At 36.9% G+C, this 72,089-nt stretch overlaps 2 protein-coding genes across 8 annotated transcripts; one reads left to right on the top strand and one right to left on the bottom strand.

The window, feature by feature from the left end:
- Positions 1-23,042: 23,042 nt before the first annotated feature.
- On the bottom strand, positions 23,043-42,520 carry TYW3 (tRNA-yW synthesizing protein 3 homolog). 2 transcript variants are annotated; one of them, XM_069478083.1, is made up of 6 exons: positions 42,292-42,520; positions 39,077-39,157; positions 37,084-37,182; positions 32,746-32,817; positions 30,313-30,446; positions 23,043-23,262 (listed from the first exon to the last, which is right to left on the bottom strand). In XM_069478083.1, exons 1-6 carry the CDS (start codon positions 42,487-42,489, stop codon positions 23,043-23,045), a joined length of 804 nt encoding a protein of 267 aa, XP_069334184.1. In that variant the 5' UTR covers positions 42,490-42,520. The 2 variants fall into 2 exon arrangements, with proteins under 2 accessions (XP_069334184.1, XP_069334185.1); XM_069478084.1 differs by lacking the exon at positions 37,084-37,182.
- Positions 42,521-42,632: 112 nt separating this feature from the next.
- On the top strand, positions 42,633-66,677 carry CRYZ (crystallin zeta). 6 transcript variants are annotated; one of them, XM_069480150.1, is made up of 10 exons: positions 42,633-42,728; positions 47,193-47,235; positions 47,355-47,478; positions 48,905-49,057; positions 53,039-53,202; positions 57,720-57,771; positions 61,801-61,950; positions 64,956-65,057; positions 65,162-65,257; positions 65,717-66,677. In XM_069480150.1, the coding sequence occupies exons 3-10, from the start codon at positions 47,371-47,373 to the stop codon at positions 65,876-65,878; spliced, it is 987 nt and encodes a 328-aa protein (XP_069336251.1). In that variant the 5' UTR covers positions 42,633-42,728; positions 47,193-47,235; positions 47,355-47,370; the 3' UTR covers positions 65,879-66,677. The 6 variants fall into 6 exon arrangements, with proteins under 6 accessions (XP_069336251.1, XP_069336249.1, XP_069336254.1 ...); XM_069480151.1 differs by lacking the exon at positions 42,633-42,728 and adding an exon at positions 44,807-44,901; XM_069480148.1 differs by lacking the exon at positions 47,193-47,235.
- The last annotated feature ends 5,412 nt before the right edge of the window (positions 66,678-72,089 follow it).

The raw sequence follows: 72,089 nt of genomic DNA, 5'->3' as shown, positions 1-72,089 counted from the left end.
TAAGACAGAGGTTATTAGCCAGGTACAGTAGCATATACCTATAGTCCCAGCTACTCGGGGAGGCTGAGGCAGGAGGATAGCTTGAGCTCAGGAGTTCAAGGTCAGCCTGGGCAAGATAGCAAGACTCTGTCTCAATAAATAAATAAATAAAGTTTAAAAAGAAAAGAAAAGACAGGGGTTATCACAAAAAATCTAGACAAGAGCTTATGGTGGCTTAGACTAGGATGATGGATGGTAGCAGTGGTAGTTGTGAAAGATGATTAGATTCTGGATATGATTACACAGATTCAGTTTTGTTTGTCCCCAAACTGATTATGAGAGCTATACAATTGTAATAGTCTTCTAAATTCATTGAATATTATATAAACCTATGAAATATGGAAGTGAAAAGAACATTATTTTTTCTCTCAAAACCAAGTTGGAGAAATTTCTGATTAGGATGTAGAAAGTTGTTGTAAGATACCATTGCTCTGGACATAATTACCAAAACAAGCTGGATAAGATTTAAAATCATTATAGAGCTGAGAATACAAAGAAACCTAAATGAAGCATATTCCAGAAAACGTAATGTCCTTCACAGAAGAGAAGAGACACATGGCTGCTCTCATCCCTATTATCCCTATTATAACAGCAGCAAGAGGAAGAATTCACCAGAGATAGGGGATAAGGAGAGAAAAACCAAATTTTTAAAGAACTTTTAATGACCAAAATTGAGCAGATGGGACAGACTAGAATTCCAAGGAGCATCAGCCATAGACAGGTCCCACCAATTCTTTTCTAAGGTTCTCACTGAGGGCTCAGGGGTACTATACCAAGACCTAAGGATAGAGCAGGAGAGCTAGAAAGTGCAAGGTGGCCACCTGAAGACAGGGAACAGGGCAGGGGCATTGAAGAAACCCATTCAAGGCACTCTGGGATTTCAGTGACCAAAGTTGGTGGAGCAGGAGAGCTGAGAAAAAGCTCTCCAAGGTATTCTGGGCCTTCATAGAGTGTAAATGTACCCTTTGGAGTTGGCAGAAGAGCAACAGGGAGAAGAAAGTTCTCAGGTGCATAAATCCTGAAGCAGGGCTGGAGAGCAAGGGAAACTTCCAAGCAACTCCAAAGTCTGGCACCCCTGCTGTAATGAGAGATATCCCATAGTTCAGATAGCTGTAGGCATGGCTGTGAAGCACAAAGAGATCTCAGGAATCTCACCAGTGCTCAGAGTCTAACTCCTACTGATGGGAAAATTTTGGTTCCATCCTTAAAACATTTAAAGCCAGCAGTGAACTGAATCAAACTAATTCTGAAAAAAACCCGATCCACTCAACCACAAGTCAGATTCATTTAGCGCCCCCTCCCCACTCAAGTGGCCTGACGGGAAAAGGGATTTGTGCTCTTCTATAGAAGTATATATTATTTACTTTATTGTTTATTATTTTTTTATTCAAAATGTCTGGAATACAATAAAATATTATAAGGTGCAAACAGAAGCAGGAAAACGTGCTCAAGAGAGGAAACAGTCAGTAGAAGCAGATTCAGAAATGACCCACTTGTTGGACTTACCATACAAGGATTTTTAAAAAAACAATGATACAAATGCTAAAGGATGTAATGGAAAAAGTGGAAAACATTCATGAAGAGATGAGAATTTTAAGCAAAGACATGGAAACTATAAAATGGAATCAAACTGGGATAGAGAAGCCAGTCTGAGTACCGTATGGTGCTTGGCTCTTAGATCTACACCCAGACAATCTTCATGGAGAGAGGGCAATGAGTTGAAAGAGAAGAAGGAGAAAGAGATGGGGGTGAGGAAATGGAAGTGTAGGGGGAGGAGAAGGAGGAGGAAGAGGAGGAAGAAGAGATAAGAGGAGGAGGAAGAAGAAGAAGGAGAGGAAGAAAGCACTATCTCATTAAAAGCTCTGTAACACACTGGGGCAAGGACAAATCTGAAGATGCATCAAATAGAGTGCAATGCAAATAGCTGAAGATGTGTGTCCCTTTACAATGCTTCTTTGGCCAGTTGAGAGATTCAGTGCATAGGAGATAGCCAGCACCTGGCAGAGCAGTGGTGGGGCGATGAGGGAACATCAGGTTCCTGAAAGGAGGCAGTGGTAGTTTCTGAGAGCAACAGTGATGTTTGGTGTACTCTATAGTACTACAAGCAGAAGTGAAGGTTAGTAAGTGTGCTAGCACCCCAACGGGAATAGTAGTACAGCTAATATCTGAAGATAGCTCACTCAGTTTAGACATGATATCTTCTGGAGACTCCCAGGAATATGTGCTGAGGAATTTGCGGGGCCCTGAGGTCTTGCATAAGATATGGGGGCAAAAACCAAAGACACTTGACACCTGGGTTATTACTGTTAATACTATTCCAGCTATTTAATAGGTTGATGAGGCTGCTTAAATTCAGATTTTGACAAATGAGGTCTATTTCCCTTGGAGAACTTTCATGATAGGGAAGAGTGGCTTATCTCCTTCCTGTGTGTAAAGTTGCTCAGTTGATATAACACAGCGCTTAAGGAATCAAGGAATACTACCTTGTATTAGAAAGTCTTACTGATCTAAACTAAGGTAGTGTTCTATTATATTAATGGTTCTATTTGTTCCTGGGAGAAATCAATAGACTTTTTCTCCTTCTATTTGGCATTCTTTTCTTCCCAGAGTTCAGCTTATTGTGTGAGGCTATGCCTTTTCTATTTTCATTTGTAAGAACTACCAGGAACTACTTAATTTACCTGACATTTATTTAGACAATTTCTTGTTCTCAGCTTACTTGGCTTTATTTCTGGTAAAACTTGACTATACTTAATAGGTTTTTCTATTTCAATTAATTACTTATTAGTATTGCATTTAAACTTCACAAGGTTGATCACAATCCATACCTTTAAGGTCACCATACTTCAGCTTAGTTTCAGTATATTGATTTGAACAAATGATGCAACTCTGACCAAAAAAAAAAAAAAAAAGGATTAACTGTGTCCTCAAGATTGAGTTATATTCTTAGTGGAACCTTGATTGAAAGTTACTTTTTAGAAAAAGTAATCCAGGTGACTCATAGTACCAGGTCAAGTGTAAAAATAATATAGGCCAGGCACAGTAGCTCATGCCTGTAATCCCGGCACGTTGGGAGGCCAAGGCTGGAAGATCACTTGAGGCCAGGAGTTTGAGACCAGCCTGGGCAACAGAGCAAGACCCCATCTCTACAAAAAGTTAAAATAGCTGGGCATGGAGGTACGTACCTGTAGTCCTAGCTACTTCGGAATCTGAGGCAGGAAGATCCCTTGAGCCTAAGAGTTCAAGGTTGTGAGCCAGTGAGCTCCAATCATGCTATTGTATTTCAGCCTGGGCAACAGAGTGAGACTCTGTCTTTAAAAAAGTGTATATACATATATATAGATAGATAGATAGATAATGACTTCTTCCTACTTGTATACAACAGAATTCCATGGAGTTTGAGGGAGACATTCAGGTCATACAACACTTGCCATTTTTAACATTATTTGCAACAAGATTTGTATCCATAAGATAAAATATAACAATGGTAATTACTGAATTCTTAGTTATATCCAGTTTTTGTAAAAAAAAAACAAACCAAAACGCTCAAGCTTATTAAGTCAAATAAGAGTATCTTTTAATATTTTGTGCAATTATATGTGCTTTTAGGGTACTGGAGCTAAATTCATAATGGTACAAAGGTGGAAAAGAAGTGAGAGGCATCTAGGGCAACACGACTGCATTATGGGTGTATCTTGTTTGTAATACACAACAAATGCCAGATGGAAATCTGAATTTACAAAGTAAACCCATTAAGAGCTAATAAGTTAATTTTCAAAAGGATTCACTGCTGAGCGCTTTTAAATTGTAGGCTCTAAAAAGTAGTGAACTGCTTGCCACTTTCATTGCTAAAAGCAAACTACATGTATGTCTGGTACATTAAAAGCTGAGCCATGGATCTTACAAACAAGTTCTGGGTCTTCTTTATAGGTAGGCTCCCCCGCCCCAACCTCGGCCAAGGAACTGCAAAACAAACATACTTATTACTAACATTTTGTCCATACTTCTACCAAATTTGTCTGATTAGCTTGACATTCAGCAACGGCTGTAAAGTTGCTGTTGCTACTAATGACTTTTGTTGGTATACCTGAGAAGAAGGCATTTTATGAATAATGTACTGCAGTCGGCCTGAGAGGGCAAAGCTCAGGGTCTCCTGCCTGAGAATAAGCTTTTTTTGCATCCTGATTTTTCTTCAGTTAATTTCTGTTACTCAGAGGTAGAAGCATTATGAGTAGCATTTTGTAGTTTCAGGTTCATTTACATATGCACTGTTTAAAACCATTTGTGACCTGGGCAAAGCTAATTTTGAGATTCTGTTACCCTAACTAAGAAAAGAGTCAACTGATGAACATAAAGTTAGAAATGAAGAGTTAAAAAACAAAACAAGAACAAAAAACTTAGTTCAGTGAAAACTTTTATATTATTTTAAAGGAAATGCAATAGCAAAATGATTTCTTCTTTTTCTCACATTGACGCAAGTATAATTGTTGATTTTGTTTTTCACCTTTTATTTCTCCCTCTTTCTCTTGACTCTTTCTTCAAACAATTATAAGCAGAACTGATAGAATATTGTGCTCCATTAAGAATTCAAAAGAGATTTTTTCAAAATTAAAAACTTCTATGCTTTGGAGATACCATCAAGACAGTGAAAAGTCAACTCACAGACTGGGACAAAATATTTGCAAATCATATATCCAATAAGGGACTTATATCCAGAATATACAAAGAACCCTTACAACTCATTAATAAGAAAAAAACCCAACTAAAAAAATGGGCAAATGATTTGAATAGACAATTAATTATTCAAAGAAATACACAAATGGCCAATAAGAACATGAAACCATTGTCATCATATTGGAAAATACAAATCAAAACCACTAGATCAACTGTTTACCCACTAAAATGGCTGTAATAAAAAAGATGAACAATAACAAGTATTGGTAAGGATGTGGTGAAATTGGAACTCTTATTCATTGCTGGTGGGGATGTATATTGATGTAGTCATTTTTGTAAAATAGGTTAGCAATTTTTTAAAAAGTAAAACATAGGTTCAATAATTCTACTCCTAGGTATCTACCCCCCAAAATGAAAACATAAGCCCACTCACAGACTTGTACAGGACTGTTTCTAACAATATCAATAACAATATCCAAAAAGCAGAAAACAATGTCATGTTCAAATGTTTATCATTGGATGAATGGAAAAAATGTGACGCATGTACAATGGAATCCTATTCATCGATAAAAAGGAAAAAAAAGACTGTACATGCTATAGTATGGATGAACTTTCATACCTCAAAAACATCACCGTGAAAGAACCTGATGGAAAAGAAGGCATGGTGTATTATTCCATTTATGTGACATGTCCATAAAATGCAAACATAGACAGAAAGGGGGTGGGAATGAAAAGTGATTGTACATAGGCACAAGGTTTCTTTTTGGGATGTTGGAAATATTCTAAAATTAGATTGAGATCATAGTTATACAACTCCATAAATATACTAAAGTTTGTTAAATCTTTCATTAAATGAGTTAATTTTATGATTGGTAAATTATATCCCAATAAAGCTAGTTGGAAAAAAAGATGTATTATGAGTTCTGACCCAGATCCTGAGGGAACTACTACCTACCAGATGGTATTATTTTTGGTGAGTTTCCCTTTATTATACAGGTTTATTATGACCCAGACCTGAGAGTGCATTCAGAAAAGTTTGTTTTATAGAAGTTATTTGGGTATTTTGATTTGGGGGAGCAGGAACAGATGAGGGGTGATAGAGCACAGGCTCTTCCACGTGCATGATTATTGGATGGCGACTGACAGGATCCAAGAAAGTGCTCAGGATGATCAGCTAATTCCAACTCCAAAACTCTGGTTTCTTTGGGGATTCTTTAATAAATTTCAAGGAGTAAGATATGCTAAACTTAACTCTTCACAAAAATATTCCATCCTATTGAAAAGAACAGGTCTTCTTAAATTATAGGAGGTATTAAGTAATTTTTAAACCTGATAAAATAAGATTCCAATCTCAAGAACTTTTAATACCTTCCTCTTACAGACTTTAAATTTGGTGAAAAACTCATGAAATGCCCTCCAAAACAAAGCAAACAAAAAAGCCCTTGTTTCTGGATTATTTCCCAGAGAACAAAGACTATGCTAGTGTTGACGCTAAGTGTGCCTCTGTCAGATGCCTCTGTTCCAGCTTCGTACCCCTACGCCTGCTTTTTTTTTTCCTGAAAAGATAAAGAAATGAAAAATATGCTCTAACAAGCTTCAAGTCTCTTTCCTAACTTACCTATCGAGTGTAGAAGTCCAAGTTCCAACAAGATTGTTATCTCAAGTAAAAAACTTCTCTCTGAACTTCCAAAATAGGCACATTAAACCACATGTACATTGGTTACCTGCTCCCATCCCCCCTCTCGCCCTTTTTTTAAAGATACCTTCTGCATGATGGAGGCTAAAAGGTGGCAGCTGTGCCAAAGTAGTGGACCCTAAATCGCCGAGCAAAAATGAGAGAGGGGAGGCTCTGATTGCTCACAGTACAGGAGTGAATATGCGCTCTCAACCACAAATCAAGCAGGCTGGAAAAAAAAAAAAAAAAGACCCAATCAAGGCAGTAATGGCCTCCACTTCACAATCAGACAAGTGCTTCTTACTTGAAAAATCCTACCATTTATAGCTGATTGCTAACCCTGGCCTCATTTCTAATCTAAAGGGCGAGTAATAATTTGGAAAAGGAATTATAACAACTTCCCAACAATTTAGCAAATTGTTATTATTTCAGGGGGAGGGGAGGGTGGAAAGGAGTTGCTTTTGTAACATATTTCTCTTGTGGGCTACCATTTTCATGACATCAAATCCCATTGCTGCCATGCTAAAATAGCAACTAATATATATTGGAAATATTTTTTTAAAAAAAAGAATAAAAAATAGAATAAAGAGAGAAAGGCGATACTGTGTGCCTTATCACGTTTCAATATGGTCAAAGTTATGGGTCTCCAAAGAATAAAGGAGGAAGAAAAGCTGTGAATTCTTTTGCACACATTTACGTATAATATTCCCAAATAAGTGTGGGTGATTATCCTTGGCCTTGAGTATCACCGTTTGGAAAGAATTTTGACCTTTCAGAGAATTTGACTTCATAAAAGACACAATACCTTTAAGTGCTCCACTGGGTTTTCCTTTCAGTGTTGACGAATTTGTTCAGGTAAGGGTTCTTTTACTAGAAATATTGCAATATGTAGGCATCGTCTACATTTTTATTTTTTATCTTCTACATTAGAATGTGTGTGAATATATATATATATAGAGAGAGAGAGAGAGAGAGAGAAAGAGAGAGAGAGAATGCTAATCATTTCATTAACATTTTAATACATAAAATGAGTTACCTTTAACATAGGTACTGTGTTGGAGATTACTGTAATTGTTTTCCACTGAGAAAGACACACACATATGTATATAATATTCTCTTTACAAAGCAACTAAGCATGCATATCAAATGTAATATTGTATAAAAAAGAAAATTGGCTGATATGAGTAGGGGACAGAGAGATATATTGAATCACAGACTCAGGAAAGATAATAGAGGCCACCCTATTCAGGCTTAATTATTAATATTATACAAATGAGGAAACAGAAGCCAGGAGAGAATATTAATTTCCTAAAGGTCACACAACTAACAAATGACAGAGATTAAATTAAAACTTGGGTTCCCTTACTCCCACTCCTATACCTTTTGCATTGTGTCCTGCTCTTTCAACATCATTTTTCCAAATGGCTTTAAATTATGCATTTTTAGGAATGTGGCACATTAGCCTCATGTAGAACAGATATAAATGATATTTGGTAATAGGATCTGCTTGATATCAACATGCAACTTTAAACCTAAAGTGTGAGCAATAACATTGTTTCTCCACGTTTCACCGCTTTCTATTATCTTTATGATAAAACTTTTCTACAGTTTAGAATCCATTTGTCCTTAGGTTTGAGGATGTTAAAATGTCATGTAATGAAAATATACCTCATTCGCTTTTATTTCCCAAATTAAGTCCAGTTACTTAAAACAGAATAGACAATTAGTACAGTACCAGAACCAAAACACAAATTGTCCTTTCATTTCTTTTTTTCAGGTAGGCAATTAACAATAGAATTCTGTGGGCGGAAGACAGGCCTCTGAAACCATAGCTGTACCCGGGGCAGTTGTCATATCTGGAAAATCAGGCCACAATGCCAAGTAAGAAAAAGAGGAAGTCCCTATCATTTGCATTAATGTAAGTAAGTTTAATGAACATTTTTATCATTTATTCATTTTTAGTAGACAATATGACTTTCTTTTGGTATTTTCCATATGTTAGGAAATACTTGGTATAGGAAATGTATCTAGTTTTTGAATCAAAGGAAATATTTTGATTTTAGATTGAAAACATTAAACATAATACACTATGCTTTCTGAAGCACAACAGATTTTAAGCAGATCTAAAAAAATTGGATTAAAAAAACAAATATAACTATCTTTATTTATGTGTGTAACTGGAGTAAGAAGGCTAAATTTTTCAGATACCCAGAAATGATTTATAGCTTGCAATTACCCACTCCATTCAATATAAACAGGATCATAATTCATATTACATAATCTAGACTGCATTCAAAAATACATAATGCTATTCTGAAAAAAATATTTCCCCTTATATCATCTCTCATGTTCAGCATCACAGCCTTAAAGTGGATGTTTAAAAAATAAGTAATTTATGTTATCATGTCTCAGAGAAGAAGAAGAAAGTACTTTTAGGAAGGAGCTTGAAATTTTAAAAACTTTTAAGAGTAGAAAATTGGAGATATTGTAATGGAAAATAGTCATTTTGTTATGGGAAGAACAAAGCGTTGTTCTAATGGATGCATACTTCACAGCAGTTTGAAAATTAGAGAAATATAAGATTTTCACTATGGCTCAGGCAGATCAGAGTGTAAAAGATGAAGAAAGGGCCAGGAAATCCTCAAAAGCTGACAAAATATTAAAGTAGCAACTACAGGCAAAACATGAGGTGAAGCATCATGCCCTCAGGAGTGAAGCCTGAATATTTTAATAGAATTAACAAAAATGAACTTGAGATAAGAAACTCAAAGCACACTTTTGTTTTACATTTTGAAAATTAGACAACGTAATGGCATATACTCACAGCTCAACTAGGAAAAAAAATTAGAAATCCGAGCCCAGGAAAATGTTTTTCCAGGATAGCACTTTTCTAGGAAATGTCATATTCCTAAACTTCTCTTTTATTAAAACTAAACATCATCTACTGTTGCCACAAACTAAAATGACCCCTAGCGTTAGGAAATAGATTCCTTACGGTGAATCTCAGGCACCAAATATCATTGATAGATACAGGAATGTTAGCACACTCATTTTATCACTTCCTGTAACACAATAGGCTGCATTAGTCAACACAAAAAGACACAATCAAAGCGTATGATAAAGGAAATCGCTTTTCTCTTGTTCATTAAATAAAAGAATATATAATCCTCAGATCCACTCAAGTGATTTTAGATTTTTGTCATCCAAAAGGGCTTTTGTTTCATTACACAATACATGTTTATAGCTGTGAGTTATAGCAGATGTGGCTACAAGGAGAAAAAAGGCAGGATATTTTAATAAAAATTCTGGTAGCATCGTCAAGGACAATGTGTGGAAGAATTTCAAGGCAAGTTTCTTGAGTGGTAAAGTTACCTCTATATGGGAAATCATAGCTTTTATGGACTAAATGGAAAAATACTCAAGCTGTTTTAGCTGTGTAAATCATTAGACATATTACAAGGAAACTCTGAAATTTAAAAGTATTTAAAAGCACTAGTATCATTAAACCTACACAAATGAATTCTGTGGTAGCCATTTAATTTTTATGTCTTGAAGAACAAATTTTGGGGGAGAATATAATATTAAGGAATACAGTTCTCACAGGGTATCAAAGAAGTGCAATACATACGTTAAAGAAATCTCTTTACTAAGAAAAACACTACTGAAAGAGCCTTGCTTTATGATTCAACAACTAATAACTAAACAATTCTATGATTTTTTATATTTATGGCAAATAAATAAAACTATTAAATACCAGTCACCATGGTTTAGAGAAGCAACGGGGATTTAAAACAAAAATTAACTAAAAACCTCCATTGATTATAATTCATGCATAATGAAACATTAAAGTACAAAGTACAGGCATATGTTTTAAGCTTTTTAGAAATTATCAATCATAAAGATTGATATTTATGTTAAAAATAAGAAGTTTTATTTGCACTGCATTATGTATAAATGAAAAATAGAAAAACATGAAAGTAAGAACTAATAAAATATAGATTTATAATATAGGTTAAAAATGAAAATTACTAACATCCACGCATAATGTAATTAATTTCAGAAAAAATACTGCACATTAAAAATACATATGCATATTTAAAATATACACAACTACGTTCAAATATATGCTCTGAATTCTGCTCTGAGCCTAATTTGAAAGCTTTTCTGGAAGAAAAAACATACCAAGTTTCCTGTGTGTTTATTGCTACCAGAGTAATTACCTAAGAAGAATATGCCATGATGATAAACTTCATTACTCAATAACATTAGTAAACATTAAAATATTTAAAGAATACCGTGCTACATTATGGTTTATTCTATTTAAATCTCACAATTACAGCAGTCTTTTCTACTTGTATTTCTCTATGGAATGAATTGCTAGAATTTGATAATCTGCTGCTAATGCAAGCTGATATTACAGTCATATGACCTAATTAAACATCAGGATTCATATTTTAAATATATAATTACTAGAATGTCAGTTTTAAAAATGTAATTACTAGTTTCTACTTTAATAGCAAAAATTGGTGTTCATATCAACAGACTATAGAAAGTTTTCTGGAAAATGTTTTTCTTCTCTGATTGTAAAGAAACAATGAAAAATCTCAGTGTTGAAACCCATATTAACATTATTTTCATGGAATAAATTCCCTTATTTTTTATCATTGCGGAAATTTCCACAATCCACAATTATATTACGTATAATTTCTTATTGTCACTTGGAATCCATTCATCTTTTCTTATAGAAGCATATTTTCATTTTTGGCATTTGAGAAATTCACATACAACGCTAGCGTGATATGTAAGTAAAGCAACAAATTTCCATTATTTTAAAACAAAATAGACTCAAAGATGTGGGGCTTTGGGGAAGAATTTTTCATTTCTGAATTGCACAAAATCATTCATAATTACCTCTTAGTGATTTCAATATCACAAATCCCTTCTGATTAGCCCTCTTAAAAAAAGAGACAAACCCGCTTCAGAATTGTTTGGCCCTGTTGGAAGCCCTGTCTTAGAGAATGGCAGATTATGTAATTAAATTGAATCGTGTATTTTCCATAGAAAGAAGGCATGATACTGGAACTGATGCAAGCTATATGCTCATTTCTATATTTAGACTGCTCAACGTCAACGGGGCAGCAGGCCACTGACCCACCAACCAAGTTAAAGGATCGTATGTAGCTTTTCAATTTAAAAAATATGGAAAGGCAGAAAAAAGTAGTGATTATAGAAATGGCTGTTGAAATGTAACCCTTTTAAAGAACAATTCTTCATCCATTGAGTGAAAGAATGTCACCACAAATAGTATTTTCCTATTTAGGGATTAATTTACTTGCAGTGCAGTATAGAAAAGTCTGGAGAAACAGTTTAAGTTTAGGATCCAAAAAGGAGATCCAGGCAAGAAAGCAAAATCGTTAAGTTCACGAAGGAACACATTCCAAGTACCTCCTTAAGTTTGTAAGTGAAAATACAAATGTGATACTTAAGAAACATGCTTCTTTGTCTTTTAAATGAAAAGTGTAAACTAGAGATGACAAGGATAAACCAGATGTTACTGTGACTATATCTAACACACAAGAGCAGTAGGAAGGAAACAAATCGCTAAAGATTTCCCAGCATTTGATTATCATTATTTTTGTTTTAAGGCCAATATTTCTTACCAGACTTTACATCTAGATTTTCTTAATTTATTTCTACTTTTCTATATCCAAACCATAATTGTAGTCCTAAATACTCAGCTATGCTGTATTTTGAACTCCTCAGCACTACGCTCTAAAATTGAAAGTGTACTATTTACATTTCACCTACATAATCACAAAGAAAATCAGCGTCACAAAGTCACTCAAAATCAAGGAGTTGAAAATAATCTATCAATGGTTGTACAAAATCTAAAATAAATTGTCATCAGGAATCAATGACCATCAATCTTAGAATGATTGTTTTAAAGTAACAGCAATGGATTATTTATGGACTTTGTGATTAAATGTAGATAGTTAAATTTTGTAGCTATTTGCTGTCTAAGGATTGAACATTATAGTTAATGTAAAGAATAAAAACGACTGCATGAGGAATAGGAACATTAAGAGTACAAAATAAAACAATTTGACATGGAAATCTATAATTCTGATAAACTTAACTATAATTACCCAATCTTTTTCTAAGACACCTGTAAATTTAATACATATATACTGAGAGAGGAAGTTCCTTATAGGCTTATACACAAATAAATATATAGATTCATCTTTTGAATTTGTATAAAATGATATTGATTATGAATTCCTTACATATATACTTGATATGTGAAGTATATTTAAAGATATGAAGATGATCTTATAATTCTAACTAAATGCATATTTTAGACTCAGACTAAAACTTTGAAGTAAATTTTGTTCCCAATATTTCTTTCATTTTACTCTTCAGATATAATTTTAATGGTGTACTTTAATAACAAAGGTGAAAACTTCTGGATAAATAGCTTTTGCTATTAAAGTACTGTGTGACTAAAATATCATTTGACATTAGATAATCTAATTTATTAGAAGGATAAGTGGAAGCTGTGTTTTCTTAATATGATTTCTTCTTAAAAATAAAACCGTCAAAAATATTCTAGAATTAGTCTTATAAAGAAAATAAACCAAAGCGCCCACTCAGTCTTAAAAGATGCTCAAACTGCTCTGCTGTGTCCACTGTGTGTAGTCCTCTGCCACCTGGTGGCGAAATGTGAAAAATCCGACACTGTGTTTGGGCACTACGTTTCCTCTCTCTCCTTCTTTACTCTCCCTTTTATAGAACTGATGACTTAAACTTCAATTTGATAATATGCCTGTTGCTGTGGAAAACACTGGGTAGTTTATGTGACTTACTCATTTGCTTTTGCCTCATTTCAAAGCATTGGTAAAAATTAGCCGCAAAGATTTAACAGGAGGTTGGAATAAGTTACTGGCAATTGTTAAGTAGAATGAAATTAGCCAAAATTTCTTAATCTCTGAATGGTGCTTTTCTCCACGGAGTTAAGAACAGTTTATTTAAGTCTTAACATGTTACAGAATTATTTTCCGTAGGGATAGGTATTAAGTCATGAAAATTTGAGGAATAAAAGAATTCATTAAATGAATATAATGAGACAGCATTTCAGTGTATTAATATAAACATTCCTGCTGCTACATTACAGAGAAATGAACTTAGCTGACAGTTTTAGATGCTATTTCTGTCAACATCTCTCATGGATGACATAAACTATAAGATCCAACCTTTGAATAATGATCACTTACTGATTATAATACACAGATGAACTATTCCATAATTATAAAAGGAGAAGGAGAAGAATATAAGAATAAAGAAGAAGAAGCAGAGAAAAGAAAAGAAAGAAGAAAGAAAGATAGCTTTCATGAACACACTTAGTGTTCAGAACTTAGTTTCTAAATGCTAATTCCCACCAAAAGGAACTGGGGCTCTTTTTGGCTGATCCTGTGGCTGGGGACAGTGAATGTGTAAGATGAGCCTAGAACATCTTCTTGTGCAAGATAAGAAGGAAATGCTCAAAAACTGATGGAGACATGTCAAACACAGGGGCCAACTTGAAGGGACTCCCACTGGCCAAATCTGGAACAATATAAGTATTAAAATAAATAATGATAGCAATAGATTATAACCCATTGAATAAAAGGATCCATGAGTTCATATGATTGTGTGTGTGTATGTGTATGTGTGTGTGTGTATGTGTATAGGGTGAAGGCGAAGCTTTCCTTTGAAACTGGATGCCAACTAATAAATGTAGAAGGAATAATGGAGATAGTGAATCACCATTTTGCAATCATAGCAATAACCTATTCAGACAAGAATGATCAACATATGCTAAAACTAGTGGATAAAAGTTCGATGAGGAATAGTTTATTTATATATGCTCAAAGTGTAACATTCCACAGATTTCTTATTAATTCTAAGAGGAAAACTTACTGTTAAGGTGGAGAAATCTAGCAGACACAACAGTAACTAAGTGATCAAAGTTAAAATTACCAGTAATGGTACAAACTGAAGTTATGTGCCTCCTGAAGTGGTACATTGACAAGAACACTTCATTTATGTAGTATTCTTGCCCAAAATGTATAGCCTGAATCTAATTATAAACGAATATGAGAAAAACATAAATTGATGGCTAGTAAAAAAAAATCTTCCTGTATTCTTTAAAACTGTCAATGTTATTAAAGACAAAGGGTTTTCACTAATTATTAATGATTAAACAAGACTAAAGAAACATGAAACTAAAGGCAATTCAGTTTATCCCATAAATAATATCATTGAGATAACTGATGATATTTGAATAAGGTTTTTAGTTTATATAATTATGTTGTATGACTTAAATTTCCCCATTTTTATAATTGTGCTGAGATTATATGAGACTGTCCTTGTTCTAATCAAATATACATTGAAATATTTAAGAGTAAAAAGACATATCCTCAACTTACTCTCAAAAGTTTACATATTTATATGAGATTATACATATGTACTGTATATGATAAATAGATATATATCTACACATGAGAGAGAGATGTATGGTCACTCTGGGTAAAGTATTCAGTACTTTTTTGTACCATTGTAACTTTTCTGTAGATTTGAAATTATTTCAAAATAAAAAAGGTTTTCAGAAGGTTTGGTGTAAAAAAAGAAAAGATAGGACCTATCACCTTTAGTCACAAGGTATATCTTGGAATGCTAGGGTCTCAAAATTTGGATTTTTTTTTTCAGATATAAAGCATAATATTATGCACATAGTGACCTCATTTTGACCTTAATTTTTTTTACTTCAGTGATTTAATTTTATCAATCATATTATTAAGATTCTTCCAAGAAATGTATAGTAATAGAATTTAGTTAGAAATTTTGTCATTTGTCTCTAAAACAATAAATAATACTCCTGAACTCTCACACATACAATTGACTTACAAATCAAAATAGTTTCAAAAGTACTTGTTGAAAACCAACAATGTACAAGACAGTGGAGCTACAAAAATGATGGAAAGACAGCTTTCTCCCTCAATTAGTCAGAGTTTACTAGGGTGGTGGTGATGAATGTATGTATATGTATGCAATTAATAAATATCAAGTTACTCCGTGGTTTGTGTGGATATAGAGGTATAAATAAAATGCTATGGATATATAGTGATAGAAAAGTGCTATGAGAAAACCGGAATGGAAGATGTTAACGCTGAAATGGATTATTAGGAAAGCTTCTCAAAATAGGTAATATTTGAGCTGGTCCTTGATTGATGAATTTAAAGAGCACCAAAGATTGTAGGTAAGTGCCAATGTAAACAAAGTCTGTAATGATGTTACTGGAAGGAAAGCTCCGTGAAGATAGAGACTTTGTCTTGTTCTATGTGGTTGGCACATAGAAGGGCTCAATAAATATTTTTCAAGTAGATGAGTACATAATAAAATTTTTGTGCAACTGTTTTATGCATGTATAAATGTCGAGTAAACAATTTGATCATTGAGAAAGAGTTCACTGTCCTCTTGCATGGCTTGTATTTGGTGGTGGTAGGGACTTTCTTTTTAATTATCTTTGGATTAGCTAAAAAAAAAGTATGTCATTTTTATGACACAGATGTGTGAAAAGTTTGTGTTAACAAAATTTACAGAAATATCTGGAAAAGGGTAAATAGAAAGAATTCTTGGAACCTTTAAATAATCTGTCTCTGATTTCAAAATGAAACAAACAAAATTTACAGAAATAGTAAAATATAGTCTTTGAAATATAAAACTCAATGGGCTACCTAGACAACAAATTAGACACAGTTTAAGAGGGAGTTAACTGAAAGATAATCTGAGTAAATGATATGGAATAAAGGAGATAAAGAAAGAGAAAGAAATAAAGGACATCAAAATTGGAAAGGAAGAAGTCAAATTGTCCTTGTTTGCATATGATAATGAAATCTAAAGACTCCACAAAAATTATTAGAACTGATAAGCAAGTTCAGGAGAGCTGCAGGATACAAAATCAACATATTAATATAAAAATCAGTAGCATTTCTATATGCCAACAGTAAACAATCTGAAAAAGAAACCAAGAAAGTAATACATTTACAATACCTGGAAATAAAATATCTAAGAATAAACTTAACCAAAGAGGTGAAAGATCTCTATAATGAAAACTATGAAACATTGTTGAAAGAAATTGAAGGGTAAAAAAAAATGAAAAATTATTCCATGCTCATGGATTGGAAGAATCAATATTGTTAAAATGCCCATACTACTCAAAGAAATCTAAAGATTCAATGCAATCCCCATCAAAATACCAAGAACATTCTTCACAGAAACATAAAAACTAAAATTTATATGGAACCACAAAAGGCCCAGAATAACTGAAGTCATCCTGAGAAAAAAAGAACAAAATGGGAGGAATCACATTACCTGACTTCAAATTATATTACAGAGCTGTAGTAACCAAAACAGCATGGTACTGGAATAAAAACAGACACACAGACCAATGGAACAGAATAGAAAACCCAGAAGTAAATCCACATGTCTATAGTGAGCTTATCTTTAACAAAGTTGCCAAGAATATACAGTGGGGAAAGGACAGTCTCTTCAATAAATGGTGCTGGGACAACTGGATATCCATATGCAGAAAAATGAAACTATACCCTTATCTCCCACCATTTACAAAAATCAAATCAAAATAGATTAAATACTTAAACCTAAGACCTGAAACTATGAAATTACTAAAAGAAAACATCAGGGAAAGGCTTCAGAACATCGGTCTGGGCAAGGACTACTTGAGAAATACCCCCAAAGCACAAGCAACTGAAGCACAATTGGACAAATAAGACCACATTAAGCTAAAAAGCTTTTGCACAGAAAAGGAAACAATCAACAAAGGGAAGGGGCAACCCACAGAATGGGAGAAAATATTTTTAAACTACCCCCATCTGACAAAGGACTAATAACTACAAAATATAAGGAGCTCCAACAATTCAACAGGAAAAGATCAAATAATCCAATTAAAAAGTGGGCAAAAGACCTGAATAGACATTTCTCAAAAGAAGACATACAAATGGCCAACAGGTATTTGAAAAAAATGCTTATCATTAGCCATCAGAAAAATGCAAATCAAAACTACAATGAGATATCATCCCCAGTTAAAAAGGCTTACATCAAAAAGACAGGCAATAATGAATGCTGGCAAGGATGTAGAGAAAGGGGAACCCTTGTACACTGTTGGTAGGAATGTAAATTAGTGCAACCACTATGAAGAACAGTATGAGGTTCCTCAGAAAACTAAAAATAGAACTTCCATGTGAAGAAATCCCACTGCTGAGTACATACCCAAAAGAGGGGAGTTCAGTATATCGAAAAGATATCTGCACTCCCATGTTTATTTTAGCACTTTCACAATAGGTTGATTTGGAATCAACCTACGTGTCCATCAATGGATAAACTGTGGTACATATACATAAAGGAAACTATATAGTCACAAAAAGAATGAAATCCTGCCATTTGAAACAACATGGATGGAAATGGAGAACATTGTGCTAAATGAAATAAGTCAAGCACAGAAAGACAAATCTCGCAAGTTCTAACTCATATGTCGGAGCTAAACATTAAAACAATTGATCTCATGGAGACGGAGAGTAGAATGATGGTTACCAGAGGCTGAGAAGGGTAGCAGGAAGGGAGGGATAAAGTGGGAATGGTTAATGGTGCAAAAATATAGTTAGATAGAATGAACAATATTTGATAACACAACAAAGAGACTATAATGAACAATAAGGTAGGGTACACTTTAAAATAACTAAAAGAGTGGAATTGGAATGTTCCTAACATAAAGAAAGGATAAATGCTTGAGATGATGGATACCCCAATTACCCTGATTTGATTAGTTCACATTGTATGCCTGTATCAAAACATCATATGTACCCTATAAAGATATACTAGTATATACCCATAATATTAATAATAATAATAATAAATGAAGAGAAGATGGGAAAAGGGAATTAAAAGGTTAAGCAATATGGAGAATAGATCCATTAAGAGATCCAATGTATGACTAGTAGACTAATAGTAGTTTCCGAAGGAAAGAATAGAAATGAGGAGAGATAAGGAGAGGCATAAACTATGGACTTTAATTAAAAATATTATATCAATATTGGAACATCAATTGTAACAAAAGTACCACACTAATGTAAGATAATAGGAGAAACTGTGTGGGCAGATGAAGAGTGTATATGGGAACCATCTGAACTTTTTTCTTTCAATTTTTCTGTAAACCTAAAACTGCTCTAAAAAAATCTATTAAATGAATAAATAAAATATGCAATGAGTTACAATTATACTTGAAATTGAACCATATTAAGACAAAAACATAAAGGGCTGAGAAATATATGATTAGCAAGAATAGAATGCACAAAAATCCAGGACATTTGGCTGGGCGCTCATAGCTGTAATGCCAGCACTTTGGGAGGCTTAGGTGGGAGGATCACTTGAGGCCTGGAGTTTGAGGCCAGCCTTGACAACACAGCGAGACACTGTCACTAACGTAAGTCAGTAAATAAATAAATAAATAAATAAAATTAGCCTATAGTCCTAGCTACCCTGGAGGCTGAGGCAGGAGGATCCCTTGAGCCCAGGAGTTGGAGGCTGCAGGGAGCTATGATTGAGCCACTGCACTCCAGCCTGGGCAATGGAGGGAGACCTTGTCTCAATCAATCAATCAGTCAATCCAGGGCATTAAACTATTGTTGAGTTTTAAAACATTAGCATTGATAGGTATTAAAACCCTATGGTGCCGGGCGCGGTGGCTCACGCCTGTAATCCTAGCACTTTGGGAGGCCGAGGCAGGTGGATCGTTTGAGCTCAGGAGTTCGAGACCAGCCTGAGCAAGAGCGAGACCCTGTCTCTACTAAAAATAGAAAGAAATTATATGGACAACTAAAAATATATACAGAAAAAATTAGCCGGGCATGGTGGCGCATGCCTGTAGTCCCAGCTACTCGGGAGGCTGAGGCAGGAGGATCGCTTGAGACCAGGAGTCTGAGGTTGCTGTGAGCGAGGCTGATGCCACGGCACTCACTCTAGCCTGGGCAACAGAGTGAGACGCTGTCTCAAACAAACAAACAAACAAACAAACAAAAAAAACCCCTATGGTACTAGGTAAGCCTGCATGTTGAAAGCAGCATGGAAGAACACAGAAATGAGAGGCTTGAGGGATTATAGTCCGTTTTTAAAGACCAAATTCCTAACCAAAAAAATACCCATTATAAGGGAGTGTTAGATTTATTTCCCACCACCAATCAAATTAAAGCCAGTTCAAGTCCCTTTCCATAAGAAGGATGAAAGTAATGTCATTTTACAGGGTTCTTCAACACTTAACCTAGGAAATTATAAAAATCCTTTCAAAATGGGGAAAACACTTTTTTTTTCATAACATGGTGCTCATCACTGCCTTTGCTCACATTTGAAATCAGGCGACTCTGAAAAGAGGCTCCACTTTAAGTTTAGCCACTGAGACCTTTGACTTGGCTTCCAAAGCATCCGTGAGGAGTGCTCAGTTCTTGCAGTGTTCCAAACAGCCATCCACGGTCCTGCCACCCGAGGGCTCCACGTGTGAGTAGGCGCCCAAACTTGGCATCTCACAGAACCTGCAGCACTCTGCCTCTTTCCTTATGGGGGTGGGAGAGTTAAACAACAGGCGAGCCAGAAGGCACCCCTTCTCCTCCAGCGCAGGGCTGGCTTCATCGGAGTGTGACCTGCGCAGTTGCACCGGGTCCCCCCGTGCTTGGAAGTGCCCTGCACTTGATTTAACGCGCTGCTGTTGCAATCTTATTATTGAACATTTTTAAGGGGTCCCACGTTTTCTTTTTGCACTGTCCTTATTAGCCTGTTCTGCTCTAATCTCTTATTATGTAATATACTAACATAATAATATAGTTTGATTCTCCACAAAGTTTTACCCAAGGGTTGCCAATGCTCACGGGGACCAAGCAATAAAGTGTAGACGATTGAAGCAGGTGCGTCAGGGAGCCAGCAGGGGTGCTGCGTCTGTGGTGAACAGAGGAAAACAAGCCTTGCCCAAAAGGTGCAACCAGTAGTACTTGGCTGGGTGAATGTTCTCATGGGGAATGTGGGCCAACTGTAGCTAGATCTTTCAATTTAAAAACCACCACCAAAAAACACTAGAGATGTACTTTTTATTTTCAAATATGAAATCATCATATTTTAAGATGTTGACTCAAGTAAGAAAAATATCCTGTGTTGACTTCCAGGCTTTTCCTTCTATCTTGTAGGGTGCAAAACCGTCAGTAACCTGAAGCAAGAGCAGCAAAGCACACGATCTGGGAGGTGGACAGCATTAAAATAAGGGATTCCTGGCTATCTGGATGAGGTTGCAAAGGTGTCCTCGACAATACACCAACAATTTGATATTATCAATTTAAAAAGTAAATTAGACTTCTGATTCTGGGAAGATGGAGTAGACATACTTTTCCCTATTCCTTCCACTAAGTGCAATTGAAAACTCTGGACATTACATGTAAAACAAACATAAAAATGACTCTGAAAGGTAGAGAAAAGTGGAACAGCTAGGAATCTTGGGTTAAATGAGGAATGCCTGAGATGGCTGGGGTGAAGAGAGAAATGCAAAATAAGGGCCAAAGACAGAAATTTGGGAATGCCTACAGAATTATTACCCTTTGGTTTACAATTACAACATAGGAGCTTTAAAAAAAAATAATAGAATCCTTAGTATCCCTCTCTGGAGATTCTTGTGTACTTTATTTTTTCACAGCTCTACAGATAATTCTATGTGCAATAAATGTTGAAAACAGTTAAATCACTGGAAGGAAAAAGAACTAAGGATTTGCCATAAACAGGGAAGTGATTCAGAAGAAGCATTCAGGAAGCCAAGGAAGGGGCAGATTCGTGGATGTGAGAGTGGCCGACAGCACCAAATTCTGTAGGATAGTAAAGAGATTGAGGACTCAAAGGAAGTTCTTTCTTGAACGATGAAACGAAGACTGTTTGAAGACTTCTTAAATGTTGTGGGAATACTAAAATAAATTAGGTCAGTAAATATCAGTATCTTATTTTATAGCCCAATAAGAGAGCAGTTCAGGGCAATGACAGAAAAAAGGAGCAAAGAAAAAACCTTACGGTAACTTTAGAACTGCCTGGACACCAATCCCTGATGACTTTATTTAGAGGACAATAGAAGTCTATGAAGTCAACCTATTTTAAAAATGATAGTACAAAATGTGGTCAGAAGGCAAACATCTAGGGTGCAAATCTAAATACAATTTATATAAAGTTAAGACTTAAATTCTAAAAATATTAGGAAATGCCCAAATCAAAAAACTCAAAGTTTACTACCATATATAATTTTTCTTATTTCACGTTCTGGTATTTTTAATCTGAAAATTCATTAGTTCTATGACTAGTAATTTCCTTTTAAGTGTATAATTTTTATGATTTGCTACATTCTGAAAATATGGTATGAAATCATCCTTTTATAATGAAAATAAATATTAACACATATTGCTAATAAATATTAATATTTATAATATATTATATAATATAATTAGAATATATTATATTGTAATATATATTAATATTGTTAATAAATATTAACATATATAATGGTCTATTAGTAAATGCTTTCATATTTTTAACTTGATACAATCAACATTCCTATGGTATAAATAAGGCAGGTATTAGAATTACTATTAAAAAGAAGAGGAAATGAAAGCCCTTGGAAATGAAGTGATTTGCTTAAGTGATTTGCTCAAGCAGTCAATTCTGACTGCTCTGTGTAGCAGTCGGAATTGAAACCCAAGGCTTCTGATCCTTGCAATTTTCCATAGCACATTTGTTCTATTAGGATGTTTGTGTCTTACTTACCATTTCTTTTTTAAGGGACGGATTTCACTATGCTGCCTAGGCTGAATTCGAACTCCCGGGCTCAAGCACTCTTCCCACCTCAGCCTCCCAAGTAGTAGCTGGGACTACAGGCAAACACCATCATGCCCTTAGTTATCATTTCTGATCAGGCTTAGTAAAAAATAATGCCCACGTGTTTCACAGAGGGTGTGCCAGTGGCAAGCTCTGCTTTGTGCGAAATTATGGAGAGAGAAGGTTCAGGTATTTTGTCCTGAACAAAAAAGGTATCAGTTGTTTTATCCACAAAGTGAAAAGAGAGGAAAAAACTTGTCATTGGACTCCATGGCAACAGAAGCAAACTCTGACCCTTCCTATAAAGGCTGGAGGTTTCAAAGTTAAAAATAAGAAAAATATTACTATAATTTTCACTCAAATATCCCTGATGTTAAAGGTCTCTTGAAAGGGTATTATACTTAGTTTTCCTGTTTTGCAGAAGAAATTGAAACAAATAAAAAAAAAAAGAGGCTTAAAAAACAATAATTTTACTTTTGCAATGAATCTCCATGTGACTTAAAAAAGGCAGTATTTAACGAACAAACATTATACAAAGCTATTTTTAAAAACCATCTATGTTTATAAGATGGATTTCTCTAAAATACAGAGAAATTAAATATTGCTTTTCTGAATAGCTAATACACTCAACAAACTAAAATACTCTTATAAAGAGCAGCTTTGTAAAATCTATTAGAAACATTATTCTGTCAAGATACTTAAGAACCAAATCTTAGTAATCTTCAGGGAAGATGGCAACATTGATTCCTGGATTGTCATCATCATCATTTTCAAGTTCTTTATTATTTTCTTCTGTAATAGATTTGCCATGTGCTTTTTCTGAGTTTCTTTTTTTCTTATAAGTATATGATGGGTTATTTTTCTCTTTGATCTTGGGATGTGAATTACTAATAGCTTCTCTTTCCAAAGCACGCTGTAGACAGTTGTAAAACCTGTAAAGAAATAAGTGCTACTTTATATCTGTGTGTTCCAAAACTGAATAACTAAAATACACCCAGAACTTATAAATTATGTAAATTTGACAATGTCTCTTATTACCATTATAAATATAAAATATATCAAAGAAATAGTATGCCTCTTGCCTTTATCGTTATTTAGTTATGAAAAGAAATGTGTTTTCAGTTCTTTAAGAACCATCCTGAAAATTGGGTTGAATCACCTCTTGACAATTTCTAACCTACCTCAATTTCCATCCCAGATGTAGTAGTTAAATATAAGATGTTAAAAAAGAATGGAAATAATCATTCTTTACAAAAATACCACAAATGTAATAGAGGCTCATTTTAGAGAATTTGAAAAATATATTAAGTTACAAATACAGATTACCTCCAAATAATAACTATTCTCAATATTTTTACTTCTTTCCAGTTTGTTAATATAGTCTGAATTAATATATTTATACATGCACACATATACCTATTATTTTTACACAGAATATTACATACAAGGTTTTACATTTTTTGACATTTATTTAATATTTATTAAGAACATTTTCCATATCATCAAATGAACTACAAAATAGTACTTTTTAATGGTAGTATAACACTATGTCATCTAGACTGCCCTTCATTTATTTTCAAACTTTCCCTAATAAAAACAACATGATAAACACTTTTGAAAATGATGTGATCTTTTATTTCTTTAGGATAAACACCTAGAAATGTAATTATATGGTTAAAGGTTACAAACATTTTAAGGCTCTTGATAAACACTGCCTGTTTTCCAGAATGGATGTTTAAAAAAATATGCTTCTAATTGAAGCACTTGAGAGAGACCAATTCACCCACACATTGCATATTACCATCAAAACACATGTTGTACTTTGATGGGTGAAAATGGTATCCCATTATTTTAATTTTCATTTCCTTGTTTGCAAGTGAAATTGAATGTTTTTCATTTGTTTATTAGCTATTTGAAATTTTCTAAAATGTAAGTTGTTGTTTTCCCTTATTCATTTTTCTATTGGAGTTTTCATTTTAATTTTGTGATACTATAAACCATAAGCTCCCTGAAAATTGGGCTTCATTTCTTTTCTACACTCATGTTAACACCTAACACACTACTTACTCTGCCTGACATACTAGCCTTTGGTATATGTTGAAAAGCAGCAGGGAGCATGGTGTGTTGCATGTGTTTAATACCAGTGTACCATTGGCAAAGCTGAGATTAGCTAATTCCAATTAATTTCATTGAGTCTTGATTTCTTTATTTATAAAACTGGAGATTATTATTTGGTACCTAGTGGGATTGTCAGAGTGTTACATATATGTAAGTACCTGGCACAGTGCTTGGCATAGAGTTAGCTCTCAGTAAGGACTATTTTTAGAAATATAGACTTCATGAGACATTTGCCTCATCATATTCTTAACATGTAGTACAATGCTCCGAAACTCAGTAAAAGTATGTTGAATACATATTAATAACTACTGAATAAAAAAGGTAACTATGGATGTATTTTCTGAGTTCCCAAATTAGAATGATATGGAAGCTGAGAACTCCCTTGTCATTGCAGAGATCTCATCTTGTTTTTACATCTTATTATCATGGGAGACTATGACAGGAAGTTTTTTACATCTACAGAATAGATTGCTATTTGAACCAATTTTGATATTTCTTAATTCAATCAGCAGGCTAATTTTTACTTGCAAAGGCTCTAAAATTCTAAAACTCCAAATATTCCACACAACTCTAATGTACACACAACATGATTACTACATATCCTGGCCATATTTGAAGAACTTATGTACTCACCACTATATCTTGATATCTAGTACTGTGCTTAGCATACAATAGATGCTTAATATTTCTTCAATGAATAAATCAATCAGTCTCAAAGAGAGAGATACAGTAAAAGGACAAAGACTGAGCAATGTTGTCATATAACTTTTTAGGCCTTGTTCCACGGTAACCACCTTTTCATTTAATGCACCCTTTCTATCCTTACTTGACTGGGCCCCAGCTCCCTCACAGACACCATCTCCCCTCATTCCTCCCAAGTGGAGACTGCTTATTCTCTCCACATCCTGCGATCACAGAGATGAGAGAGGAGGTCAGAAATCAAATAGCTCATCAACACTTTGCCAGACTAAATTCCTTTGTCTGCCCCTCATGTCATCTACCAATATTCTGTTTGGTATACTTTACATTGATGGAAACTTCTACACTTGGCTTGATTTGTCTTTCCAGTCATCTTAGGTAACTTCAGTGACTGGTTTTCTTCCTATCTTCCCCACAGCCTATTTAGAATGCCCTAGATTTATGTCACCTAAAACATAAATCTGAGCATGCCACAAGACGGTGTGGATCACCCTTATCTGATCGTAAGATGCCTATGATAGACAATCTCATCTTATACCATTCTTTACCCACCCTGCACTTTAGGCTTAGGTAACCAAGTCTTTTTTTCTGGATTATACTTTATTCCCAGAATATGAAAGATAAGATTAAATTGCTCTTTTATAATCACTGAGAATTAACAGTTTGTGGAAAATGTCTTGTCAATCACATTAAAAAGTAATTAAGGAGGAACAAATGCCCTACTTTACTGTTAAAAAACCTGAGAATTCAAAGCTACATCCTTAAGGTACCAAAAAACAACGGGTAAAATGAAACAAAGACCCTTTCTTGATGAAAGTCAAGAATAAAAACATCAAATACTAGTTTTCCCTTCCCTTTTTAAGGGAATTTTAAAAGTCTTTTCAGACACTGTCTTAGTAAATGAGAAATTTGTTTTCCGATTACATGTTCTCTCTCATATTATGACCCTTTACTCAGTATTCTAATGCCTGATTCTCTAAGTGTATTTTCTTAGCTCTCATAGGCACCAAAAAGAGCTCTGAGTATAAAAAAAAAAAATGTATGCTCAGGCTACTGTTTTTCCCCCACCTTGAAAAAAAATAAAATTGTCTTCAGTTTTTCTACTTCTGTAGTCAAGATTATCATGCCATAGGACAACTTGTACTTAGTTCTGCTCATGAGACAGAACTTTTCAGGCCATCCCTGAGAAAATGAATTCTTATTTTTCAAGGTTAGAGGACCATTTGCAATAAAAAGTTGGAATTTCTTTGACTTCAGAAGGAGGAGCATAGAATTGAAGGCACTGAGGTACAATTTCATAGACTTTCAGGAGTCCATCATTCACAAATATTAAAGAAAGCTATTTCGACATATTACATATTTGAATTTTAACTGATTAAGCTGTAGCATTTTAATTAAAAACATGTATGTGTTAGGCCCTGTGCCAGGTACTTGAAACACAGGTAAGAGTTGCACTCTATGGTCTGTGCCTTTAAGGAGCTCACGGTTTAATAGGAGTTGCAGAACTGTAAAGTCAAAACATTCAACAAGCCATGAAAAAGATACGAGAAATTAGGAGCACAGTGGGGGCACACTGCTGATGAGAGAGGAATTAGGAGGAGAAGTAATGAAGGGGAGGGGATACCCAATGAGATACTATCAGAAAATAAAAATACACGTTTTTACTTTACATTATTTACTTCTTTGATCTTAAATATATAGGGAAATGTGTGAGTGATTCATTTAGCTGCTTTAGTCCCATTTTTAGAAATGAGAAGACTTGCAACTATGAGGAGTCTAAGGTATCTGTTATTCTTTATGCCTCCTGTCTGCATCACCCCCACTTCCAATGTGTGGCCATGTCTGGTGTATATTCGGTACAGACACTCCCACTCACCTTGTTACTCAGGGTCCTGTTACTTCTCACCTAGATAATGTAGCAAGGGCCTCCTCCTGCTCATCCCATCTCTAAGCCATCTTACACATCTTCCAGAATAATCACCCTAATGCTCTGAAGCCTTAAAAGTAACACTATTTATTTAAAAAGCCAGTCAACTAAATTTAGTAAACATTTATTAACCATTACTATCACGCCAGACATTCAGAAAATAATGATGAATAAAAACCTGTCTCTGTCTTTGGGAACTCAATATAATGTGTTAACTTTCAAGCTCCTTTATCTTTAATGATTAATTCAATAAACAATTATTGGGCTTCTACTATGTTATACGTTAGGATAACAGATATTTCTAGTGTGTATGTATATGTGAGGTAGGTTGGGAGAAAAAATAGTATAGTAGTTAGCAGAGGCTCGGAGTATAGGACATGGGGAGTTATTGTTTAATGGGTACATAGTTTTAGTTTGGGATGATGAAAAGTTCTAGAGATGGATAGTGGTGATGTTTGCATAATAGGGTGAACGTACTTAATGCCACTTGTTAAAATGCTAAATTTCACGTTATTTTACCACCATAAAAAAAGTGGAAAAAAAAAGAAAATCAACCAGTGGAAGTAGATCCAATTACTTTTTCTTTCAGATTTGCTTTATTATTATCAACAATACCTCAATATATTTAGCCCTTTTAGTCTACATTTTGTTTAACATTTTCTTATTACAGTGTTGGTGAAAAAAGAATATGGCTAATTTTACTCTACTCACAGCCAAATGGTGGTTTCATCTGACTTATGTCCTGGCTTCTTATTAAAAGATGCAAAGATAGCCTCCTCTTATAGTTAATAAATAGGTCTCCAAACATCCTATTTTTCAAATGGAAATTGTTATGCATGGAATTATTTCATGGTGTCTGGTGTCAGTCCCTGTCTCTTCCAGTCTCCAGATCAGCTGGCCTTGTCTTGCACAGACCTCCAAACAATAGTTACCCAGCCGTCCCTGTTAAGTAAGACTCTTCTCACTAAATGGGCTTGAAAATTGTTTTTCATAAACAAAGCTTTTTTTCTATTAAAAATATTTTGTCTTTGATTTTTGATTTTCCAGAATACATCTTGTTGCTGAAATGTTACTCATTAGGATTTTTTGAGCTTTAAAAATTCTCTTACTACAGATACTTGAATTGTGAAACTTTGGTCCCATGACAAACCAATTTTAGTACTCAATGCCTGATTGCATAACTCATCATCCCCAGTGTTTATTTTTTCTCTTTTCAACCTCAGAAGAGTAACTCTTTCTTTGCATTTGGTTGAAGGTACAGCTGTTCCCAAAGGAGCTCCCTAATTTGTTCACACTTTCTGAAATCACAAGTAATCTTCTAATCAGTATCTTAAGACATTTTTTCCCCTTCTTTAATTTTTCCCTGATTTTATATGATGAGCATGGCTCTTGATAGCAGCATGCACATTATAATCTCAAAACATATTTTTCAGTCAATGGATTTAAAGCATAATTTGATTGTATAGTTGGTGAACGTGGCTCAATTAACTTCACCAGGTGTATAGTTAGTTGATCTTGGGCTATATTTATAAGCGTGTTGAAATTCAAGTAAGGAAACTGAGAAAACTGATTGGCTACCTCCTATGCTTTAGCAAACAGTCTCACTGGATTACTATCTAACAAATGTAGTAAACTTTTGGAATGGTACCAGTAAGTGCCTATGTATAGTTCAAACTTTGAAGTTTGGTGGAGTGGCTAAGTGCTCATTGGTTGCTTACTTGAAATTATTACTTTAATTATAATATTTGCTCAAAGCATTTTGTGCCCAGGTTTTTGTGGCCAGTTTTCTCGACTAGATTTGACTAGAAAATTATGCTCTAATACCCTCGGACATCCATTGCATGTAATGAATTAACTCCTCTCTAATGTATCTAAAATGGTATATGTTATATACTATCATTGGGAGAATTAAGAAAATAGCCACTCAAGTAACTTTGGGAATTCTGTGGTTCAAATGAGGAATCTTAGTTGAGAAAGCCTGGATGGTATTGATATGATTATAGATTTATTCTCCACGAATCAAAGAAGAAGGAGAAGGGCTACCCTATCCTGAGAGTCTACGATATGACAGGGCCAGTCATTTTATATATGCTATCTAATGAATATAATAATTATTCTTTAAGATAGGTATTTCGCTCAAGTTAGAGATAAGAAAAATAAAGCCAAGAGAGTTGAGCAACTTGGTCGAACCAGGTTGAGTAACTGGGTAGAAATAGGATTTAGACCCAGTTCTGCCTTTAGAGCCTAGTTCTACCTCTTTCCACCATGCTATACTGCTACCATGGGAACTTCTGGCCTTGGCTGTTTCAAAAACAGTTCTAGGTATTAAAGACTTTTAAGCAGGCAAGTTAAGCAACAGGATTTCTTTGCACTTCATGATCATGATTCAGAGTATAATGTGAAGAATGGCTTAGCAGAGAGACATACCAGGAGATCAGCTAATGAGGCTATGGCAATGGTCTTGAATAAGGAAAGTAACAGTTAACGATGGAAAGAGAATGATTGAAAAGATACTTAGGCAGCGACTGACTGGGTGTGAGGTGGCCAAGGGTGTAGAGAAAAGGAAATTATAAATGACACCAAATTAGCCATTACTCCTTGAATAACTCAGAACGATATATTTTGCTGATGGTAGGTCAGTGGCATTATCTTCATAAACTCCATTCTTGGGTAAAAGTTGAAAAAGAAAGTAATATAAGAGTTTCATTTGCCAGGAGGTGAAGTCTAAGGACAAGAGAAGTATAAAGATGTGAACTGATAGCCATACCTTCCTACTGGGAACATTATGGCAATTCTAGATCTAATCCATGACAAGAGTTGGCATTGAACTAGCCTAGCCAAAGGTGTAAAGCATTTATCAGACAAAAGGAGACTCTAGGTAATCTCCAGGAGGTCACACCTAGGGGCGGTGTGTACCTCTTCCCTGGCTGCCTTCCATTGGATCAGTTATGGTTTCTGTGGCTGCTGACATTCTTCCTGAACAATTATGTTTCTCTCCTTTATGCCTGTTTCTGGTGGTCACGTGTCCCACCATCCCCCTGTTCCTCCCCCTATGCTCCATTTATGTCCATCCCAGTCTTGCCTATTTTCATCTATTACTTTGATCGTCTTTTTATTACTCATGACAAGGAACAAGTTGATAAGCAGTTGGCATTATAAACTGAAGATAGTATGTATTAATATTTTCAAGGATGATCTAGGCATGTAAGAATAACCTAGAAATATCCAATTAATATACCTTCCAATTCTTTTCTTGTTTTCCTCCATTTTTTGATTTGCCACATTTAATAGGAAGTCAATATATTCCTCTGTCACCATCAGTTTTCCTTTATGGCTTAATGGAACTTCTAAGCCATGTGTACTTCGGACAGCCTACAAGGAAAAAACAATTTAGATATGAAGGCTTATATAATAGAGATGCTGAAAATAACTGAAGAAAAGTCCCAGTCAGGGCTGTGCTTAAACACAGTTTAGTTCCATTACAGCATTTAAGTTTGTGTTTTGATATAACTTAACTGGACACAGTTGAACCAAAAGAGATTAAATAGATTTTCCCATCATATACAGTCATTTCTTAAGAAAAGCATTCTATACACTGTTTTTCAGAGAAGCAGATAATATCAAAGAATCCAATAACTTTTAACAATTTCAATCTCACTACAGCTTAGAAAGCTTTAATACACAATTTAAAGAAAAGAAATAAATGAAACCTCGACAGAAACCTCAAGGGAAAATCAAAAGGGACTGGATGCTAAAGAGTCTCTCAGTGCTGCTTGAGCCAAATATGGTCATAAGATTAAACCATGTCCCTCCCCCATCACACACAGTGGCTGCTTCTCAATGCTTCAGGGGTGACAATCTTAGCAACCTTGTTGATGAAATAGTCAACATGTCCCAAGTAGATACAAACTGGATAGAGGTTACGAACAACAAAAACAACTCTACAAAAATTATTATTCTGAGGAATAAAAATTCATTCAATAAACCTTTACTGAGCATCTGCAACATTCTAGGCCCCCTGTAAGGTGTAAAGATACAGAATAAACATAACAAGGTCCCTGACTTAAAGAGCTCACACTTTAGAACCAGAAATACACAGGTGAACAAAGAATTACAATACAATACAGGTGTCAGAAGAAACACACATATATAAAATGCTAAGAAAATGTGGGAAAGGAGCAACTAATTGAGTCTGAGGAGTCCCAATTTATGGGAAAGGCAGCATGTGAGTTGGGATTTTAAAAGACAAGTATGAGTTCACCAAACATAAAACCAGGGAGGTGAGCATTCTGGCCAGCGGAATGACTTATCCATAGGCATGGAGACATGAAAGAGCACGATCCATTTGGGAAACAACTAATAGTTCTACTTGGCTGGACTATGAGTATGCAAGTGGGAGATAAAAATATATGTATAGATACAAAATAGTACGGGGTAAAGCCTTGAATATAAGGAAGAATATTTGTAGACCCTGATTTTTTAAAAGGGGGATTCTGACAGTATTGATTGGAGGGACTCAAGGAGAAGACCTCCAGCAGGAAGACCAGTCAGAAGACAATTGTAGCTGAGGGAGGATGACAGCTGAAGTAGGGGCAGTGGCAGAGGGCCTGGGGTGGAGGAAGGTGTGAGAAGTGAAAGGCAGCAAGATGGGACCTGTAAGTAAGTGAATATGGAAGACAAAGGAGAGGAAGGTGAAAGAATGGCTCTGTTCCCACTTGGGCCATCAGATGGAGTATGGAGTAAGACGGGGGTACAAACCAGCATGATGGGCTTTGATTTTCTATTTGGCATGCTTTATAGGTGTCTTCTTTTATAATCCACCTCAATTTGGGAAATAGGATATTTGCTAAGTATAGAAAATGGGAGAGTCCAGAGAGCTAGAATAGAGGGTAATCTGAAATAGTCCAAAAACATACAATACATGTTATGCCATACAGTAAATACTACAGGAGATCCGAATAGGGCACAATAACTAGGAGTTAGCTTGGCCAGGACTTAGAAAGAATGTGGGACTTATGAAGGACCTTAAAGATCATCTAGTACTGGGGTTAGCAAATTTTTTCTATAAAAGGACAGGTAATAAATATTTTTGACTTTGTTAGCCATACGGTATCTGTCACAACTATTCAATTTTGCCATTGTCTCACAAAAGCAACCACAGACAATAATTAATCAAATAAGTGTAGGGGATCTGGCCTAGTGTGGGCTGGACGTAGCTCTAGGACAGTAGTTTGCTGGACCCCTGATATGGCTGAGAAAATTCAGACCCTAAGGGATTTAAGGAGCTTGCCCAAGTTTATACAGCACAGCTGTGCTTCAGCCAGGATCAATACAGAGGACTTTAGACTCCCTGTTTGTGATTCTTTCCACTACATCCTTATTAAATTGGGTGTGACTAATTAGGATGAGGAGGGCACAGAGTCAAGAATCAGGTTAAAATTAAGTAGAGAAGAGAGTTATAAAATAAATGGCAAATGTAAATCTAAACTCTGGACTTTGCCTTGAAGGAAGGATTAAGTCACTGAAGGTTTTTGAGGAAGGGGATGGCAGGAAGGCTTGAGTAGGGAGGGAGACACTAAAGCAGGAGTCTAATTTGAAGTCTAATTAGGTTATTCAATATTCTAAATCACTTCACACTCAAAGAACTGCTTTTTGTCAAAAGGTATCTTACCAACATGGTCTTTCCTCTCTTTCCCACCGTTATGCCAGAGTTCCTGAAACCAGAATCTATTGCCACCGAATGCTGTAAGAAAATACAACTTGTTACATATTGATACTCTGCTAATCAGATCATCTGTTTAGCTCCAGAAACTGCAGAAACATATATAACCCAAAACCTATTAAGGTTTTTGGCTAACCAATATGGACTATGTTTAAAAGGGGCTTTGATCAAATTCCTATTAGAAATACTGAAATATGAACTAAGGAAGTGTCACTGAGAAAGGGTAAAACTAGAATTGAATAATGAACAGAAACATTTGGCAAGTCATTACTTCCAAAAAGCAGAATATAACAAAAAAAATTATTCTTGTGACTACGCTATATAAAAGTAAACAAAACAAAATCTCTCCTTTAAATGAGTGCAGTGTTTTTTCTAAATAAGGACAGAGATTATCTCAGTGTCCTTTCTATCTCTAAAAAAAACCTCTCTTGAAATAATATGAGAAAAGCATATAAAGCGCAAGCATTCTGATCTTATTGGAGTGACTTAAGTTATTTGTTTTATCAGCCTCTAAATGTCAGAGAGCCCTGGGGACCAGATGTGGGTCCTTTTTTGCTCTAGCTCAGTAGTTCTTAAGCAGGAATAATTTTGAGCCTCAGGAGCCATGTGACAATATCTGCAGACATTTTCGGTTGTCAGGTTTCACAAGTGGGGGGCATAGTGGGGGGTACCTCTAGCAAATAATGGGTAGAGGCCAGGGATGCTGCCTAAACATTCTTTAGTGCGCAGGACAGCCCCTGCACAATGAATTATTTGGCCCAAAATGTCAACAGTGCTAAGTGTTAAGAAACCTTGCTCTAAGTACAAGCTCTTCTTTTGAGATTCTATCTGGTTCCCTGGTTTAAATACCACATACATGTTGATGAATCCCATTTCCAGTTCAGACCCCTACCCTGAAATTGACGCTCTATAAACTGATTCTTTTATAAATATATTTCTCTCATATCCAGTGTTTCTAATTTCAGTGAATGATACCACCACCCATCCAACTGCCCAAACTTAGATAGCCTTGATGCTTTCTACTCCTTCATCCCCTACACCCAATTCCTATTGATTTTACTTCCAAAATACACCTCAAATTCAACTAGTTCTTGCCTTATCCACTGCCGACTCTAGTTCAAATTTCCATCACTTCTCTCCTTGCTTTCTGGAGGAGTCTCCCAATTAGTCTCAGCTTTCACTCTTGCTCCCTCCAAATCATTCTTACAGACCAGCCAGGGATAGACTCCAAAATCTTAACCATGACTTACAAATGTTCTATTTGACCTGGCTCCTGCCTTCTCTAACCTCAACTGGCTTCTCTTCTGTTTTTTGAATGCTCCAAACCTCTCCTCTATCAATTTCTTTACCTTTGCTGTTCTTCTGCTTGGACTGCTCTTTCTGTGTCTGGTTTCTTGTCGTTCATCTTGTTTCCATTGAATGCTATCTCCTCAAAAAGGCCTTCCCTAACTGCCCTCTTTAAATGCACCCCTCTCCTGATACTCTAGCAGAGTACCCTGCTTATCTCCTTCAGAGCACTTCTCACAGTGAGAAATTTTGCATGTCTACCTACATATTGTCTGTTTCCCTCCCTTAGAATAAAAATATAATCTCCTTAGGGGAGGGATATTATCTGTGTTTGTCTACTTTTCCCTAATACCTAGCAGATTTGCCTGGCACACTGTATGTGCTCAAAAAACAGTTATGAATGAGTGAGTTTCTCAGTTTCTCTAATTCCATTGCAATTAGCTCCCTGAAATATTAAACCTCCATGGAGACTTTGGCCCAGAGATGAGCGTGGCTGAGCTAAATCAGGATTAGCATGGAGAACAGGACAAGGGTACAGAAATAGGAGAGAGTTAAAGGTTTCAGCAGCATCAGCGATGTGATATGGTATAATGAGAGACTAAAATAAGGTTAGATCAAAGTTCAGTGGTGAAGCAGGGACCAAAGCTGGGAACCACTGAATTCTTAAACACTATGTTTTAAGAACATCTCTAAATGCTTGTGTTCCTTGGGCCCTCTCCCCTTTTCCTTTTGTACTTTTTTCACAGGGGATTTAATCTAGGTTCATGGCTTTAAATACTAATTCTGTATTGGTGTCTCCCCAATGTTTATCTTCAGTCCAGATGGCTCCCCTGAGTTTCAGACTTCTGCCCAAACGCCTATATGAAATTTTCATTTAGGTGTTATTAAGGATTGAATTGTGTGTACATGACTTCAAAATTCGTATGTTGACTCTCTAAACCCCAATGTAACTATATTTGGAGATGGGGCCTTCAAAGTGGTAATTAAAGTTAAATGAGGTCATAAGGGTAGGGCCCAAAGCAACAGGACTGGCATCCTTATAAGAAGTGGAAGAGACACCAGTGATGTGCATACACAGAGGAAAAGACAGGAGAGGAAGCAGGCAGAAGGCGGCTGTCTACAAGCCAAGGACGGAGGCCTCAGGAGAAACCAACCCTGCTGGCACCTTGAGCTTGGACTTCCCACCTCCAGAATTGGGAGAAAATAAATTTCTGCTGTTTAAGCCATACAGTCTGTGGTATTTTGTTATCACAACCCTAGCAGACTAAAACAGGTGTATTAAAGACATTTCATATTTAACATGTGATGCAAATTCTTGATTTCCATTCCTGTAACTTTGGTGTCTGAGTGACAGACAATACCAGATATCCAGGGTCTCAAGCCAGACCTAAGGAGTTATCCTTAATTCCTTTTTCCCCTCCTTCCTTTGGCTGTCCTTCCCCAGTCAACCTTATAAGTCTGTTGATTGAAACGCTAAAATATAATTGAATCTATCCCCTTCTCACCTTCTTCAGCGCAATCACCTTAGGCAAAGCCACTACTATTTCCTAGTTAGATCACTGCCAACTACTCCTAACTGATCTTCCACCTACTGCACTCCTGTCACTACGCTGGAGCAGAAGTGTGTTCCTTGCACTCAGAAAACAATCCAAATCTTTATCCTACAAGTCCCTAATTGATCTGGCCCCAGCCTCCCTCTCTCACCTTTTCTCTTTCTGCCCTTCCCTCTAGATCAGTGTTCCCTAATCTTTTTGGCACCAGGTCCCAGCTTCATGGAAGACAATCCTTCCATGGACAGGCAGGGGGTATGATCCCAGGATGACCCAAGTATACCGCATTCATTGTGCAGTCAAACCTCTCTGCCAATGACAATCTGCACTTGCAGCCGCTCCCCAGCGCCTGCACCACCGCCCCAGCTGCACCCCAGATCATCAGGCATCAGACTCTCACAAGGAGCCTACAACCTAGATCCCTCGCATGCACAGTCCATAGTGGGGTTCCTGCTCCTGTGAGAATCCAATGCCGCTCCTCATCTGACAGGAGGCAGAGCCCACACAGTGATGCAAACACAGATGAAACCTTGCTTGTCCGCCCCCCCAACAGGCCACCAACTGGCACCCTTCTGCGGATAGGGGTTGGGGACCACAGCTTTAGATCCACTGCTCTTCTTTCCGTTCTGTGAATACATCCAGTTCTTTCTTCCATCAGAAACTCTGTATATACTTTCCCATCTGCCTGGAATGTTCATTTTCCCAGTTACACACCCAGCTCTTTCTGTTCCTTTAACTTTTAGCTTATGGAAACCTCTTCAGAGAAGCCTGTCGTAAAGTGGGTTGCCCTTCACACTATTCTCCTTATCAGCTTGTTTTATTCTTTTCTAGAACATTTTGCAACTTGTGGTTATTTTCTTTGTCTGTTCACCTGTTTGTTTTTGCTCTCTCTCAAACCTTGAGGGAAACACCAAGACAGTCTCTAATCTTGTTCATCGCTGTACCCTAGTGCCTGACACATTGGGACTCAATGCATTTTTGTTGAACAAATGCTTATAATGTAATTTAATTTGATATATGAACATATAAAAGGTCTACAAATGAACAAGGAGACAGAGAATTAAGACTAAAAAGATGATTATCTAATGCTCATTTAAATGATGAAAAAAATGAAGTATTCTTTAAAACACTTAATTTTACACATTAGTGCCATGGTATTTTTTCTAAAAGCTCAGCAAGAAAAAACAAAATACAGAATACTGAAGTAAAATTTGTAGATAGAAAAGTTAAGAAAGAAGATAGGAACCACAATTTGGGAGTTATATTTTACTAGTAATACTTCAGTACTCTTTTTTCCTAATACTAAAAATAAATAAATAATCTATTTATTTAAGTAATTAAATAAAAACTAGTTGAATAAACTTATATTTCATTAATTTTAATAGGTTAAAAGCTTAAAATTAAATCTACCCACACATCTATAAATTCACGTATAATTACAAAATTTTACCAGAATTTGTGCATCCTGCAACTGTCGACACTGCACATGAAGAACAAATGGTTCAAATTTCAAAACTGCATCACCATTCGCTTTCTTCAGAGCCACAATCTAAATAAACGAAGTGATAACATCAGACACAACTGTAGGATCCTGTCCTTTGGTGACCCTTTACCCCATACATAACTTCAGTTTTTCCTAGAAACTTTCAGACTCTGCGAAAACTTTCCCCTCTGCTTTCTTGGCCCTCTTTTCACCAAGAACTTATTAATTTTCTTGTTTTCTTAAAAGACCTGATTTCCAGTTCTCCCATAAATGTTCTATATCATTTTTTCCAACTAAATTGTGCCTTGAAAAAGTAAACTACTGCTCTATTTAATTCCATAATAGACTTTTCATGTGGTATATAAACACTGTACTAGGAGAACTATTCAAATTCTTTGTTGTTAGACTGAAATAGAGACACATGTAACGTGACAGAAGGGTCCAGGTGCAGCCCGACATCTTGTTTCCAAGCTCAAAGCACACCAGAATATTCCTGTTCTGTCTGTATTGGGTACACATTAACTTTCCTTGGAACTGCTTAGCTATGTGTGAGCCCTTGAGCATTTCCCTAGCTTTCTATATTTCAGACCCCATAGAGCAATGGTTGGGGTCCTTCTATTGCAGAACAAAGTGGGGTACATGCAGCCACACTGCCCTTGTCAGCTGCAGAATGGATCTGAACCATGGGGACTGACACATTGCAAAGGGCTGGATCTTGTGTATAGTCTCTCTCCTCTTGCTGTAAATAAACATTACACCACTTGAGCCTAGTGTGCATATTATCTGTTCTTAGCAACCTTGAGTCATGTACTGGTTTCTTCCCTGAATGGCACTTACCTGTCTTTTGACCTTGGCTGCACTCATGTTACAGAGTCTATCCTACAGCAGTCTGACCACCTAGTGAAACGTGTAATATTATGTCTGAGCTAGAATTTATGCAAGACAGTTATTATTTCTGTCTGCCCAGCATCTCTGGGCAGCATCCTCCTTCACACCATTTGATTCTGGCAGGACTGTCAATCGTGATGCTGTTACTCATCACTCTCCGTATTAGAATATCAGAGGTGCCAAGTGCCTATATTTGATCACAAATATTACCCCATTCCACTAGCAAAAATAATTGACCTAAGATGGATAGCACCTAAGCCAAGCAGGACAACTCAGAGTCCTTCTCTGGGACTGATAAATGAATCTTCAGAAAAGAAAATCTTTTCCTGCTGGGGTAGCTGGCAGCTATCATTCCTGCCACAAAGAAGATCATCTGTAGCAGAAAATAAGAGTAAACTGCAAAGAGAGCCAGTACCCAAAGATGGAGATAGAGAGAGTACTCTGAAGACAACATTTGAGCACCTGAATCAGCAATGCCTGATTCTAGCTCCACCCTGTCCTTTCTAGTTAAATGAATTGTCATTTTTGCTTAAGACAGAATTGAATTTCTACATTCACTAGGGATGAAAAGTGCCTGGCTAATACAAACTTGCATGAATTCATCTAAACACTTTAATTTAGGAAACTAAATAACCCAGCAGAGATATGAAGATTTTCAAGAAGCAATCCAGGTAAGTAATGTGTAATTTATTTACATCAGTAAAGCTGGTAACACATAGATAGTGCTAATCCCCTTCTCCTTTTATAATTTGTTCCAGGTTACAGGGTTATCAAATGCAGAACTGAAATTCAAAATTTGGATCCAGTATGTGCCTGACGTCCATGAACTTTCTGCTATATCCAAGATGTGTTTTGTCGAGCAGCAGTAAGTAATGTTTACATACATATTTATATTTCCACACTTTTATCTCCTACAACCCTAAAAAGCCACAGTAATGAAAACTCTCTAGGTTTTATAATCTTCAGCCATTTTAATTATTCATATAAATCACCTTGAATTTTCTGTTCTTTTCATATGTATTGAAAGTAACTGAATTTATGTTTATTTCTAAATTTATATATAAAAACTTACCACATCATCTTTTACACAAGGTTTGTGTGTAACCAGTAGCCAGCAACAGTTTTGTTTCTGAACCTCAAAACCATTTATACCCTAAAATAACAAATAACACAATTCAATCGTGTAATATTTACAAAAATAATATGTACAATGTACAGCACACTGTGGGCTTTCTTTAATAATATCAAATTGTGATTTTAAGTATTACTGAAAACAATTCAATACGTTTTGGGGTAAAGTTAATTCAAAACAAAAATGGATCCAAATAACTTGACATAGAAAATAAATGGTTTGAAAGGTAAAGGTACTTAATAAATATTTTCTGAAATATGGTCATGATTTTGTGAGAAGAAAAGGGATTACTACAAGTGGTAACACTAGCAGCACTTAAGTTGTTCTCTGGCAGTTTTATCTGGCTAGCACATTATTAAAAAAAATAATTCTAATTTCTTTTGTAGGACAGCACTTTCCCAATCCCACACAAGACCTACCACTCTTTACTGCTACCTGTGCCTTTTACTCCCTTATAATACCTCCCCGTTCTCTATAGGCATAAATTTGTGACCTCTGGATTAGACTTTATGCAGTCCCAAAGGGTGGAGTGAGGACTAAAAGGTCATAGTTTCAAGAAAGTAAATATTTTAACATTGACTTAAACTGGACAAGTGTTTATTTGCAAAGTTCGATTAAGTACTTTGGGTATAAACAGATGGTACCATCAAGGACACTGAAAATAGGATGCGGGAAACCACATGGACAGAAATCACTATACTTCTACAAAGTAACTATTTATACAATGGGTCCAAAGGAGACTCTGCTGTCTTCCTTTAGAGCCAGGAAAAGCTGTGCATGTCCTGAATAACTTGTGTTTTTGTTGTAAGACTTTGGTGACATATATCTGATCTTGGGCTGGCTGCTCTAAATCTCAGAGCCAAATGCGTAGTCCACCTCTAACAAGTTTATGGGATCTAATAATATGGTTTGGAACTAATGCCATCACTAACTTCATCTTATCTATATTCCCTTTCTCCGGATTTTCCCACTTTTTATTTTTTCCTGTGTTGCCTTTTTGTAAGTTGCTCAAAGTCCATACCAAAATAAGGCAGAGTAAAAATAAATATATGGTATAAGATAATAAGTAAAATGAAAAGTGGTTCAGATAAAGTCCTAAACCAGTTCAGCAGTAGTCATTACTTCCAAGTGGGCAGTATGTGCTCATGTGCATGTGTTTGTGTTCAGGTGGGAGAGGCGAGTTTGGGGAGTCCTGTCTCAGATAGGCAGAGATGGAGGTAACATTTCAGGGGAAAAAAATACATGAGCAAAAACAAATAAATACAAGATGAGAAAGAATAGTTTAGCTTTGGGAACTAGCTAAAGATGAAGAGAAATATTGCAAAAGAGGGTTGAAAAGTATACTGGAGTAGGGGTTTGGATTTTCTGATGTAGAAAAATGTGTAATAAAAGGTTTCAGCATAGGTAAGTGACAAAAATTTAGAAAGATGAATCCGTTAATGTGTAACGTGGTTTGGAGACAAGAGATTGGTAATTAAATGACCAGTTAGGAAACCACTGTAAAAATCCAGGTGAGATATGGTAGTGGAAATGGGGCAAGCGAGAGTGTGTGGGCAAAGGTGCCAGTATTCAGGGGGTAATGCAAGCAATATAAAAATGAACAGGCCCTGCAAATGATCAGTCGATAATGGACTTAAATAATGATCCCAGGAATGTGCTGTCTTTCCATACTCTGAATCCGATACTACTACTAAAATCAATACACAGCCAACATTTAGAGCACACTTAACATCGGCCATTTAACATTAATGATGTTAAATGTTTCAAATAAATTATCCCATTTCATCCACACAAAATCTTTATGAAGCAGATACTCTCTATTATCCTCAGTTCATGGAACAGGAAGGGGCTGAGTTTAGACAACTTTCCTAAGTTCACATAGCCAATAATTCTGATAACTGATTTCAAACCTAGTAGTATTACTCCAAAGCTTGAGGGCTTGACCACTATATCATCATACTAGAGTACCCCCCCTTATCCTCAGGGGATATGCTCTAAGACCCCCAGTGGATGCTTAAAACCTTGGATGCACTAATTTCTTTTTCCTTCTTCACAATTTCACATATGGAAGATTCGTTCTTACTGTATATCTTAGCAAACTCAGCATATAATTTCTTTGTTTCCTTACTAAGTCAAGAACTTTAACCTTTTCATTTAAAGGAATCACTATATGGCTTCTCTTTGTCATACTCGAATTGCCAGCTTACTACTCTTGCAATTTGGGGCCATTATTAGGTAAAATAAGGGTTACTTGATCCCAAATACTGTGGTACCATGACAGTAGGTCTGATATCTGACATGGCTACTAAGTGAAAAAGGGGAAGAGGGAGTGCAGCCAGCCTGGATACCCTAGACAAAGGGATGATTCATGTCCAGGGCCAGAAGGAGCAGGATAGCACTGGATTTTATCACGTTACTCGGAATGCATAATTTAAAACTTATGAATTGTTTATTTCTGGAACTTCCCATGTAACATTTTCAGACTGCTGTTTGACCTTGGGTAACCGAAATCAGGAATAAAGGGGTACTGCTTGTACAGATGCTCCTCAACTTGTGATGGGGCCACATGCAGACAAATTCATTGTAAGTCGAAAATACCATGTCAAAATGCATTTATTACCCCGATAAATCCATCGTAAAGTCGAAAAATCACAAGCCTAGCCACCATAGTTATTTATATACTGTTGTACTTACCACTATGTGAAAACAACCAGAGCTGTAATAATGATGTGGTCCACTAGGAGGCAGTGAACTCCTTAGCCCCAGTGATGTTCAATCAAGCAATAACTATGATTTGGCAGAGATGCTAGGGCAGAAAATCTTTAACTTCCCTTAGTATTCAAAAAATTCGATTTTCTAACCCTTGCCACACAACATAGTTCTCAGGCCAGCAGTCTCAACATAACGTGGAGACATGTTAGAAATACACAGTATCAGGCCCCACTCTAGACCTGCAGAATCAGAATCTAGGTGAACAGACATGTTGAACTTTTAGAAACACCGGTTTAATCCCCCCTCTAAATTTCATATATAACGAAACAGACCACCCACTAGAGTGGACAAACAGGCTGTATTGGGTACTGCACTGACTGGGCACACGGTTCTTAAAGTTTGGGACTAGAAGGAGGCGCTGGAAGGGCACAAAGGGGTCTCACCCCGTCTAAGAGGAGGATGCGGCCGGCGCAGGAGCTGGTGGTGAAAAACTGTTCTTGAGCGTTCAGGACCTGCACAAGCTCTACCACATCCTCATCCACACTCCCTTTCCGGCTTAGGTCCGCTTTGCTCAGACTCTGCGACTTCCATCTCCTGAACTCTGCGCTGCGATCCACAGATGAGAGACTTAGGGTCTGCATTCTCCACCTTCACGTTAGCCTCGCTTCTCCCTTGGGGGCAGCCATGTTGGAGCGGGCGGTGGCCGAAGAGGCCCAAACTTCCTCGTCGTTCCGGGCTCGGGAGATTATTGTGCCCTCCCCTAGGGGCGGGGAGAGGCGCGCGGGCGAGGCGGAGCCCGCAAAAGTTGGAGACTGCCTAGCTGGTCGCCAATGGAATCCTAAGGAGTTCTCGCAAGTTTTGTTTCCTGCTCCAGAGCCCGGTAAGTGGTTTTAAAAGAGCTCCTTAGTTGTTCAGGCAGCGAATCTCCCCGCCGCTCTTCCAAGTAGAACCGAGCTTGATTTTGGTTGCACTCCTTTCCTGCGCACAACCAACGCGTAAGGAGTTCGCGACCGAAGCCGTTCCCCCTCTAGGGGCTGCCGTTCCCTTCTGTAAAACACCTGGGGAGTTTTACCTGCTGGTACTGGGCTCCTAGCCCTAGTTTCCAGTGGGATCTGCGGTTCGGCTGGCACACCACGGGGTGCCCGTGGGCACCCCCCCCCACACCCTCCCCGCGCCCGCCACCCGCTAGATTTTCCCCGCGGCCAGCGCTCCAGACTGCCGGGGGCCCCTGCCCGCAGCCCAGCTGAGGGAGATTTCTCCTCTTAGGTTCCTGCACCTGCAGGTTTCTCAGGACTCTTTCCGCCCGCCCTTCCTCCAGCTTCGCCATCAGGGTTGCAGTCTTATTTTTGGAGACAAATTTATAGTTTTGTTGACCCTGTGGCCCCCACCTAGAAAAGGAAAAAAAAAAAATCACAAAAGACCCTGTTAACATGTAGTTGGATGTTTACAGAGTTTCTAGAGGAGACTCAGTTACTAAGGCTAAAGTTTGGACTGCTTGTGCACAGCTAAGGGAAAATGGCTGTGCCCTGAGATCAGACCAGGGAAGTAACCTGACAAAATCACACAGCTAGGGAAAGGCTTCTCTTTGCCCACTTATAATTTTTTTTCTTTTTTACATGCCCAGGTTAATAAGAATAAACCATATGCTTACATGAGTCTCTTGATTAACAGCAGCAGATTTTGTAATGATTGATTCTCTTGCCAAGTTTTCATTAAAAGATTTTTTTTTTTTTGCCAGAAATTCCTAATTAATTTTACTTATGCTCTTATAATGTGCTTTTGCTCTGGCTCTGTGAATTGATCTGTTCATTCTATGTTAAAATATACTTCTAACATTTTCCCCATCCCTTTAATTTTCATTTAAATCAAATGCATTCAAGCATAGCCTGGAAAAGATGACTGAGGAAGAATTTTAGATTTCCTAGATTTGTAAAGTATAGTTTATAATATTTCGGCAGTATTTCGAAGGTAAAAGGTAAAACCAAAAATTAACCCAATGTACTCTAAATAATTTTTAAAAGTTTATATTTGATATAAACTTTTTAAGGTAGAAAAACTTGTTTAAAGCGTAGTTTAATTAAAACATACAAGCAATGGACAGCCCTGCCTTGTCCATTTTGAGACCACAAATAATTTAGTCTGAATGATATAAAGCTTACTGTATCACAGGCCTGCTGTGAAGGACTCTCCCTGTGTTGTTGCAGTTAATCTCCAGAAGGATCCTATGCTAGGGAGTGCTATCCCCATTTTATAGATAAGAGAAGCATTAATTTTCCATCCAAGTTGCTACAAAAGAAAAGAAAAGTATTAATTTTCCTAATGGAATCATGTCCTTTGTATTTCTACTACATTCTTTGACTTATGGGCATTTGAGAAATTTCAAACTCTTAACAGATGCCTTTATCATAAAATATGTGGTTCTACCTGCAGGTTAGTTTGATTTTACATTTCTAGCCCAATCTGTCTCACTATCATTATTAAAAAGTTTATTTCTAAGAAATTAAGGGTTCTCTCCGCCAGCATTTCAAAGGATGAAGTAAAAAGGATTGTGCAGTAAGTTTAAAAATTTTTTTTAAAAAATCAACTAACAACATTTAAGTATATGACTTGGGTTCTAGCTTAGCTTCTATGTGACCCTTAACCTCTTGTGATGTTTTAAGATGAATGGTAATTTTATTTTTTACTTCTGCATAAAATGACAGTTTTAATAACTGTTGCTTCTTTACCTGTTGTGAAAGTGGAGGTGAAAGACTCATGGTTTTCAGAAGAAATCAGGTATTACAGGGGTTTAAGAATTATCTTAATTGCTATTAGTATGCCACGTTATTTTATTCTTTTTATAATTCCCTTTGACATAGCACTTGTGTTGTGAAACAGATGATGGTCCTGTAGGTAGTTGAGTTCAAAGGTCATAAGTGCAGATTAGAGCCTTATCAATCAGAATGGCAAAGCTCAGTGGGAAATAAGATCAACAGCAGCAAAGTGGAAGATAGTGCTGTCAAAGTCATGTCCTTTCTCTTTACAGGCTGGAGAGGAAAATGTGGTAGAACCGGGTAAGGCAAGTGGTCTTCCAAATCCATTATTAAGATTGAGACGACTCCTTCCTTTCTCCAAACTTAGCCAATGCCAAAATGTAGGGGAAAAATATATGTGTTAGATACAAGGTACAGATCCTATTTCAGAATAATTTTGCTTTTATTATTGCTCCAGTTTTTTGAAGATAATAGTGATGTCTGTTGGTGGAAAGAGAGATGCCAGTGTTTGAAAGAAAGAAATAAGTAGGAAATAAGTAGATATTGAAAGTGGAAAAAGAGCTAAGCATCTTACATTGTGTGTATGTGAGAGTGAGAACTGGGGGTGGGTGGTGTGGGGCGTTTTCTCTTTGCCCTTTGTGTTCTCTGGGTTTGGCACAGTGCCTTGGATACAGTTAATGTTCAGAAAATACATGTTGAATGAATAACAACCAATGTTTGGTGTTAATGTTTTGTTTAAATGATTACCTAGACTGAATTCTTTCAGGGTTAGAAGATGGTTAGAGAATTAGAGAATGAAGTATATTTTTATGAATAAGAAATTGAAAAGAAGAATAGAAGGGAAAAAAATAATGCTGTCTACTACATACAGTTGCCAAGTTCTGTGCTTGGTATTTGCCGTGCCTCCAGCACAGTAACTCTGCGTGGGAGCCCAGTTTTCAGATGAGGAAACTGAGGCTCTACAAGTTGACTGCCTTGCCCAAGACTATGTGATAGAGCTGGGATTCATAGCTAGAGCTGTCAAACTCCAAAGCCCACACTCTTTCCATAACATCATGTTGAAAACAGACAGGAAAAAAGAAAAAAGCTCTGTTCTTATTTCCACCATGGAAAACTCTGATCTGGGCAACCTTTTCTTTTTCTTTTAAAATTTTCGTTATACTTTACTTTCTCGTCTAAGAAATTCCCAGCTTGAGTAAAGACCTGAATAGAAGTACAGTGCTGGATAGGACTGGGCTGCCTTTTCCTGGTCTGTCACTCTGACAGACAGATCGTCTCCCCCTCAGAGACTGCCTGGCTGTTGGTTTACGCCCTCACCTGCTTCTGCCCTCCTTCGTTTTCCTGAGGACTGCCCTGCTGGATATATCATTGCTAAACAACCTTTGGAAATGTCACTTTCTTCTTTGGGCTAGGCACTGTATTAAATCATTTTAACTTTAAGGGTTTTAAAATGGCATAAACTTTTGATTAATTATATCAAGAACTTTCCATCAATAACACCACCAAAATGCTTTTGATTTCTCCCCTATAAATTGAATGACATTTTATAGCTGGTATGGGCTCTGTTCTGGGTGGTCCTGTGCTAAGCTCTGGTACAGTAAAAGCTTGAATTCTTTTATCTCAGTTGCTGGTTTCTGCAACTCTTTCTTATGTTAAAGTGCTCATGGTTGAGGACGATGTTTTACATGGTGGCGGAATCTAACAATGTTCGATTTGGTTAATTTCAATAAATTATGGTAATCTACAAATAAAATTATGAGAATATAGTCAAAACCCTCTCATTAGATATTTACAGGTACAAAAGCCTTTCCAAAGTTGTGTAATTTTATATACAAATGTACTTTGCCCTTTCTTAGAGTTTAACTCTTGTGTTTACTTTTCAGTTTAATATTAAGCATGATATGACAGAAAGGTTAATTGAGCCCTTATAATTTATAAAAGATTGCATACTGAGGAGTGTTTTTAGTTTTTAGTGTTTTTTCTCCTTTTATTAAAATGAATGAACTGCATAAAGCCAAGTGTTTCAACATCGATAAATCTCAAAACTTAATGCTGAAAGGAAAAAGCAAATTGCAGAATTAAGTACAGTATGATCCAACCTAAATAAAGTTTGAACATATACAAAACAATAGCACATGTTGTTTACCAATGCATACACATGTAGTAGTGATATAAAATGCTCGGGAATGATGAACACTGCATTTATGGTTATAGTCACCTCTTAAAAGGGTGGGCCAGAAATGAGTTTGGGCATGGGTAGAAGAGGCTTCAATTATATCTAGAAAGTTTTAGATTTTTAAAGTGTTAAGATTTATTAAAACTATATGTCAGGTAAGTGTGTTTATATTTCTCTGTACTTGAAATATGTTTGCAATATTTTGTAATCTAACAAAGGGAGGTCTTTTCACCTAATGTTAATAAAAATTAGCTCCTAAAATTTCCAAGATGTTGCAACCCACACATACACAAAAGAAAACCTTAGATATGGTATCATGCTATGTCCATCCAGGTGTTTTTGTATGCATGTTTGATTCCCTTGTTGAAGGCACCGAATCCCTACAGGATGTAATATGAAGTATTTTGCTTTGTAGCTGAAGGATTTTTAAGATGAAAGGTCCTTAAACATGAGATGAGGTCAGTAATAAGCTCATGATTTAAATTGTTATTTGAAAAATTGATTTGCTCCCTCCAGGGGAAGAAACATACTAAGAGCCTGGATATACGACAATACATTAATTTTTTTTTTTTCTTAGCTTCTAGATCACCGTGATGGCTGCACAGAAGTTGATGAGAGCTGTTAGAGTTTTTCAATTTGGTGGACCAGAAGTGCTGAAGCTCCAGTCAGATGTTGCAGTACCGATTCCAAAAGACTCTGAGGTGGAAATAATTACTTTACTCAGGCCATAATTACACTGAGAGTGAGTTTTTCACACGTTGTTAGTGTTCAAAATAAACAGACTCACAATGATTTTTAAGACATGGAATTAGGACAAAATTTACACTATTTATTTGTATGAATTATGACAAAGTTAACATAAATCTGATAATTAGTGAAATAGACACCTGAAAAGCAACAACTTCTGGTTATAAGAAAATTTTTGAAGTAGAGAATCATCTGTGTGGTGCAATAATTGGATTTTTCTGAATGGAGTCATACGTAGTTTTTAATAAGTTATAAACTTTCATGGTTTTTATTTTGTGCGTGGTGGGAAAACAAATTTCTGCATTCATACTTTCTTATGTATCAGAATTTAAGTGTAGAGTTTAATCATCTCCAATAACTTTAACAATATACTTTTGATTTAAAATTATGTATTTTTATTTACTGTACGTTTTATGGCTCCCAAGTCTAATTTCCTTAGCAAGCCTTATGAGAGTTTTTACAATTTGACTATAACCTATCTTTACAGATTTATTTCTTATCACTCCCTCTCGGTATAGAGATACAATGTTGTAAAAACATCAAACTTTTATCCGTTTTTCCCCAAGAGGACCTTTCATTTCCCTCTCTTTGTACATACTATTTCTTTTACCTGAAATATCCCTTTTCTCCCATTCCTAAAGAATTATTACTCATCTTTTAAAGCCTAGCTCAAATCCACTTCCTCTGTAAGGCCTTCCCTTACTCTTGTACCAGCGTTAATCATTATGTGTTAATTAAGGCAAAATCAGCCCCTGTAATTGATGTAACCTTAAAATCACAATGGTTCAACAATAGAAAATTATTTCTCATTCACTAAATTCAAAAATTCTAAAATATTGGTAGGTAACTGTCCTCCAGCAGTGACTTAGGGACCCATGGTGTGGCTCTCTTACCTTCAACCCCTGTCTTCCAGGGTCTCCATGAAAGAGGAAAAGCACAGTGTGGATTTCCTAGGAAGGTTTCTCTGGGCCAGGCCTGCAAGTGGCTGCCATATGGCACTTCTGCTCACATTCTATTGGCTAGAACTCAGTCACTTGGCTACTCATAACCGTGAAGGAGGCCAGGAGATACCGCTCTTCCTGTGCACCCAGGAGGAGGAGGAAATGGGTTTGATGAACACACACAGGTCTCTGCCACATGTCCCTTAAATATTTCCTCCATTATTTTCCCAGAATGTTTTTAATACAGCACATAAGCCATTCTGTCTTATTTATTTAGGTATTGGTTTGCAAAACCACAATGTGAACTTGTTGAAGGCAAGGACTTATTTGTTTTGTTTTTTTCTCCATTTTCATAGCTCCCATAAGCGGCACACTCCTGGCATAATGCTGAACGATTGCCTAACTGCTCTGTGCGAACTAAAATACATTGTCATCGCAGGTTCTAATCAAGGTCCATGCGTGTGGTGTCAACCCCGTGGAGACATACATTCGCTCTGGTACTTACAGTAGAAAGCCAGTCTTACCCTATACTCCTGGCTCAGATGTGGCTGGGGTAATAGAAGCTGTTGGAGATAACGTATCTGCTTTCAAGGTATTACATTTTTATTTATTTCTATTTTGGCTTAATATTTTTTACTTGAAATATTTGAACATAGCTTTAAAATGTCTCTGTATTTAAGGTTTTAAAGGGACCTACTGCACAATTTCTGCCACTTGGGGGACTCCTCTAGTCAAAAAAGAAATTACTTTTTTCCAGAGGCCTTATTTGTTTGCATTGTTGGGAGGAGATGCTGGGTAATTTCTGTGTCTTCGTGTCCCCACAGAATAAACTGTGATCTTTTTGATTTAATAGAACTATGTAAAGAAAAAAAAACAAATTATACTACTTCCTAACTCCTGATAATATATTAGCCAACATAATTTTTAATTCCTTTTATAAATTTAGCTTCATAAAATAAAAGGGAATTTAATCGTTTTGAAGGGTAAGTAAAATATGAAAAAAATGCAAGGTCACTTACAGTTTCGGAGCTCTGACTCAGACCAAGGTCAATGAAAGTGTTATGATCAGGGCTTTTGTTATCTATATGCCAAGAGACATAAAACACACAATGTATTCATAGTATACTCATGTCCTAGCATCTTTCCTCATAATAACTTGACCTGCTCAACTTTGGCAGCACATTTGCCAAAATTGGATTAAGTCAGAGAAGATTAGCGTGCCCTTGTGCAGGCAGATGGGCAGATTCACACAGCTTTCCACTCCTCAGCCTGTGGCAAGCTGGCTTCTGCCCCCAGTCTCTCCACTGAAAGGATTCTTGCTAATGTCACTAATGGCCTCTATATTGCTGGAGTTAATGGGCCCTTTTATGTCATTATCTTTCTTGACTTCTCTGTGACATTTGACACTCTCCGCCACTTAACTTTTTCTTAAAAGAAAAAACAACTTTTTCTTTAGCTTCTGTGACATCTTCTCCCCTTCCTCTCTCGGCATCGGTTTTCAAGACTCTTTCTCTGGCTATTCCTCAAGTGCTGGTGTTGCCCAGGGCTCTCAGTCCCTGCTTAGACCTCTGCTCTCTGTACTCTGTACCTTTTTCATGCACTCCCTTAGTTTCCATCATCACATGTGATAGCTTAGAATTTTCTGCCAAGCTCTGGTTCTGTGATAGCCAAAACAGTAGTCTCTGGTCACATGTGGTAATTTAAAATTTAAATTAACTTAAATTTAAATTGAAAATTTAGTTCCTGAGTCAAAATCACATTTACTTAATAGCCCCCTCCCTCTAGTGGCTACCCTGCCGTGCAATGCAGATGTAGAACATTTCCATTATCACAGAAAGTTCTGCCGGAGACCACTAGACCCACATGGTCAACCTCCAGGAACCTCTTAGTCGATGTGTCTAAAACTGAGCTCACCCCTTCTGGCTGTTGACCCACTTCTCTTCTGTGTGACTGTTTTGTGTCTTCTTGAGTTTGAGGCTTATCTCCTCACTCTCCTTTACTAGAACTGTTTTCTCTCTCCTCTTTCCATACCCACTGGTAGTTTAGTTCAGATGATCTTACCTATTTGACTTAACTGTTAATACACCCTGACCTGGTTTTCTATAATAGATATGTTAGGTTTTCGTTTGAAACTGTCAGTTCTTGGCGCGCTCATGGCTAAAGAATGACCAGACGTACCAAAGTTAGGGAAGCACAAACATGAGGTTTATTGAGGAGAGAAAGATAGGACAAGAGCAAGATAAAGGTTTACAGAGCATGGTACCTAAGCCACAGATGACAACTGGACCCATTGTCACAGCAGGGAAAGCACAAGGAAGGGCAAGGAGAGGGAGGTTGGGTATGGTCTGCATCTTATTTTATAGTGCCTGGCTAGGGACCCCCCTTGTGGTTCAGAGGTCACCATGGAACCACTTTGATTGGACAGTTGGGAGTCACATGACCTGAGCCTTAACTACACATGTGGGTTCTAGGTCACTTTCCAGACTTTATGGTACCCATGCTGGTTGGCCTGTGCACCAGAGAGGCCTCTGCATTCCTTTGCAGCTGGCGTGCCAAGTTCTGACTCGCAGATTTCTAGGGTGTTCCCTCCTCCCCCAGGTATGGAAAATTAGGGTAGGGAGGACCAAGATGGGGGCAACAGCACTCACTTTGGTCTCAAGGAGACCCAGAATCCCTCACTATCTACCTAAAGATACTTAACTTACTACCCTCTTTCCTTACCCCTGGAATCCATCCTTACTTTAGAATCATTTTCTAGACTGTAATTCTGATTGTTTTACGCTTTTATTTTAATTCTTATATTAGTTCCTTGTAGCTTTCATGGAAACGTTTCAAATTTCTTATTGTTATGAAAGAATATTTCATACTCTCTCCTGCCTCTCTTTCCATTTTTATCTCCTGCTCCTTCTCGCCCTGCAGGTTTTCTTTAGGAATGAACTGTTTGTCCTTGCACATCCCATGACCTCGCATCTCTGTCTTTGTTCAGATTGGTTCATCTGCTTGGTAGAATTAACCCGAAACTTATAAACATGGATTCAAGGAATTTCACACTTCAGCTTTAATTTATTTCCATTTTGTCTCCTGAAACTGTTATGTGCCACGCATTAGACTACTTATTCATTGCAAATAAACGCTGGTAGTTTCTCAGCATTTATTCCTGCCCCTATTCCCTTGCTGACCTTTTTTCCTTCACCCAGTTCTAGTTTTCAAAATCCTGTGCTATCTTTCAAGACCGACTTCAAATACAAGCTTCCCAATGAAGTTATCCTTAATTTCCTTCTTTTTCTTGTACCTGTCTTTGATGGCTCATCATGTGTCTTGCTTTATAATTATTTCTTCCCTTTTCTTCTCTCTCCTAGAGTTTAGGATGCTTGAAATTAAAGACAGCGTCTTGCTATTAATCTTCCTCCCAGAACTCAAAGTAATTCTTTCCATATAGTGGATTCTTAGTAAATGTTGGAGTTATATGGAAATCAATTCAACATATTTTTCAAATTATAAAAACAAGATTAATCTTAACCGAGTCATACTTGACCATTTGTAGGCAACACTATGAAGTGGTGACGCTTGTCTTTGACTCTTAGATGCCTTTTAGAATCTTTTTTGTCTCTATTCCACTGCACAGTGCTGTTACGTTTTGAGATTTCTTTATTATAGGACTCATTAAAGTACACTAAGCAGTCATTGCCTTAATAGTTTGCCTATTCCAGGGAATATTTACGTATTTTCAAGAATGAGTTAGGGCAGGCAGTTGCAGTGGGCAGCCTAGTTTTCCCTAGCATGCGGATCATGTATTAGACCTGTGATGCCTGGTGAGTGCATTACCTCACCCTCAGTCATGCATCTGATTCTCAATAGCCACGGTCTAGTAGACATTTAGTGAGAGTTCACTGTGTTCCTGGTGCTGCAACCAGTGAGGAAGCCTGTCCTGGCTTACCCTGCTGTCAGGATCCTGGCATGGTTTCTTACTTTCGGGTGTATACGTGAAAAATGCCGACAATGCAGGGGTGGGGAAAGCCGTAGAAAGGATTTACAACAGGTGTTTGGTATGTGGAGGAAACATTTTATTTGTTCTCCATAGTATTGGGGGCAAAAAATAACAGTTTGCTTTGAGTGCCATTTACTGACTGCTTCATCTGAGGAAATTACTGAACTTCTTTGTCCCTCGATTTCCTCATCTGTGTAGTGGGATTAATCTAAAGTAGAGATAATAAAAGTGCCCCTCTCATAGGCTGTTGTGAAGATCAAAGTAAAGAATACTCTAGAGATACTTAATGCAGTGCCTGGCATAGTAAGCTATCAATAAAAGTGAGTTACCAGCAACATTATTATGCCATTTGAAGGGTTCTCTTCTTTCATTTTTTCTGTTTTCTTTAATTTTTCTTCCCATTGGTTCCCATTAATAAAACATCTAAAAATGTTCAGTATTTTAAAGTTGTTTTTATGAAACCCTAAGATGTAGAATGTGGTATATAAATATTTATTTCTTATTATAAAGGTTGCATTAGAAAGGATTGCACCCATTTTGATGTCATTTTTAAGCCCCGATGCGTTTATTTGTCTCTTCCCCTAGAAAGGTGACAGAGTTTTCACCACTGCCACGATCTCTGGGGGCTACGCGGAGTACGTTCTTGCAGCAGACCACACTGTTTACAAACTGCCTGAAAAACTGGACTTTAAACAAGGAGCTGCCATCGGTATCCCATATTTTAGTGCTTATCGAGCTCTGATCCACAGGTAAAATACACTCTGTCAATGTTATAGCCAACACCAAAGAAGGCGTTAACTGCCTTCCTCTCTACCATCATCCATTCATCTGTCTGTTATTTTTGGTTACTGGTTACTTACCCTTAAACATTTATGAAGTGGAAACTGTGCTAATTTGGAGAATCATGCTAATCACTGAGGATACAAAGAAGAGCAAACACTGTCTTCAAGATGCTCCCAGTCTAGTAAGGGAAATAGAAATAGAAGTAATAATATTTACATAGAATGTGGAAAGTACAGTGGCAGAGAGGTACATAGGGATTTATCGGATCACACGGGATGTGCCTGTGGTGATCAGGTATAAGACTTGGATTGTTCTAAAGCCATGGTTCAAAAAATTTTGTTACTCATTAGAATCATCTGAGCAACAAGTTAAAAGTACAATGTGAGGTCCTACTCCCAGGCTCACTGGCATCTGACAATCTATAATTGTGTTTTAGTCAAATCCACGAAGTATTTGAAAAGGATTAGAGGGAATTCCCGTGGGGAAGGATACCTGGGAGGGGAGAGGACATTCTAGACAATGGGAATAGCATGGCATATGGGGAAAAACAGCACAGTGTGTGGAGACTGCTGTAGCAATTTGGTTTTGTTGGATAGAAGATTTTGTGGTAAAGAACAAGGTTGGAGCATATAATCTCTTAACACATGTTAGCTGTCATCAAATAGGTAGGATTAAGGTTGTACAAAGCTAGATCATAGAGCTCACTCATTGTTCTGTAAGGGGTTGGGAGTCATGAAATATATTTTTCAGAAGAGTGCTATTGTCACATTTGTGTTTTATTGAGATCACTTACCTGCTCTGTGAAGGGTAGATTTGAGGATAGGAATGGGGAGAGAGATAGGAGGGTGTTAGAGGAGTCCCCTCTAGACAAAACACTCATAGGCCAGAGCAAGGGTCATGCTAGCAGAGGTGGAGAAGAGAGGCCAGCGATTAATATTTAGTGCGGGTAAAGTGGGGAGTATTTGGTGATTGTTTGCAGGTGGAGCTTGAGGGTGAGGAGAGTTTGAGAGTACGTATGGCTTTCTAGCTTGAGTCCTGTTTAACTGTGACAAAGAACAGGGGGAGAAAGTTTCAAAGGGAAGCCGTATTTAGTTTTGGACTAGAAATTGTGAGAGAGAAGTCCAGTAGCCTGCTGGATAAAAGAATCTGAAGCTTGAAGGCCAGAGATATAAGTTTGGAGATACCAGCGTGTAGGTGAGAGTTTATAAGATGAAAAGTGATTGAAATCCCTGTGGGAGTGAGAAGAGTGCTGAAGTGAGAATAGAACCCTAGTGAACATCAGCATTTCAGAGTGTAGTCAGAGGAAAGGGATGAAGTCCTAAGAGAACCAAAGGAGGGGATCCCAAGGCCAGGAGTGTCCAGAGGTCATGGTACCCATTAAGCATCCATTAAGTGTGTGGGCTTTGAAAACAAAAAGACCTGGGCTACAGTAATGTCTTCACCTAGTACTGGCTATGTGACCTTGATCAAGTTACTTCTCCATCTCAGCTGCAGTTTACTGATTTGAAAACCTTAGATAATAACAGCACCTACCTCTTAGGGGTGTGGTAACAATTAAATGAGGCAGTGTTTATAAAGTTCTTAGTATGGCAGTGGCACAGAGTATATGTTCAATCAACGCTGGTAGTGTTAGGAGTAATAGTGGATGTTGCTACTAAGGAGAGAGGCCAGCTGTCAAATGCAGAAGTTAAGTCTGTTCAGAAAAAAGGACAGTTGGGATTAGCAATTAAGAGGTCATTGGTGAATATATTCAGCTCCTTTTCAGTAGGGTGATGGGACAGAGGCTTAATTGAGCAGATTGAGAAAGGAACAGGAAATCAGTTCCTTGAATGGAGACTACTCTTTTAAAAAATGGAAGAGATAGGAGAGAGTAGAAGGTTACTTGAGAAGAGTATGGGGAAAAAAGGAGTTTTTTCTAAGTATAGACAAGACTTGGACATGTTTATAGCTAAGAAAGGATCTAGCAGAGAGGGAGGAGAGGCAGATGAAACAAGATCCTGCATAAGGCAAGATGGAAAGGACTTAGGAGTTATGGTTGGCTTCCAGTATCTAAAGCACAGCTCATCCATAGAACCTAGAAGGGATAAAGATGGCATAATTAAGAAGTCTGTGAGTAGGGAGGTGGGGTGTTGAGGGAGCTTTTATGTGATTGCCTCACTTTTCATAATTAAGTAGGAGGCAAAGTGATCTTTTGAGTATCAGAATTGAAATGGCTCCAAAATGAATGGTCATGATTTTCTTCTGTAGTATTTAGCCACTTGGATAAAATATCAAAGAAGTTAGATTTTAACATTAATCCAGGGCTGGAATATTGATGGCAAAATGGAATAGTTCAGAAGAAAGGAGAGCGCTGGAGAGAGAGAGAGTACAAATGGACAGAAATGGAACAGTCTGTGATGTTGAAAAGGTTTTGCAAGAATATGGGTTTACAGAATTAGGATAGGAAATTACTGTCATAAATATTGGTTATTGGTGTCTGATATTTCTCAGGTGGAATGGTTGCTGGTGTTTTGTACCAAATCTAGCCCTGGGAGAGAATGACTAAAGTGGAGGAGAATCCAGGAAGTGTGATGTGATGCAAGATTTTCTTCCTGGCAAATGTTGAATCTCCTAGATAGAGCTGGATTTGGGGTGGAAGAGAAAGCCTATGTGCCAGGTACTGGAGTTTTCAGTGACTCGGAGACAGTAGGGTACAGCAGAGCCCCTGCTGTGACCCCCAGAGGAAGAGGACTGTGTTAGTCAGGGTTCTCCAGAGAAACAGAACCAACAGGATGTGTGTGTGTGTACAAACCTATATAGATAGATTCCTTTAAATTAATCAACCAATCTGTGCACACACATGCGCACACAGATTGATTGATTTTCAGGAATTAGCTCCTGAAACTGTGGAGACTTGGCAAGTCTAAAATCTGATGGGGTAGGTCAGCAGGCTGGAGACACAAGCAGGAGTTGCAGGTAAGCCCAAAGATAGTGTGCTGGCAGAATTGCCTCTTGCTTCGGGGAGGTCACTCTTTGTTCTGTGCAGGCCTTCAACTGATTGGATGAGGCCCACTCACAGTGTAGAGGGTAATCTGTTTTACTCAGAATCTACCAATTTAAATGTTAATCTCATTCAGAAAATACCATCACAGAAACGTCCAGGTACCTTGGCCCATTCGAGTTGACACATAAATTAACCATCACAATGACTCTGTGCAAGGACAGAAGGATTATAGTAGTGGGGATTCAGGCGAGGGTTTGCCTGGTGTTCCCCACTCCCCCAGGCCTGGGGATTTAGGAGAATATGTTCTTAGTGTTTGAGGGGTTGTTTATAAGATTTTTTTTTAAAAAAATCATTGGACAAACGTTTCATGTCTCGTAGTTTAACGTTAATAATCTTATTCCCTTAATATTTGTATTTTACTTTTTGAAATGTCAAAGTGTTTTGGTAATAGTTATCTCAGTTTATCATTCAGGCCCTCAATTTAACTCATTTTCCTCAATCCCCTTAACTGCAAGAAAGTGTTAGAGAGAGAAAGCTTCATTTCTTGCTCATTATTGCCGAGTGTCAGCTGTTGGCACGCAGCCCTGAGCAGGGCTCCCGGTTACTGTGTTCTCACTGCCATATTGAACGTAGCGTCTCTGCAGTGTGGCCACCCCACATGGCCCTAAGAAGGAAGAGAGCCCCCCTGAGAGTCAGGTTGGGATCACACAGCACCTGCTGGCTTGGGACATCAGCACTGGAATAGCGAAGCATCCCCCGTTGTCTTGCTGCATGTTCCTTGTCTTCAGAATATTGTAGAAAAGTGGTAGTATGAACTGGAAGTAAAAAGAATGTGTCATTGCACCAGAGGATCTGGACATTTTAGAGAGTGACATGAGAACCTCCGTGACAGGAGTTACTGTCTTGAAGAGTTTCTTACTCTTCTACCATTGCTGACTCAGCATTCCTTTCTAAAATGGGGGCTTGGAAGCTGGTGCAACGTAATGTTCAAAGGCATAGAGAAGTAAAAATAATTTTTTTTTACCCCTGGCAAAAGATAGTCTAGCTGCTGTGTTTGCTTGGGCTTTACCCTGGGCCACAGAATAAAGACTGAGCTGTAAGAAACCTGCTTAGAGATGCTTGTGTGGGAACGAGAGACTCCAGTTCCTCTAGGCTCAGCAGTTTCACTTAACTCACCTGCCAGGGCTGCAGCCGCTCAGGAGTAGCACCATGTCGCGATTCCAGCATCCAGCACAGTCTGGGCACATAAAGACTCCCAGTAAACATTTAATTGAAGAGATCAATGAATTGAAGGTTTATCTTTTATCTGGGGCTCTGAAGAGTCATTGTTTGATCCCATGGAGCTTGGAGAATATTTTGGGCTGTATATCAGGATGCATTTGCTCTTTGGGCAAATGTTAGCTGGAGTAAAGGTAGAAATTCCTTAAAGATAATGAAAAACACTTGAGCTTAATAAGCTTCCACATAATAAAGTGATGGAACCTTTGCTTTCTTTTGCAGTGCCCGTGCGAAAGCTGGAGAAACTGTTCTGGTTCATGGGGCTAGTGGAGGAGTAAGTATTTTTTTAAATTTATTTTTAAATGAGCTTGGGTTTGTGAGTTTCACAGTGTAGTTCTTTAAGTCATTTTTAAAAGCCAAATTTATAAATACAGTCAAGGGTGCTTTTTTTCCTCTATGTAATAAAGCTTTTTCAAATTTGATCTTCTGAAGGTGATTCTTTGTCATTAGTTTGGCATTTCTTGGTGAATAAATTCAATAGAACACCCCATCAAGAATGTATGTGTTAAGTTTTCTACCTATATTAGGAGTGGAACAAGATAAACTGGCCTTTGTTTTGCCTTCAAGTAGCATATGTTATAAGAATATTTATTTAGAATTTTAAACAGTTCTTTAAGGTTGATATTAATTCCACATTCCCTTAGATAAGCAAACTAAGGCTCATTAAAGCTTTACCTGTGTTGCCCCAGACAGTACCGCAAAGCCACACTGTGAAATCTCAGTCCTTTCTATCTCCCTTCCCCTGCTTGCCTGCTGCGCTTTGATGACATTCATAGAGTGCACAGTATACAGCTGTGTCCTTAACACCGCAGCCCATGGCTTAAAATGCTAATGGGGTGGGGGGAAGACTCAGAATGTGTAAAATAAGCCCTTCAGTGAAATCACCCAATGCAGGGCTGTCAGAAACCTTTTCAAGAAACTGGCTGCCAATCTGTCTCTGAGGAGCTTAGAGGAAAAGTTAGAGCTCTTCGGTTGGAATTTAACAAGAAATCCACATGACCTCCATCCTGCAAGTAGAGGCTTTAGAAATTTTGGAGACAAGATTCGAATTTTAAAAATAAAGGGCCTGAGGCTAGATGCTTACCTTGAGGAAGCTGGTTAACCCCTTCAGAGTGCTGTGGAGTAGATTGAAAGAAATAACCTATTAAATGGCACATTATCCCCTGAATAATGGATGATATCCTGAAAATGTGAATTTACCTCTAAAAGTGGCCAGGAAATACAGAGAATTCAGTGCATTTTGTCTCTCTGTTTCTTTAGATAAATGAATCCCCAAGGTTTCATACCTAGCTTCCTACATACCTTAAATAGATAATTCTGAAGCATTTCACAGATCAGACTATTTCAAAACACTAAGATTGTATCTTTATGGGGCTTGAGAAAATATGACAGATTTCTTGTCTAAAACTCCCTTTGTTTAATTTAAGTAAAAAGGCTATTTTTGGGTTAAATTTAATTTAATCCTAAATAACTAAAGGGTCAGTCAGACACATGCATTTATTTAAATTGCCCTAACTTTCAGAGAGCTGACCTTGTGCTCTGTCTAGAAGGGAAATTTTTCAGTAGGAAGAGAAGAGGAGAGTTTAAAGAAAATCTCTTTGTATTCCTTTTACCCTCTTGTAAAAAGCCTAGTCGCTGCACCATGATTTTTTTTTTAAAGGTAAAATCCACACTGTTCTCTGAGCTGGCTGAGTTTGTTAAATCCTCAGCTGGCGGGGGTAGGCTGGCAGCCTGGTGTGTGAAGCGCTTCTGATCCTCCCTACCCTATCAGGGGGAAACAGAGTGCTGGGCTTTGCCTTGCTTCTGTTTGTACTTGCTGTCCTCATTTAATTCAGATTCCTCTGGGATTATGTTGTGTATTTCAAATGGTGTAGAATTTATGAACACAGCTATTATCCAGATATTTTGATGGGAAGTGCCCTATTTTAGGGTTAGCAAAATAAGTAGAAGAAAAATAAGGACACATAATAGTCCATAATCTATTGAAGGAGGATTGCTGGTATAATTGTTGACAAGAGTAGAATAAACAGTGCCTTTAAAAGAGCCTGTCCTTTTAAAGTAGTGAGAGCATAAGGAGATACATTTATTTCAATACATTAAATCTTTAGTTTAAAATGTGGTTTTATTAGAGGCTTGCTTTTTTTTAAATTTGAAAATTAAAGCAGACACTCAAATTATGCTCACCCCATAGCGTGTTGTATTTTATCTAAGTGGATGTCTCTCTCCTTCGTCACAGTGAGTTCCATGTACTTGTTTGTTTGCTTTGGTTAAGTCAAATCCCTGCCATAACCCTACTGAGTTCAGGTTCATCATTACCATACAATCTTTAAGATCTGTTTCAGGCCTGGGAGTCTGTGATTTTGCTACAATTTTAATTAGTTTCTGTCATCATTTTTCATTTAATTCTTTTCTATCTCACCCAACCCAATCTTTCTTCTAAGTCACTGGTTATCAATAGAGAGGGATTTTGCATCAGTCCTCCTTCCCTTCAGGGACATTTGGCAATGTCCAGAGACACACAACTGGAGAAGGAGGTTCTAGCATCTTGTGAGTAGACATTTTTCAATGCACAGCCTAGTCCCCCAAAGAATTACCTGGTCCAGAATGCCAAGAGTGCCAAGTTTGAGAAACTCTGGTCTAAATATATGTGACACTTACCTGTACCATTCATTTGACATGTAATCACACATCTTTTCTAGTGTTATTTAAATATTTGCTCTTTTATCTACATTCCTAAATTACTTTATTTCTCCTTTGTACTAAGCACATTTATGTGGTATTCTAGTGATTTCCTCCAGTCCCATGGCTTTAAATACCATGTGTAAGATACTGAATCTCAAATTTGTATTTCCAACTCTGAACTCAAATATTTGAGTCCATACCCATATTTAACAGATTACTCAACATCGTCACCTTGGCTAGCACAGCGTGACTCAGCATATTCCAAGTAAATTCTTGATGATTTCACAAACTTGGTGCTGTCCAGTCTTCTTCCTCTCAGTTATCTACCCAGTTAATCTGGCCAAAGACCTACGGAACATCTTGATTTTTCTCTTTTTCTCACTTCCCACATTTTGTTTTTGTTCTTACCAATGCCACCGTCTTAGTCCAAGCCAGTTTCATCTCGTATTTGGACTATTATACCAGATAACGACTGATCTTCCTACTCTCATTTTTCTCTCCACCTTCTTTGTGCCTCCCATATAATTGCAGTGACCTTTCTAAAGCCTAAATCAATCAGATCATTTTCCTCTTAAGTTTCCAATAGTTTTGCATGTTTTTTAATATTATCTGAAGCCTTTACCTTCATATTCCACGTCCTGTATGACTTGGCCTCTTTGGTCTCATATTCCATGCTCTCGCATGTACCCCGTACCTGAGCCGTGCTGACCCTCTTTCTGTCCTTTGAACACTCTCAAGTGCATTCCCGCTTCACCAGCTTAGCTATGGCCACGCACTGTGCCTATAGCATCCTCTACACAGCCGTGCAGACCTTCACATGGCTTGTGCCTTACTTCCTGCAGGTCTCATTTCTTCGGAGTAGTCTTTCCTGATGATCTAAATAGCCCGTTTCTATCTTTCTAACCCAATAGCCAGCATTATTTTTTTCTTAGCATTTATTATTTTCTGAATTTATTTTACTAATTTATTTGTTCATGTGTTTATTATCTTCCCCCTCCTTAGAATGTAAGTTTCTTGCATTAAGTGCCAAGTCTAGCACATAGTAAACACTCAATAAAAGTTCAGATATATATGAATGAATTAATTAATTTGCCTATGTATCTGTCTCTTGAATGGTAGAAGCCTTAACATTTGTTATTTAATATTTTATATGTACATGTTAGAGTATGAAGTCAGTGAGCATGTTCTGATCATCTGCTTTAAACCCCGTACCTTCTGCACAAAGCAGATGCTAAGCAAACATTTTGAGCCAGTGTTTAAAAACTCAAGTTCTGCAATCTGATTTGGTCTAGCTCCTGTTTCCATCTTTGTATGTGACTTGGGGAAGTTATATTTTGAAGCTTCGGCTTCCTCATCTGTAGAATAGGGACAATAATAGTATCTGTTTTATAGGGTCATTGTAAGGATGAACTAAAGCAGTGTGTAGAAAGTATTTAGTATGATACTTGGAACATTTTAAGTGCTCAATGAAAGTTAGCTATTTTTCTTATTTCTCTTTAAGTTCCTTAAGGATAGGGTATGTCCTATAAGAACGTTAAGTTCATTGTATATATTTAATAAGTGTTTGCAGGAATGCAGAGAATATATAACTACTGGGTTACATTAATATTTTGTTTTTCAGGTTGGAATAGCAACATGCCAAATTGCGAGAGCTTACGGCTTAAAGGTCTTGGGCACAGCTAGTACTGAGGAGGGACAAAAGATTGTTTTGCAGAATGGAGCCCACGAAGTGTTTAACCACAAAGAAGCTAATTATATTGATAAAATTAAGGTAACATTTGCAACAATTTTACAAAAGTCAAACTTTGTTTCTTGGAGACTTAAATGATTTTTTATAATGCTTTTACCAACTACTCTCTTGAAGTTGTTTGCTTCCTTTTCTAAATGCCTATATGGATTTTTATGTCTATGTGTGTTTAAAAGTTTTAATTCATTTAAAAAGCAGAGATGTCTAATTTTTAAACCTTCACTATCATTTCTTTGTGTGTATTGAATAAAATATAGCCTCTCTCTAGTCTTATAGCTATAAAAATTGGTGATTTTTAATACAAATCACATTTTAAGTAAATCTACAGTTTTGTATTTATAGCTATGAGGTATTCTTAATATAATTTCTACTGATGTGAACTTTCTATGGAAGGTGAGGTATCCACAGATTACAGACTGGATCTGTTTAGCCAAGGGAATAAAGTTTATTTGTTAACTATATCCAAAGTGATGAGGTGGTATTTAGTTGTTGCATATGATAGGATTCAAGCAGATTCTGAAGTTCCTCATCTGTACTATAGAAGCAGTTTATTAAACTGATTGCTTTGCTAATCCTCAACCACTTCCTCATGCTAGAAAGAATTAGAATTTCCCAGGTACTAAGTACTATGTAAACTAGGTCATTACCTAAAGAAACTAGGTCATTTTTCCTAGAGGAAAAATACGAGTGAGAGTTTATTATCATTAAATCGTCTTGCCAAAAAACTGAAGAAAGGCACTTTGTTATATGTCCAGGGAACCTCCGACGCCATACTCACTCCTGATACCATTATCCAAGAATATTTACAAAGATGAAAAATGGCAAATTAAGAGTATGTTTTTTGTTTGCCCATAATCTAATTTTAAGGCCTTGAGGTCTTGTAGCTTCCACCCCTTCCACTGATTTCCTTCTGCTTAGGTTTCTCCCATTGTCAGAAACATTCTGTTAACCTTTAACTCACCCCTTTTCTCTCTTCCCTTTACCACCAAACTTCTTGAAACAGTAAGTAGTGTGTACTTACGCTTTTCCTTCTTTACTTCCCACTACAGTTTTGCTCACATCCCAACTACCTAAACTGCTTTTCAGAGGTCAGGGATAAGCCCTAATTATCAGTCTGCGGTCCTGTCTCAGTCTTCATCCTGATCGATTTTTCAGGAGCATGTGACTCTGACCACATCTCCTTGAAACTTGTTCTCTTCTTACATCCCTGACTGTTTACTTGCAGTCTCCTTCCTCTTCATATTATTTAATACTGACGTTCCTTAGGTTTTCTCCCCTTAGTCGCTCATCTTCCTTGGTGCTAGACTTTCATCCTGGTCAGTTTCACACACTCTCACAGCTTCACTTATTACCCACATGCTGTTGATTTCCAACACTGTCTTTGCCCTGGGTTCCTTCATGCCATCAGCCTGCCAGACATCGCCACTCATCTGTTCACCCACAACAGAAACTCTCATTTCATTTTTTATTCCTGTCCTTTAATCACCATTCTCTCTCCCACCCAGCATGTTGGTCACCCCATTCTATCAGTGCCATCTGTGACATGCCTGTGAAATGCACCTCTTTTTCTCCATTCCATTCACCACTGTGACTGAGTTTAGGCCTGAATTTCTCCGGCCTTGACTATTATTGATAACCTGACTAATATCCCTTTCTATCTTTTCTACTGTGCGCAGAGTTATTTGGTCCCCCCCCACTTAAAAAAAAAAAAATCTCCAGAAATAATTAAAATGAAAGCTCTGTGAAGAGAGGAATTTCTGCCTCCTTTGTTCCCTGCTGTACTTGCAGTGCCTAAAACAGTGCCTGGCACAAGAATTAATGAACAACTGCCAAAAAAAGAGTCCAAATCCTTTAATGGTACATTCACTGTATTTTCACGATCTGTACCGACTCACAGTCTCCTTTCACCAACCCCTTCCCCTCCATGCACTCCTCCTCATCTGATTACGCACTCCAGCTCTGCTCGTGTTCCAGTCCTTGTGTTCTCTGTCCCTGACATCTTCGGTTTTCTGTTTCTTTGGTCCAGACTGACTCTGCCTCATGTCTAGCTTCCCCTTCCTCATCTTCCTTTCTTTTTGCTTGGAAAACTATTAATCATCCCTCAGGGCCCAGGTTATCATCTCTGTAGAACTTTCTCTCACTAGTGCTGGCAATCAGACTTTAACTTTTTTTCTCTATATGGTTTATTTCTGCTAATGCAGCACCTAGCCCATTACATTATAGCTATGACTGTAGTATCTACCATCTTTCTCCCTAGCTTTGCCTTGTTTGGAGGTCCCTGTGTCCATCTTGCATTCACAGTACCTAGCACAATCCCTGGCACAGGTATTCATTTTTTTGGTTAAAGTAAAATGAATATAATGTAGATTCATTTTTATATTATATATGTATGTCTTTCTTAAGAGCAAGTTTGGATGTTGAGAACCAACGTCCAAGAGCCCAGAAGAAAAGAACTACTGTGTTAGGCAGATTGTAAACCATTTAGAACAAAACTGAATCCCCCCACCCCAAAATAACACCTGCAAAACCAACAGCAATGATTTTTTTTTAATTTTTATTTCAAAATGTTAAGGGGGTACAAGTGTTTTTATTACACGGATGAATTGTATAATGCTTTCTTTGCTTTTTGTTTTTTTAATAAAAATGGGATCCCCCTGGGAGTTTTGGATTTTTGATTTGTTGTTTGTTTCTTTATGAAGGTTCATTTTGAAGATAGAAAATTTTCAGCTAAAGGAAAAGTATTTTATACTACAGTTCAGTCTCGAGCACCTGAAAATTCCAAACAAATTTTATTTCATTACAACAATTTATTTAGTGTAAATATTTATCATTTTAGATGTTATGGCTGGTATCTTGGAAATATGTCATCATTATATAATTAGGTCATTTTAAAGTTTTTATTGTTAATCTTAAAAATGTAGCATTTTATATGTCATTTGAAACACATTTCAGTAATATGTGGTACATGTAAGAGCTATTTTATAGTTTTTCACTTGTTATCTTACTCTACATTGTCTTTTATTATGTAGAAATCAGGTGGTGAGAAAGGAATTGATGTGATTATTGAAATGTTAGCTAATGTAAATCTTGACAAGGATTTGAGTCTTGTGTCACGTGGAGGACGAATAATAGTAAGTATTTTTCTTTTTTTTTTTTTAACCTCTTTAAAGTTTTATCACAATTTAACACTGTTTTGCAGCAATCTTTAACTGTAGATATGTTGTTTTCATAATAGATTGTTGGCAGCAGAGGAACTATTGAAATAAACCCACGGGACATCCTGGTAAAGGAGTGCAGTGTAATGGGAGTTACTTTCTTTTCCTCAACCAAGGTAGGAAGAGAAGTATGTCTGATTTTGGTAACTGAAACATTGGTACAATTTGCCTAGTCAGGCAGACTGAAAGTTTACGTAGATGTTAAACTTAGTTATATGACTAGAGGACTTGGTAAGGATTAGTCACCAGAAGGGTAACTAGAGCAACAGTGTAATTTATTATCCAAGTCAGGACACTTGTGAGAAAAAGGGGATACTATTATTTTAGGTAATTTAAGTAATTATTTTAGGAAATAGGTATTTGCAAACTAACACTGTCCCAGGCAAATACGATTTATGGTTACCCTAAAGAGAACTGCTTTTTCTATAGCTCTGGACAAGTCATACATTCTGACAAAAGTGTCACATTTGTAAGAGACTCTTTATGGTATAACTCATAGATTCTGAAGTTTTTTAATGTTTCTGAAAATTAAGTCATATGATCCACTACAAAAAAAAATCTTTTCTTTTCCTTAGGAGGAATTTCGGCAGTTTGCAGCAGCCCTTCAAGCTGGAATGGAAATTGGTTGGTTGAAACCTGTAATAGGTCCTCAGTATCCATTGGAGAAGGTAGCCCAGGCTCATGAAAATATCATTCATGGCAGTGGGGCTGCTGGGAAAATGATTCTTCTCTTATGATGATTAATGGATTTCCTATGTAATTAGAGGTTATCTTTCCTCTAGTTTTATTTACACTATCTTTGCTTTAATTAACATTCATTTGATTTAGTGAGTTTCTTATGTGAAAAAACAAGATTTTTCTTTAGAGAGCAGAGGCAGTGGAGTAAACTTTATTTGATAGCTGGCAATATTGTTTTATGCTTTCAATCTCAAAGTCATTATAGTAGGAAATAGCATGCTAGTGGCCATTTGACATTGAGGTGTATTACAGGAATTCTCAACTGATACTTGATTGATTCCATACCTTTGATTAAAACATGCTAATTCAAAATAAGACTGATTGATTTCCATGGATTTCCAAGCTTACTTATCTTTATGAAGGTTCTTTATTCTCTGATTAGCCATAGCTGTATTGGACTTCAGAGATTTTCTGGACTAAAAAAGACCTCTTTTTTAAAGTAACTTCATTTGGATCTATAAGCCTCTTGGAAAGGCAAGAATAAACAATGTCCAAGGAAATTTGTTAGTTTTCCCAATATTTACCAAGATATTAGAATATTCACTACATTTTTGGTTGATTGCTAATGACCCCATATGTCTTGTAAGGACAGCAGCCATATTTTTGGTGTAATAGGCACATAGTCTCCAAAGAGATACTTCTTCTTGATTGATTAGATTTTCAGAGTGGATTTAGTGTTATCTGTTTGTGTGATGGGAATCATATGTTTAATAAGCTCACAAATTTGACACATTAAGAATCGTCTGCTTTTGTTTTCATATCATGGTAACCTGCAATAAATTCTGAAGAAAATTAAAACCTGTGTTTATCTAGTTTGTGTGGTATTTGGCTCACATCATTTCTGCGTAGCTCCTAATAGTTACTTACCAACAGTGTTCTGTGCTAGAAGTCTTTATCTAAACTAAATAAAGGGATGAGCTCTTAGAAATCTTTCCATCAATGTTACATTCAAGGAAATAAGGTTTTGTTATTTGTTATTTTTGTTTTTCTTCATATGAAAGCATCCTCTTGTGTTTTTTTTACATTATATGGTTAATTGTTTTGGCCTGATTTGTTCTGGTTTGACGTGGTATCCTGCTTCAATAGTGAACAGAAAACAGTCCTAATTTCTCAAATTGAAAGATATCCTTGGCTTCTGGTTGTGTGCGCCATGGCTGAAGTGTTTTTGCTATTAGAATTTTTCAAGTTCATTCACTATTTCTTTTACAGGTTAACTGTCCTGTAAAATAACATTTTTGAAAAAAGTGTTAAAGCAATGTCATCAATGTATAAGCTAACATTTTATGTGCATCCTAAAATAGAGGATCCCTTCCCATGCAAAAAGATAAAGGAATAATTATTCTGTAAAAGTTTAATCTGTTTACACATTTGCCTTGTCCATAGAATGAGCTAAAACATACAGATGACTTAGTACTTCACAATCTATTGATACAGTTCAGTTAATTTTGAAGGCAAAACTAGCCAAAACTGTATGCTTTAACTACCATATTTATGATTATGTAGCATTTGATATGCTCTGCATGAATCTCCTTCTAATTCTAGTTCTAGACTTGTCCTTTCAACTAACTACATGTATTACTTGCTTCATGCCTTAGGGCACAGTCACTAGTGCCTGTCCCTGAAGTAATGTAGAGAACAACCTATAGAATAAATAAGCACTATTTCACCCCTCAACCTTCTGGATTTCTCTTCCTGTTCGCTTTGACTTCTGTGACCAAGAGTCATATGAATGTGTTGGAGACCACTTAATCAGCCACTGTGAGCCCCAAATGGTGAAACAACACACCAAAGGTCACATGACTATGAGATTCAAATTCAGCTGACTGTTTTTTAGTGAGCTGTTGATATAAAACTAAAAACTCCTGAATTTTAATTTCTAGGCCTTTGGGTTTCCTTGCTTACTGTATTTCTGGCTTTTACAGGAGTTGAGTCATTTGCTTTCCCACTTAGTTTTGCCTGGGATCCCTGGTTCCTGGCCCTGTTAATCATCCCTGCCTCAGTTGTCACCTATATCCTGATTTGACAGTACTTCGTGCAGGGAATTGTTCTATTCACCCATTAGTTCAACAAATGTTGAATACCTACAGTCTGAGAAGCACCCTGCTGGAATTTGAGTATACAAAGATACATAAGACATAATCCACATCCTTGGGCATACAGTTAAGTAGGGACGAGACCCAAGTAAAATATTTTAGAATATAAGGGAGTGTATCAGGGTTCTCCAGAGAAGCAGAATCAATAGGAAATACATATATTAAGAGATTTATTTGAATGAATTTACTCATGTTAATTGTGGGGCTGGCAAGTCAAAATTTGTAGGGCAAGCCAGCAGGCTGGAAATACAGATAGGATTTCTATTGTTGCAGTCTTGAGGCAGAATTCTTTCTCTGCAAACTTCAGTTTTTGCTCTTAAGGCTTTCCAGCTGATTGGATGAGGCCCACCTGCATTATTGAGGGAACTTGTCTTTACTTAAAGTCAATTGATAATGTTATATAAACACATACATAGAACATGATGACTTTATGTTGACACATGAAACTAACCATCCCAAACGGTAACATGAAGACACAAAGGAGGGGCACTTAATATAGCTTGGGATTTGCAAGTGCACATTTAATACTTTTGATATATTAGCTCTCTCCATCCATAGTAGCTTTGGCCATAGGGGTAAAAAAAAAATAATAACTTGGATGCTTCTGAAAGGGAAAAAAAAAATCAGGTGGCATTTTAATAATGTCCTTAACTCAGCTTTATTGAATCAAGCAATGATACACTTCCACAATTCAGTGTGCAAAGAGCTTTTTTTCTTCACAATTCCCAAGAATGGAAAAACCTGTTGGGTCACTTTGACCTGGCTCGTTCAGCCTCCTCAACCACATTTCACAAACAGAAAAACACTTCAGCTCAATCCTTAATCATCTCTTTCTAGTACTACCATTTTTTAGCACAGTGCTTTAAAAAAAAGCCATTTAAAAATTATCCTATGACAGTTTTACAAATCCATAGGGTTCTTATTGTGGGAACTCCCTACATCCACAGAAAGGGCCTAGGAGGTGTTACATCATTGAAAGAAACCCAGGTTTACTTTAATGTGTGTCCACCCCTAAATCATACATGGGGACGATCTGTATATGTACTTTAAGAATGAATCTAAGACTGATCTCAAAACTATTACATGATCAGATGTTCATTAAATGCACTAAACATAACCACAAACACTTTGTATTTATTCATTCCCAACTTCATATGAAAATACCCACAAAGACTGCAACAGTATGAGAAATTAAAGAGGAAATCTCGTGCCAAAATCCATTTGGAATTTCTATCGTCGTCATTGTGCATCATTTCATTCATTGAACCAGAGTAGGTAGGGAAAAGCCTCAACTCAGTCACTCCCTCCAACTTGAAACACAGGAGCTGCACTGCCTGGAAAACCAAGCCCTTTTTTGCCCAGAAATCATCTGAACTAGCTAGAGTTGAGGTCTGTGCCCACCCCACAGTATCCTTCAGCTCCTTGCATTTACATGCATTTTAGAGACTACAAGTTTCAATTTTCAGTACTACTGCTGCAGATTAAAGAGGGAGGGGGACTTTGCACCCTTGGATATACAGTCATCACAGAGAAAGCCTTACAAATGGGTGGAGAGTGGAGGGACCCTGGGTTGCAGGAAATGCAGGAAAGTATACAACATTTGCACTAAGAACATTTATTTGACTCTAGCAAAGCCAGATAATCTAAGAATTGGAGAAGATTCCCACGCCTTAGTCTAGCAGGCACTGGAATTGACACAAGGTATTTAAGAGGCCATATCACTCCAGGTGTTGATCTGAAAGGAACTGAGCTCCCTTATGGGCAGGGAGGAGGGCCACAGGCATGTGAAACTCTCTGGTAAGAGTGTTAAGAGCATGGGTTATGTAGGAGAAAGACCTGGATTTAAATCCTAGGTCTGTGACTGAGCAGCTGTGGCATCCTGGGCAAATTACTTAATCATTTGGAGCCTCAGTTTTCTCATATGTAAGATGGGGAAAGAGGAGAAAGAATTGTTAATAATTAAATGAGATAATACCTATGTTGTACTTAGCACTCTGTCTTGCACAAAAAAGTGTTTAAATAATCTTTCATTTTTATTTCAAAATATTAAGGGGGGTACAAATATTTTTGCTACATGGATAACTTTTACAATGCTTCAGTCAGGGCTGTTAGTATGTCCATCACCCAGATAGTTCTCATTGTACTTGTTAGGTAGCTTTTTACCCCTCCCCTCCTCCCTTCTTGATTTCCAGTGACTTTTACTTCCCTCTGTGCTCATGTGTGCCCATTGATTAGTTCCAATTTATTAGAGAGTACATGTGGTATTTGTTTTTCCATTCCTGAGGTACTTCACTTAGGATAATGGTCTCCAGTTCCATCCATATTGCTGCGAAGGATATTAATTCATTTCTTTTTATGGCTGAGTAGTACTCCATGGTATACATATACCACATTTTGTTAATCCACTCATGAATTGAAGGACATTTAGATTGATTCCACATTTTTATGATTGTGAATTGTGCTTTACATTCAAGTTCAGGTGTCTTTTTGATAAAATGACTTCTTTTCCTTTGGGTAGATATCCAGTAGTGGGATTACTGGATCATATGGTGGGTCTACTTTTAGTTCATGAGGAATCTCCATACTATTTTCCATAGAGGTTGTACTAGTTTGCAGTCCCACCAACAGTATATAAGCGTTCCTTTTTCTCTGCATTCATGCCAGCATCTATTGTTTTTTGACTTTTTATAATAGCCATTCTGACAGGGGTAACATGATGTCTCACTGTGGTTTTAATGGCATTTCCCTGATGATTAATGATATTGAGAATTTTTTCATATGATTATTGGCCATTTGTCTATCTTCTTTTGAAAAACCACAGTTCACATCTTTTGGCCACTTTTTAATGGGGTTGTATGTTCTTTTCTTGCTGATTTGTTTGAATTCTTTTTGGATTCTGGATAGTAGCCCTTTATGGGATGTATAGTTTGTAAATATTTTCTCCTGTTCTGTAGGTTGTCTGTTTGCTCTGTTGATTATTTCCTTTGCTGTGCAGAAGCTTTTTAATTTAATTAAATCCTATTTATTTATTTTTGTTGTTACTGTGATTGCCGTTGGGTTTTGTCATAAATTCTTTGCCTAGGCTGATGTCTAGAAGAGTTTTTCCTACATTTTCTTTTAGAATGTTCATGGTTTCATGCCCTACATTAAAGTCTTTATCCATCTTGAATTAATTTTTTGTGAGTGGTAAGAGATAGGGGTCCTGCTTCATTCTTCTGTATGTGGCTATCCAATTCTCCCAACACCATTTATTGAATAGGACGTCTTTTCCCCAGTGTATGTTGTCTGCTTTGTCAAAGATCAGTTGGTTGTAGGTAGCTGGTTTTATATCTGAGTTCTCTGTTCTGTTCCATTGGTCTTTATCTCTATTTTTTGTACCAATACCATGCTGTTTTTGTTACTAAAGCCTTGTAGTATAGTTTGAAGTCTGGTAATGTAATGACTCCAGGTTTGTTCTTTTTACTTAAGATTGCTTTGGCTATTCGGGCTCTTTTTTTGTTCCAGACAAAGCATGGAATTATTTTTTTCTAGATTTGTGAAATATGACATTGGCATTTTGATGGGGATTGCATTGAATCTGTAAATCACTTTCAGTAGTATGGACATTTTAACTGTTGATTCTACTGATCCATGAGCATGAGATGTTTTTCCATTTGTTTGTGACATCCAAAATTTCTTTCATTATTGTTTCATAGTTTTCCTTGTACAGATCTCTCACTGCCTTGGTTAAGTATATTCTTAAGTATTTTATTTTCTTTGTAGCTATTCTAAATGCTGTGGAGTCTTTGATTGGACTCTCAGTTTGACTGTTATTAGTAAATAGAAATGCTACTAATTTGTGTACATTGATTTTGTTAACTGAGACTTTGCTGAATTTATTCATCAATTCCAGGAGTTCTTTGGTGGAGTCTTTGGGATTTTCTAGATACCAGATAATATCATCAGTGAAAAGCAATAGTTTGACCTCCATTTTCCCAATTTGGATGGCTCTTATTCCTTTCTCTGGCTAGGACTTCCAGGACTATGTTGAATAGATAATCTTTCATTTTTATTAGCCATAGAGAAAGTAAATTGATATAAAGGTGAAGAATGAAAAGGGAGCATCCTGAAATATGCG

This window comes from Eulemur rufifrons, chromosome 8 (assembly GCF_041146395.1).
Source record: "Eulemur rufifrons isolate Redbay chromosome 8, OSU_ERuf_1, whole genome shotgun sequence".
Taxonomy (NCBI): domain Eukaryota; kingdom Metazoa; phylum Chordata; class Mammalia; order Primates; family Lemuridae; genus Eulemur; species Eulemur rufifrons.
This window is presented reverse-complemented; position numbering and strand designations above follow the sequence as displayed.

What these genes read in the sequence shown, in the direction of transcription:
- TYW3 (XM_069478083.1), bottom strand. Translation starts at nt 42,489, where the DNA reads ATGCAGACCCTAAGTCTCTCATCTGTGGATCGCAGCGCAGAGTTCAGG. An exon ending in AGAGAGGAAAGACCATGTTG is followed by an intron (nt 30,447 to 32,745) that starts GTAAGATACCTT and finishes TTTTCCTTGTAG; the next exon opens with GCTGTCCGAAGTACACATGG. An exon ending in AACAAGAAAAGAATTGGAAG is followed by an intron (nt 23,263 to 30,312) that starts GTATATTAATTG and finishes ATTTCTTTACAG; the next exon opens with GTTTTACAACTGTCTACAGC.
- CRYZ (XM_069480148.1), top strand. Translation starts at nt 47,371, where the DNA reads ATGGCTGCACAGAAGTTGATGAGAGCTGTTAGAGTTTTTCAATTTGGT. An exon ending in ATAACGTATCTGCTTTCAAG is followed by an intron (nt 49,058 to 53,038) that starts GTATTACATTTT and finishes CTCTTCCCCTAG; the next exon opens with AAAGGTGACAGAGTTTTCAC. An exon ending in CTTTCTTTTCCTCAACCAAG is followed by an intron (nt 65,258 to 65,716) that starts GTAGGAAGAGAA and finishes TCTTTTCCTTAG; the next exon opens with GAGGAATTTCGGCAGTTTGC.